Source organism: Heterodontus francisci, chromosome 9, assembly GCF_036365525.1.
Source record: "Heterodontus francisci isolate sHetFra1 chromosome 9, sHetFra1.hap1, whole genome shotgun sequence".
Taxonomy (NCBI): Eukaryota; Metazoa; Chordata; class Chondrichthyes; order Heterodontiformes; family Heterodontidae; genus Heterodontus; species Heterodontus francisci.
Genome location: NC_090379.1, coordinates 48,159,286 through 48,231,374, shown reverse-complemented (window position 1 = coordinate 48,231,374; position 72,089 = coordinate 48,159,286). Strand labels below are relative to the sequence as shown.

The 72,089-nt window shown below is 44.0% G+C and overlaps 1 protein-coding gene across 2 annotated transcripts; it reads right to left on the bottom strand.

The window, feature by feature from the left end:
• Nucleotides 1-13,626: 13,626 nt before the first annotated feature.
• Nucleotides 13,627-67,372, bottom strand: LOC137373729 (tumor necrosis factor alpha-induced protein 2-like). Of its 2 annotated transcripts, XM_068038972.1 has the most exons (13): nucleotides 67,148-67,370; nucleotides 56,923-57,039; nucleotides 55,890-56,132; nucleotides 48,194-48,839; nucleotides 47,018-47,129; nucleotides 46,691-46,813; nucleotides 42,613-42,713; nucleotides 36,481-36,579; nucleotides 35,388-35,508; nucleotides 34,660-34,782; nucleotides 32,913-33,068; nucleotides 28,068-28,189; nucleotides 13,627-17,771 (listed from the first exon to the last, which is right to left on the bottom strand). In XM_068038972.1, the coding sequence occupies exons 2-13, from the start codon at nucleotides 56,945-56,947 to the stop codon at nucleotides 17,615-17,617; spliced, it is 2,028 nt and encodes a 675-aa protein (XP_067895073.1). In that variant the 5' UTR covers nucleotides 56,948-57,039; nucleotides 67,148-67,370; the 3' UTR covers nucleotides 13,627-17,614. The 2 variants fall into 2 exon arrangements, with proteins under 2 accessions (XP_067895073.1, XP_067895074.1); XM_068038973.1 differs by lacking the exon at nucleotides 36,481-36,579 and having other exon boundaries at nucleotides 67,148-67,372.
• Between the last annotated feature and the right edge of the window lie 4,717 nt (nucleotides 67,373-72,089).

The following is a 72,089-nucleotide window of genomic DNA, read 5'->3' as shown; positions in this document are numbered from 1 at the left end:
CACATGGACATCCAAGGTGTGACACTGGTGGGGAGGGGGGAGCAGTGAAATTCTCAGGGCTTGTTGGGGGGAAGCAATGAAAACTGATTCAATTCGCTGAGGGGATGGTGGTAAAGGGTTGAACGGCAAAGTTACAAAGTTCGGGGGGCAAAGTTGATGATTAGGAAGAGGTTTTCCGGGGTGTAAATAACATGAAATAGCCATTGGGGGGGGTGGGTGGTGGGAGAGGGCCATCGATCTGTTAATAAAGGTTTCAATTTTACTTTGCCAAACAATGTGACTTTAAAAATTTAAAGTACCGGTAAGGGCTTGAAGCCCTTTAAAAATGGCGTCGGCACCTGCGTCGGACACCGTTGCGGGGACGGACCGGCCACCCACTTTACATCATCAGGGGCGGCCGCTCCGCCCCCTTCATTTAAATGAACCCAAAATATCGTGGGGGCTCAGCGACGACAGATCTGGGCGAGCGGACCGCCACCACGATTTGCAGCACACTCATAAAATTCAGCCTATTAGGTGTGGAACAATTGATGGGCAGAGTGCCACATTCAAGCCAAAATTGGTCTTTGGAACAGTTAAATCTCTCAACCAAGTGGAGTGTCATTTCTAACATTCTGTATAGCACCTGTGGAAGAGTCTGTCACTCTAGTATTGGCCTTTATAGCCACTCCAGGTGCTGCTCCACAAACCACTGACCACCTGCAGGCGCTTACCCATTGTCTCCCGAGACAAGGAGGCCAAAGAAGAGTATAGAATAGAATAGAGACAGTCCTGAACACACCAATTGACCTTTGTACATAGCTGCGCGTAACAAGTAAACAAATTACAGGGTACCCTGTGGCATATTCTGTACAAATGGTAAAATACTTGGACAATGCAAAAGCTAAACATCCAGCAAAGAATGTGTGATGATTAGCGACAGCTTAATGGTGCAGAATCAGCAGACCAGTTTATCTGTATCTAAGAGTGTCATCTTTTAAGTCACTGTGATAATCCTTTACTACTGGAATAAAATATAAAAACAAAACTATCAACAATATGCAAAATTGAGCCAGTTTATTCTAGAATCAATAACTGTCACTCTGAGGCGGGACAGGTTCTGATCTACTTTGTGCAAGATCTGAGTATGGGAGCCTGGTAGTTACTGTCGTGGACTACAAACCTAGAGAGCATAGACTGAATTCTGTTTGGAGGCTGCAGGACCCAGCGGTGGCACTTCTGCTTGAGCATCATAGGACTGGCGCAACGCAATCATGCGGTGATTGGCCAATTAACTAACTGATGGCGTCGGTCCTGTCCAATTAAGGATCAGGGATGGGCAATGAGGCATTGATGGTGGCGTCCCCTGACTCATAGGTAGGTGCTGGCTCCATATTTAAAGGGCTGCCAGCCCCACATGCACTGCTGCCGTCTTTTAAAGGATTGCCTCAGCAACATTGCAGAAGACCCCTCTACCAGAACAGTAGGCTTTGTAAGGGGCAGGTCATGCCTCACAAGCCTTACTGAATTCTTTGAAGATGTGACAAAACACATTGATGAAGGAAGAGCAGTGGATGTGGTGTATATGGATTTTAGCAAGGCGTTTGATAAGGTTCCCCATGGTAGGCTCATTCAGAAAGTGAGGAGGCGTGGGATTCAGGGAAAGTTGGCTGTCTGGATACAAAATTGGCTGGCCCATAGAAGTCAGAGGGTGGTAGCAGATGGAAAGTATTCAGCATGGAGCTCGGTGACCAGTGGTGTTCCACAAGGATCTGTTCTGGGACCTCTGCTCTTTGTGATTTTTATAAGTGACTTGGATGAGGAAGTGGAAGGCTGGGTTAGCAAGTTTGCCGATGACACGAAGGTTGCTGGAGTTGTGGATAGTGTGGAAGGCTGTTGTAGGATGCAACGGGACATTGACAGGATGCAGAGCTGGGCTGAGAAGTGGCAGATGGAGTTCAACCTGGAAAAGTGTGAAGTGATTCATTTTGGAAGGTCGAATTTGAATGCGGAATACAGGCTTAAAGACAGGATTCTTGGTAGTGTGGAGGAACAGAGGGATCTTGGGGTCCATGTCCATACATCGCTCAAAGTTGCCACCCAAGTTGATAGGGTTGTTAAGAAGGTGTATGGTGTGTTGGCTTTCATTAACAGGCGGACTGAGTTTAAGAACCGCGAGGTTATGCTGCAGCTCTATAAGGCCCTGGTTCGACCACACTTGGAATATTGTGTTCAGTTCTGGTCGCCTCATTATAGGAAGGATGTGGAAGCTTTAGAGAGGGTGCAGAGGAGATTTACCAGGATGCTGCCTGGACTGGAGGGAATGTCCTACGAAGAAAGATTGAGGGAGCTAGGGCTTTTCTCATTGGAGCGAAGAAGGATGAGAGGTGACTTGATAGAGGGGTACAAGATGATGAGAGGCATAGATAGAGTGGATAGTCAGAGACTATTTCCCAGGGTGGAAAGGGCTATCACCAAGGGGCATAATTTTAAGGTGATTGGAGGAAGGTTTCATGGAGATGTCAGAGGTAGGTTCTTTACACAGAGAGTGGTGGGTGCGTGGAATGCGCTGCCAGCGTTGGTAGTAGAAGCAGATACATTAGGGGCATTTAAGCAACTCTTGGATAGGTACATGGATGATAGTAGAGTGAAGGGTAGGTAGTTAGTTTGATCTTAGAGTAGGTTAAAGGTTCGGCACAACATCGTGGGCCGAAGGGCCTGTACTGTGCTGTACTGTTCCATGTTCTATGTTCTATGTTCTATGTTAGACCCCTGCACCCCTCCACCAGGACAGGAGACCCCTGCAACACTCCACCAGGACAGGAGACCTCTGCACCAGGATCCTACACACCTCCACCAGGACCGGAGACCCTTGCACTCCTCCTCCATCAGGACAGAAGACCCCTGCACCCTCCACCAGGACAGGAGACCCCTGCAGCCCTCCACCAGGACAGGAGACCCCTGCAGCCCACCACCAGAACAGAAGGCCCTTGCACTCTTCCTCCACCAGAACAGAACACCCAAGGAGGTGACCAGGAGTCTGCTGCAAACATGGCAGCAGGAAGACACCGGGTGGCCCCACAGTTTAGCGATGTCTCCCTGCAGGTTTTACTCCAGACGACAAGGGTAGAGGAGATTGGCCCGTCTGACCAAGCAGGCCTGGACGGAGATTGCAGAGGAGGTCAGCAGCCAAGGAGTCACCCCCCGAACATGGGTGTAGTCAATGAGCTCCTCCATTCCGCCAGAGTGAGTTCTCCATACCGCTTTCCTCTTTGGGGCTTACATATGGCAACGTGAGACCGTGCGCTAGATGGGGAGGGATTGACTATTTAGTCGGTGGCAAGGGGGTGAGGCAGCAGCACATCATTTCAGATGCATGGCTGCATCTTGACTAGAGGCGGTCACTTGTCACTGCTGACCCTCACCAGGTCCCTGTAAAGCAGATATATGGAGGAGGCATCCGTGGTCCACCATCATGGGCCAAAGGGCTGCCACCAGCATAAGTGTTGTGCTAGTCTTCATGGGGAGGCTAACAGTGTTCCTTCTTATGCTTGCAGGACAAATGGGCCGATAAAGAAAGGGCCAAGACTGGTGAAGGCCTCCCACTTGTTTGTATTCTGACCCTGGTAGAGGAGATGGCCCTGGAACTAGCTGAGTTGCTGGGCAGCTGAGCGGTTGCTGATGGCGAGACAGGAATGTCAGCCCAAGAGAGTGAGTGAATGAGTGCAGGGGCACAAGATGGCATCTGGGCGACACTTGTGGCACAGTGCTTATGTGGCCATCACTGGACATACGGAGCTCCACATCAGGCATAGTTGGGATGAGGAGATGTGAAGCCCCTTAACCCCTAAATGTTTTTGTTCTCTCATGCAGGTCCTGAAAGATGTGCAGCTGCAGAGATCGGGGGCTATCCGTCCACCGCTGAGGATGGTGAGGAGGGGTCCTCAGAGGGTGCACCATCACATCATTCCACTGCACCCTCCACCAGTGCAGATAGTCTCACATCGGTGGGTATGCCATCATGATTAGATTCAGGGTCACAAACTGGTGAGATTATCACAGATGCACCTGGGCAGCTGATGGAGGCTGTGACAACCGAGGCCACTGACAGTTGGAGGATTGCCGGACGCCAGGCCCGTGCTGAGTCCCAGGCTGATAACATTCCTCTGGCGTCGTCGGCAGTACGGTACCTGCTGCAGGTGCAGTGACAGGTAAGGGAACATCTGGTGGAGCTGCCAAAGGCTTTGCGCGGATGATGGAGGAGTCCATGAGTGCTGCCACATTTTTGGCATGTGTGCACATGGCTTTCTCCATGGAAAGACTGGTGACCCTTCATTCATAGCCAGCTCCAGCAGACCAGTCAGTGGATGCCAGAGATGTGCACAGATCTGTATGTCACCACCCTGTCCATGAGCTCTATGCAGCAGAGGCAAGGCAAGGGGGAGACGAGGCACCTGGAGTCTCCACCAGGTCCTCATCTTTCTCAGGCCAGCAGGGAGATGCAAGTGTGCCTTACAAGGGAGCAAGAGTGGCTGCCTTCTGCATCTGGGGGCTCCTCTCGGGACGCTCTGAGTGTGGACAACAGCTCCTCAGCCCCTCTGCCCATGACCCCAGTACCTCCAGTAACTGCAATGACAAAGGAAGGTCCTGCACCTGTGCAGGAGTTCCTCAGCATGCTCAGGCCCTCCAGGCCTCAGGCAGTCAGAGGACAGCAGCCTGATTAGCAGCCTGCCCCCACTGCAGCTGCAGGCGCAGGGGTGGTACCTCATAGAAACACACATAAGCACATTAAGAAGAGCACCTAGATGCACTTGGGGTTTACGGTGTTTAGATTTTGTACACATTAAGGCTTTATACTATTGTACCAATCAATAAATGTTAGACTTACTGCTGTTACTCATCCCTTCATTTCTTGCTGCCTTGTTAGATGTCATCTACGGCCTTGCTCACTGAATGGGCTGCCTTTGAGGTTGTGTTTGATCAGCTCCTCAGCTTTATCAGTGCGCACTGTGAACCTGGGTGCTAAGCAATGGAGTGCAAGGTAAAGGAGGCGACAGCAGGTCCACATAATGGTGAGTCTTTATTGCACAAACTGTGAAAAAGTATCAGGGACCCAAGAAACTGTGTAAGCAGCATGTGATAGACAGATCTAAGCTCTGCAGTCCTGCCACATCCAGTCATGAATGGTGGTGGACAATTAAACAACTAATAGGAGGAGGAGGCTCCACAAATATCCCCATCCTCAATAATGGGAGAGACCAGCACATTAGTGCAAAAGTTAAGACTGAAGCATTTGCAACAATCTTCAGCCAGATGATCCATCTTGGCCTCCTCCTGAAGTCCCCAGCACAGATGCCAGTCTTTAGCCAATTCAATTCACTCAGCGTGATATCAAGAAACGACTGAAGGCACTGGATACTGCAAAGGCTATGGGCCCGAACAACATTCCGGCAATAGTTCTGTGCTCCAGAACTTGCCACGCCTCAAGCCAAGCTGTTCCAGTTCAGCTACAACACTGGCATCTACCCAGCAATGTGGAAAATTGCCCAGGTATGACCTGTACACAAAAGGTAGGACAAGTACAACCTGGCCAATTATCGCCACGTCTGTCTACTCTCAATCATCAATAAAGTGATGGAAGCGACACTTGCTTGGCAATAACCTGCTCACTGATGCTCAGTTTAGGTTCCGCCAGGGCCACTCAGCTTCTGACCTCATTACAGCCTTGGTTCAAACATGGACAAAAAAGCTGAACTCAAGAGGTGAGGTGATAGTGACTGCCCTTGACATCAAGGCAGCATTTGACCGAGTACAGCATCAGGGAACCCTAGCAAAACTGGAGTCAATGGGAATCGGTTGGGGGAGGGGGTGGGGGTGGGGGGTTGTCGGCGGGGGAAGACTCTCTGCTGGTTGGAGTCATCCCTAGCACAAAGGAGGATGGTTGTGGTTGTTGGTTAATCATCTCAACTCCAGCACATCACTGCAGGAGTTCCTCAGGGTAGTGTCCTAGGCCTAACCATCTTCAGCTGCTTCATCAATGACCTTCCTTCAATCATAAGGTCAGATGTGGGGATGCTCACTGATGATTGCACAATGTTCAGCACCATTCACGACAACTCAGATACTGAAGCAGTCCGTATAGAAATGCAGCAAGACCTGGACAATATCCAGTCTTGGGCTGATAAGTGGCAAGTAACATTCGCCCCACACAAGTGCCAGGCAATGATCATCTCCAAATAAAGAGAATCTAACCATCTCCCTTTGACATTCAATGGCATTACAATTGCTGAAACCTCCACTATCAACATCCTGGGGGTTACCATTGACCAGAAACTTAACTGGACCAGCCATATAAATACTGTGGCTACAAGAGCAGGTCAGAGGCTAGGAATTCTGCAGCGAGTAACTAAACTCCTGACTCCCCAAAGCCTGTCCAGCATCAAGCCACACATCATTCTGACTTGGAACTATACCGCCATACCTTCACTGTCTCTGGGTCAAAATACTGGAACTCCCTTCCGAACAGCACTGTAGGTTTACCTACACCCCAAGGACTGCAGAAGTTCAAGAAGGCAGCTCTCCACTACCTTCTCAAGGGCAATTAGGGATAGGCAATAAATGCTGGCCTAGCCTGCGATGTCCACATCCCAGGAACGAATAAAAAAACTTAATTGCGCAAATAGATGTAAACGGGTATGATATAGTCGGGATTACGGAGACATGGCTGCAAGGTGACCAGGGATGGGAAATGAACATCCAGGGACATTCAGTATTTAGGAAGGACAGACAAAAAGCAAAAGGCGGTGGAGTTGCATTGCTGGTTAAAGAGGAAATTAACGCAATAGTGAGGAAAGATATTAGCTTTGACGATGTGGAATCTGTATGGGTAGAGCTAAGAAACACTAAGGGGCAAAAAACGTTAGTGGGGGTTGTATATAGACCCCCAAACTGTAGTGGTGATGTTGGGAATGGCATTAAACAGGAAATTAGAGATGCATGTGATAAAGGAACATCTGTAATTATGGGTGACTTTAAGCTGCATATAGATTGGGCAAATCAAATTAGTCACAATACCATACAGGAGGAATTCTTGGAGTGTATACGGGATGGTTTTCTGGATCAATACGTTGAGGAACCAACTAGAGAACAGGCCATTCTAGACTGAGTATTGTGTAATGAGAGAGGAATAACTGACAATCTAATGGTGCGAGACCCCTTGGGGACGAGCAACCATAATATGATAGAATTCTTCATCAAGATGGGAGCGACGTAGTTGATTCTGAGACAAGGGTCCTGAATCTTAGTAAAGGAAACTACGAAGGTATGAAGTGCGAGTTGGCCATGACAGACTGGGAAATGTTACTTAAAGGGATGACGGTGGATAGGCAATGGCAAACATTTAAAGAGTGCATGGATGAACTGCAACAATTGTTTATCCCTGTCTGGCGCAAAAATAAAATGGGAAAGGTAGCCAAACCATGGCTTACAAGGGAAATTAGAGATAGCATTAGATCCAAGGAAGAGGCATATAAATTTGCCAGGATAAACAACAGACCTGAGGATTGGGAGCATTTTAGAATTCAGCAAAGGAGGACCAATGGATTGATTAAGAAGGAGAAAATAGAGTACGAGAGCAAGCTTGCGGGGAACATAAACACTGACTATAAAAGTTTCTATAGGTAGGCGAAGAGAAAAAGATTGGTGAGACAAATGGAGGTCCCTTACAGTCAGAAACAGGGGAATTTTTTATGGCGAATAAAGAAATGGCTGACCAACTAAATGCATACTTTGGTTCTGTCTTCACAAAGGAGGACACAAATATCATACCAGAAATGTTGGGGAACACAGGGCTTAGTGAGAGAGAGGAACTGATAGAAATCAGTATTTGTAGAGAAATGGTGTTGGAGAAATTGATGGGATTGAAGGCCGATAAATCCCCAGGGCCTGATGGCATGCATCCCAGAATACTTAAAGAAGTGGCCCTAGAAATAGTGGATGCATTGGTGGTCATCTTCCAAGATTCTATAGATTCTGGAACAGTTCCTACAGATTGGAGAGTAGCTAACGTAACCCCACTATTTAAAAAGGGAGGTAGAGAGAAAGCAGGGAATTACAGACCAGTCAGCCTGACCTTCGTAGTGGGGAAAATTCTAGAGTCCATTATCAAAGATTTTATAGGAGAGCACTTGGAGAACAGTGGTGGAATCGAACAGAGTCAGCATGGATTTACGAAAGGGAAATGATGCTTGACAAATCTACTAGAATTCTTCGAGGATGTAACAAGTAGAGTTGATGACGGGGAGCCAGTGGATGTGGTTTATCTGGACTTTCAGAAGGCTTTCGACAAAGTCCCACATAAGAGATTAGCATGTAAAATTAAAGCGCATGGGATTGGAGGTAGCGTATTGCGCTGGATAGAAAATTGGTTGGCGACAGGAAACAAAAAGTAGGGATAAATGGGTCTTTTTCCGAATGGCAGGCAGTGACAAATGGGGCACCGCAGGGATCGATGCTAGGACCCCAGCTATTGACAATGTACATTAATGATTTAGATGAGGGAACTAAATGCAATATCTCCAAATTTGCAGATGACACAAATCTGGGTGGAGGGTGAGTTGTGAGGAGGATGCAGAGAGGCATCAGGGTGATTTGGACAAGTTGAGTGAGTGGGCTAATGCATGGCAGATGCAGTATAATGTGGATAAATGTGAAGTTATCCACTTTGGTAGCAAAAACAGGAAGACAGATTATTATCTGAACGGCTATAAACTGAGAGAGGGGAATATGCAACGAGACCTGGGTGTTCTCGTACACCAGTCGCTGAAGGTAAGCATGCATGTGCAACAGGAGGTAATAAAGGCAAATGGTATGTTGGCCTTCATAGCGAGAGGATTTGAGTACAGCAGCAGGGATGTCTTGCTGCAATTATACAGGGCCTTGGTGAGTCCACACCTGGGATATTGTGTGCAGTTTTGGTCTCCTTATCTGAGGAAGGATGTTCTTGCTATAGAGGGAGTGCAGCGAAGGTTTACCAGACTGATTCCTGGGATGGCGGGAATGACATATGAGGAGAGATTGACTCAGTTAGGATTATATTCGTTGGAGTTCAGAAGAGTGAGGGGGGATTTCATAGAAACCTATAAAATTCTAACAGGACTTGACAGGGTAGATGCAGGAAGGATGTTCCTGATGGTGGGGGAGTCCAGAACCAGGGGTCGTAGTCTAAGGATACGGGGTAAACCATTCAGGACTGAGATGAAGAGAAATTACTTCACCCAGAGAGTGGTGAACCTGTGGAATTCGCGACCACAGAAAGCAGTTGAGACCAAAACAGTGAATGTTTTCAAAAAGGAGTCAGATATAGCTCTTGGGTCTAAAGGGATCAAAGGGTATGGGGAGAAAGCTGGAACAGGTTACTGAGTTCGATGATCAGCCATGACCATAATGAATGGAGGAGCAGGCTCGAAGGGCCAAATGGCCTACTCCTGCTCCTATTTTCTATGTTTCTATGTTTAATTCTAAGGTTGAGATAGACAGATTTTTGATCTCTCTGAATCAAGGGAGATGAGGAGCCGGTGGGAAAGAGTTGAGGCAGTAGGTCAGCCAGGATTGTGTTGAATGGTGGAGCAGGCTTAAGGGGCCATATGCTCCTATTTCTCCTGTTCTTATCCCCGATTTTAGTCGCTATATCATTGCCGGCCGTTGGTCACCTGTCCTAATAACTCCTTATGTGGCTAAGTGTCAAGTTGTGTTTGAATATGCTCCTTTGAAGCATCTTGGGACCTGATACTGCTTTAAAGTCATTATATAAATAAAAGTTATTGATGTTGTTGCTGTAAATATCCTTGCAAAGTGACTAATTCTGAGTTAAGAACATGACTTGATTGAATCGTTAAATAAATCGAGGTCCCTCTCCAAGTACTAAGCAGCAAAGCTGCCTGCAGGGGTCATCTTTCTACACTATCCGATATCTTCCAGACACTCACAGATACCGTAAGATCCAGTAACTCTTCTCCAAAATTGTGACAATTCCTGGAATCCTCTGAGAATATGGGATGGACAGACTTATAAGAGATCAATTTAGTTCATTTGCAATGTCCCAGCAGTTTGCTGCATGCATAAGTGTAGTGAGTCATGTCAAACATATTTTTGTGTCTATAATAGAATTGGCTGAGTTCCAGACTGAGAAGCAAACAGGATTAAATTTTTAAATTTCTGCCAGTAATGGTTGATGTAAATATATTCTCAAGTGGATCTATCAGATTGGAATTTCCAGGCCTGCACATGACTTGTGGGGATTTCCAAATGCAGGGATTATCATCATTTCCCGGAGCATGAAAAAATGTCTGTTGATGATTCCCTGGTTAAAAAAAGTTTTTTTTGTCTCACTGCAGGCTATCAAGAAATTTGTTATTTCCTTACTACATGACATCTTCAGGAGTTTGCTTATGTTCGTGATGTGATTTACAAGCCTCTTAATTTGCTCATTCACGTAGTCTCCAAGAGGCCATACCAATAAATGTCAGTCATTTCCATGGACCGTTAATGCAGTGGTTCCAAGTCATTCCCTCTGTTAATATAATTTTGTTAAAGGCTAATATAAGTCCTTCTCCCTGGTTTTCTTCCGCTTTTCCCTCAATGTTCCTGAAGGTTGAGGTGAGGTTGCACTTTGCTGGCAGCCCTTCTGTTAGCTGCTTGACTTTCGGGGGATTGTAGCCAAGCTTGATCATGTTTTCACCTAATTTTCACACCAAGCTCTTTCTAGCAGGGATTACTAGATGAACAAATAGGAGCAGGATTCCTGCCAGCATGGTAGATGTTGGAAACTCTCTTCCGCAAATGGCAATTGATGCTAGATCAATTGCTGATCTTAAAACTGAGATTGATAGATTTTTATTAACCAGAAGGACTAAGGGATATGGGGCAAAGGTGGGGAGTTAGGTTGCAGATCAGCCATGATCTCATTGAATGGTGGAACAAGCTCAAGGGACTAAAAGGCCTACTCCTGTTCTTATGTTCCTAGTGCGGTTCCTTGCTGGGAATGTGAGACTGCAGACTCAGCACTCTAAGATATTACTGCTGCATATGTCTTATTACACCAATTGTGGAACACAGATTGGAATATTTAAGTATAAATGGGTGGAGTTTGTGCCTTTCACGCCCAGCTCAATTGTATTAGGCATCGACCAGCCTAACCAACAGCTCTTGCAGGCTGCTCAAAAGAAGGCCAAAGAAATTATCAATTTTTATTTTAAAATATGGGTCCAGGGGAAGCAGAAGTGTCACAATCTTCTATACTCAAGGGAATAATAGGCAATTTTATGAATTGTCCTCAGAATTTCTCATTCTGGTGAATCCTTGCTATATCATCTTCAAGACCATTATATTCTTCCTGAGGTGCAGTACTCAAAACTGAAAGCAGTACTCCAGATGGGATTTGACCAAGTGCCGTACAACTGAAGTATCACTGACTCTCGTTTGTATTTCATTCTCCTTCAGTTAAACTGCAGACTGGAGACAGAGTGAGAGAGAGAGAGGAGCACAGCGGGAGCGGAGGCTTAAAAAACGCACCTAAAGCCCAGAGTCAGAGTCCGGAGACGGAAAGAGAGAGAGGAGCACGGCGGGAGAGGAGGTTTAAAACGTGCATCAAAAGCCCAGAGTCGGAGAGCGGAGGCAGAGAGACAGAGAGAGAGAGGAGCACGGTGGGAGCTGAGGTTTAAATAGCGCACCAAAAGCCCAGAGTCGGAGAGCGGAGGCAGAGAGTCAGAATGAGACAGACAGAGAGAGAGAGGAGCACGGTGGGAGCAGAGCAGGGAAAAATCGAAAAGTGACTTCAGAGTGATGTCACAATCGACAATGAGAGCAGGGTAAGACAGAGCTGCCGGGGTGAGTATACAGGTAAGCTTTTAATTTAATTTAAATCAAACATAGCATCACACTTGATCGATTTATTCGTATATAAACTAAAACTAAAGCGAATTTTATAATTTGTAATACAGAGTGAGACCAGTAGTGCGTGTATTAGTTCAAATTAGGACCACTTAATACATCAGCTGTATTAAGTATTATTAGGGTTTATCAGTATTTGTAAGGTTTACTAATAGTAGTGAGGTTTATTAGTATTGGCAAAGCTTTGTTATCATTGGTAACGTCTATTAGACTCACAGAGTGCAGATTAAAGAGTGGATATTTGAGTTTGGTGAGTGGTGAGTTTGGTGAAAGGGGCAGAGGTGCTCCATTTTCCATTTTTTCTTTTTTTTTGTACTCTTAACCCTCCAGTATTTGGTTTTTGCATTGCTGCAGTGGGAGGAGCTGTTTGGTGAGTATCTGGTAAGCTGTGACATCACAGGCATGCAGGTAGGTGAGTGGTTTGGGAAGAAGCTACCTGTTTGTGAGTATCTGGTAAGTGAGTAAGGTCCATTCTAATCCTAAGGTTTAAAATAGTAAAGGAACTAGTGGTAAGCTTCATAAAATATATTAAAAAATGAAAATAAAATGAATAATTGAATAAAATAATTAAGTAATTAATTAAAACACATTAAGGATGGCAGGACAGGCGATGTGTCACGGCTGCAGCATGTGGGAGCTCCTGGATGCCAGTGTGATCCAGGGAAAACACATCTGCAGTAAGTCTTTGCGTCTCAAAGAGCTTCGGCTCAGAATCACTGAACTGGAGGCCGAGCTGCAGACACTGTGACACATGAGGGAGGGGGAAAGTTACCTGGAGACTTTGTACCAGGAGGTGGTCACCACACCTTCGGATAGGGTCTTCTAATTTGGTCAGTGGTCAGGGACAGGAGAGTGTGGCTGCAGCTGAGGCAGGTAAGGGGACCCAGAGGGCAGGAGTGCAGGAGTCTCAGCCTTTGCGATTGTCTAACAGGTTTGAGGTTCTTTCAGCTTGCTTGGATGAGAGTGGGGGCTGCAGGGTGGATGAGCAACCTGACCATGGCACCATGGTACAGGAAGCCATTCAATTGGAGGGAGAAAAAAGGAATGTAGTGGTAGGAGGGGACAGTATAGTTCAGGGGATTGACACTGTTCTCTGCAGCAAAGAGCCTGAGTCCAGAAGGCTGTGTTGCCTACCCGGTGCCAGGGTTCAGGACATCTGCTCAGGGCTGGAGCGGAGCTTACAGTGGGAGGGGGAGGATCCAGTTGTCGTGGTCCATGTAGGTACCAAAGATATAGGCAGGATGAGGAACTAGGCACAAATTAAGAAGCAGAAGCCTTTTTGACTTTGTAGGACTTTGATTTGTTTGCCTCTTCAGTCAACCACCTGGGCTGCCTATTTGGATGACTCCTGCAAAATGGAGATGGCGATAGCAATGGAGGCAATGGGGCGGTAAATTCTTCCATGCCATTTTCGAGGTCCTTGCGCCCCATTTCCACTGGGTGGGAAGCCTAAAAATTTAGCTCGTATCTGTAACCTGAGTTGTCCCTCTTAATGCATTATGTTGCCTGCCTTGCAGGAGGTATCTAAGAACAAATCTAATCTATCAACTCTCACTTTTACTGTAATCAAATATGGAACATCTCCAGACTTCAAAGCACAACTGCATCAAACACCACAGCAGAAAACATCCACAGAGTCACCAGGACTCAAACTAAGATACCTACTCCTCTAAAACCTAATTAACAATCAGCACAGAATTCTGACAGTGTAGAAAAGTTTTTATTTAAAAAGAGACCAATAAAATGTTGCAGAATTCCTAGACCCAAGGCTCAAATAAAGGGCATGGTAGATACAGAAAAGCCTTCCTTCAAGTTGAGGGTAGCGGAACATTGACGCTGTATCTGCATGGGAATGCCACAACTTGGTATGCTGTTACTGCTAAGTTTTTTGAAAAAATAGGCAAAAAAAGTCACAGGAAGCCCACATCAATAAAATGGAATTTTAAGCTTGTCAAATTGAGAAAAAAAAATCATTGGCAGCTAAGGCACTCCATGTGGTAGGAATCAACGTCCTTAGAAGAATGAATAACTGCCTTTGAAATATCCGCAGCTGTTCGAAAATAATTAGCGTTCTAAATATATTTTACAAGCTGAAAAATATGCCATGCATAGAAAAAGCATTAAGAAAATCATTGACAATGAAGAAGGGGTCATTGTATGGATATTTCAAATAAAGCTCCGTGATGACACCACCTCATCCACTGATGTTGCTACATAATCTGATAAGTTACATCTATGTCATTGACAATGATGAGTACATATTTTAAATGCAAGTCTTATTAATTCCCTATTGCATACATACCAACAGTAAGCCTTGCTAACCCTCAACTAATAACGTCCTCTGTTTCCTGTTAGCTGGCTAATCTTCGATCCATGCTAAAATGTTACCCCCGACACCATGAGCTTTTATTTTCCGCAATAACCTTTGATGTGGCACTTTATCAAATGCCTTCTGAAAATCTAAGTACAGTACATCCACAGGTTCCCCTTTATCCACAGCACATGCTACTTCTTCAAAGTACTCTAATAAATTGGTTAAACATAATTTCCCTTTCACTAAACCATGTTGACTCTGCCTGATTACCTTGAATTTTTCTAAGTGCCAAGTCCACATCAAAAGTACTTCCTTGGCTGAAAGGCTTCTTGGGACATCCTGAAAGGTGCTAAATGAATGCAGGTGCTTCTTTCTTTCTGATTTGCCATTATATTTGTTATGGCTTATTCTAATTACAAATCCAAGAAACTTTGGAATAACTTTGCAATGGCGTGCAAAATGGCAAATGTATAGTGTACATTGCCAGTCTCACTTGTTTTGATCTACAAGGGAGTCAAGGGTTATGAGGAGAGGTGTGGAGGGAGGCAGCCAGGAAAGTGGAGGAATTAAGGCCACAGTCAGATCAGCCATGATCTCATTAAATGGCAGAGCAGGCCTGAGGGGTCGAATGCCCTACTCCTGCTCCTATTTCTTATGTTCTTATGAATATTCTGCACCCTTTCAGTGATATCCTTTACCCTGGCACCAGGGATGCACCGCAGCATCTGGGACTTACGATGACGGTTACAGGAACGCTTGTCTGTCCCATCATGGCTGCATTTCTACTCTTTGCTTTTCCTTCCTGTGCAGTCCCTTGCCCATTGGGGCCATGGTTTCCTTGAGAGTGTCGCCACTCCCAACAGTCTCCAATGCTAGGTACTGGCTTGAGAATGGCACACACCTCCAAGACTCCTGTGCTTCCTGCCTCTTCCTACTCTTCCCGATGAGCACCCATGAACTCTGCCTATGTGGTATCTACCTCCTGGAACATATACTCTAGGAAATTCTCAGCCTCTCTGATGCTCCGCAGTGAGTCCAGGAGCTCATGAAGCTTGGAAATTTTCAGCATTTTTAAATTAGTAAAATTCTGTACAGAAGCATTTACGCAGCAGTATCTATATACTGTATTTGAACGATATTTGAAGATAATTAACATGAAATATAACACTGAAATTGTTTAATGCCCACGCCTGGTGACTCAGAATTAAAATGCAATTGTTCTGGTGTTAATAACTATAAGGCTAATAATTGCAAGGTTTAAATACAGTAACCTAGAAATAACTGTTCGCAATATCAGCAAATACTTAGCATGCTCATTTGACATTCTGCTACCTATTATTTTAGTATAGGCATTAATCCGTTCAGCCTCTGAACAATACTGCATAGCAGAATGTCCAATAAAAGTGTTAACAGTTCATTCTTTGTCACCATCAATAGTAATTTCTAGGCTATCGTTTCCAAAGAAGCTTAATGGCTCAAAATGTAATAAAGAGACAGTCCATTTGTTTTTGATAGCTATCCCTCTCTTACTCATATGTCTGTGTTTGCCCTAGTATGATGTGAGACTGGGAGATCTGTGAAAATTGCCATGGAAAATAATGTGAATACTCTTGTAACTTAATGATCCAAACTGTGCAAATAGTTTCTACTTAAAATACTTGCAGCTGTGTTACTAGTCTTTTTTTACATGTTTGTCCGTATCAAAAGGTTTCATCTATGATCCAATTACATCGAGCTAGAGAACGTCCAGCATTGACTGGCTGAGAAATATTGACTTTTCAATGATTATTCCACCTCGTAATATATCAAGTAAATCCTTAAAAAAGGCTGATTCTGGGCACAGAATTCTCTGAAGATGTTGGAATTGTGAAGTTAAAATAAACTCAGAATGTGCATCAATACCGTCTAGAGTCAAAGATAACATTTGTGAAATTTTTTTTTTAGTATAGAGTGCATGGTATAATGGTGGAAATACTGATCTTTCACCTCTCGGTTCAAATTCAGAACAAACTAATGGGATAGAAGTTTTCTCTGTAAAAGTTGTAATGCAGTTTAAAATCTATTTCCAATGGACAAGAATCCGCAGCACAACATGATTCCCAATTGGCACTTCTAAAGTTCAAATTGATTGTTGTGTTCCCCTACATAACAACAATGGCTCCACTTCAAAGAGCAATCCATCAGTTGTCGTTACATCTTTGGGTCTACAATAGATAGAGTCATAGAGTCATAGAGAGATACAGCACTGAAACAGGCCCTTCGGCCCACCGAGTCTGTGCCGACCAACAACCACCCACTTATACTGATCCTACATTAATCCCATATTCCCTACCACATCCCCACCATTCTCCTACCACCTACCTACACTAGGGGCATTAACAATAGCCCTTGCAAAATGAATCAGATAATTTAACTATCTTTTCAATCTCTCCAACAGCAGACTGAGTAAGAACTTGGTGAGATGAAGTCAGGTGTGAATTATTAAGCTGCTTTATTACATAGCAAGTGACCATGGAATACTAGCTGTAATCATGATTCACCCTTTCCACTCAGCTTTATTTCACTTCTATGCATAAAGAAAATAGAAACTTGCCATACTTTTAATGGACTTGTCTAAATGACGTTTTTGGAATGATCGTACTTTTTGTACAACTACTAGCTGTAAGAAATTGAACCGCTGCAATGTGGCCTTCAGGCCAGAGCAGAACCTCATGCTCCTGTCTGTTGTTCTATTTCATGTCAGCTTGCCTTCTCTCTCTGTTTCCTGTAAAACCGACTACTCCTCCACCCCCACCTAAGAACAGAATTCACCCACAAAAATTGGCAACAACCCCGCACCCCCCACCAAGTTTTAATGAATAAATTGTCATAGAAGCAACAGGATGTGAACAAACACTAGAATGTCAATGTACCTTTCACTATCTACAGCTCACCGTCTGAATCCTAATCTAAAGCTCTAAGCCTTGCTGTCCTATGAATTTATTCCCCGAGAGGTAAATTCAGCTTGACACTAGCATTTTTAACATGTATTACACCAATGTCATTCTGTGACAACATGGTCAGAAATCCCTAAAAGTTGTAAAGTACTTTTGGACATCCTGAGGACGTCACAGGTGCTACGTAAAGTGCTTCCTTTCTAATTAGGTAATCAGCCACAGGGTGACTGATATGTAAGAAAAGGAAAAGTGCCACAGTAGTGCAAATGTTGTGGCAAGTTACCATCCAACTGCGCTGTATCTGACATGGGCGTGCTTGATGCTAACAGTGGTTGCCTGAAATGGCAAGTATTCCATTTCCTTGCACTGAAATCCGTCACCTTAATTAAACTAAAAGAAACACTCTTTTGATTGTTTCCCAGTGATGAGTTGATTCCTAGATAGCCTTAAGAAAAGTAGAATTGGAAAAGAGTTTCCCGTTCATGGAAGAGTCTGTGTTGTTCAAAGGAGTGTTGAGAATGTTCAGAATCTTCTTTTCATCTGATTTTTTCATGTTGACTTTCATGTGCAAGATCGCTCTAATGTGCTCTTTTCTGTGGAGAGTGGGACATTTGTTAAGGATGAATGACTCAATAGAATTTTATTGTAACCAAAACAACATGTGCAGTCTACAGAAAAGTGAAGAATGATTATTTTCTCCAGACACGGTGACAACCTCTGGTAAGTAGCATATCTACATATACGTGTGAATTGCTAGCTTAGCTATTAAAATCTCTGGAAAGAAATCATGCAATTATAACAAAATCTTAATTTGTTATGTCTGTTTTGTGCATTAACATGAATCAGAATTTTCATCATTGAAACTTGATTTCTTTGGGTTTTTTGACAATGGTGTGTGGCAAGTCTAACGTTGTTTATTTCTGTATCAGCTGATGATAGAGTCAACAACATCAGCTGCTTTTTAGGAACAGCACTGGTTTCAAACTCTGGAGCATGCCTGGGGGTAGAAACTTCAGTTGACTGATATTACACATGATATTAACAGCTTTCACTCTGACGAATACTATTTGTTGTTGAAGCTATTGAAATATGCCTTTGATTGTATAATAACAGCCTATGCAATCACAGCAGCTAGTTTTGAAAATTAAATTATAATACTTTTAGCTTATATTCTGCCTTAGAATTGCCAGCCAAGCATTTAGCTAGCTGCAAGGCCACCAGTAACCTATATCCTGCCGCAGTTATTTTATGTCGCCTCAGGGCAGAGTTGCTGTCAGAAGCTGCAGAGCCTGCATCAAATATACAAAGTGCCCTGACCAGGAAATGGGCTAAGGTCGGAGGTGTACGACTGTGGCAAGTGATGCACCATAATTGTGCAAATGTGGAAAATCCAAGCCCATTTATGCAGGACTTACTGGAGAGTTTGTCCATAACCTCATATGCCAGCACAGTACTTACTCCATCATTACCATCAAGCCAGGAGACCAACCCTGGTTAAATGCAGAGTGTAGGATGGCACGTCAGGAGCAGTACCAGGCAAAGCTTTGAATGGGGAATGAACCTTGTGAAGTTACTATACAGACATCTGCATACCAAAAAGAGTAATTTGCTATTGTGTGGCAGGCATTTCACAGAGATTTCTTTTCATTGCCAATATACTACAGCCATTGTACTTCCTCCAGGTGGCATGATTACATCGTCAGTTCATAGAGTCAACTCTCTAGCAATGCCACAAACATTTAAGTACAATTAGAACTCAGTTTTGTAATGTTAATGTTTGCCTAGGCATGACTGAAAGGAGCTATAGTATTTGAAACTGATTGCGTGTTAAGTTCCTGTAAAGATGCTTTACTGCATCTGATAGCTAGAATTTTCTGCAGGATCACCTGTATTTCTCATAGACATCTGGCAATACTTTCAAGATGATTTTCCCTTACTGAACTAGTTTTCACACACTATTATTGCATCTTTAACTTTCAGTCAAAGTTTAACAGGAAATTGCTATAAAGTGCTATTTGAATGTGATTAAGAGTACATATGGCAGTGTAATAATGTATAACAGCTTTCAAACGCTGAGAACTGGGCCTTTAGAATATTATGTTTAGCTCCACTTACTATGTACCTTATGTGATATATTCTCTTAAGACTTCACTGAAAATATTATAACATTACATTTGATAAACTCAAAAACATTTCTATTCTTACGTACTTGTACAGCTTTCAAAATAGGAAAAGTCTAACCAATGTGGTTTGTGTAGATTTCAAAATTTAAACACTGCAAAGAATATTTGAAAACTTTTAAAGATCTTCACTGCATTGTCTGAATAGAAGAAGATGACAATTCAGTTGTTCTTAAGAGGTCACTGACTAGACGGCTCCTTGAGCCTGCTCCACAATTCAATATGATCCTGTGTGATCCTCTGCCTCATCGGATGGTCGTAAAAGATCCCACATAACTAAATAAAGTAGAATAGAGCATTCTCCTGATGTTTTGGCCAACATTCATTCCTCAACCAGCACTGCTAAAACAGCAAAGCACAGAAATGCAGTTGTTGTAGGAGATTCCACAGTTAGGGGGATTGACAGGCGTTTCTGTAACTATTATCATGAGTCCGGCATGGTGTGTTGCCTTCCTGGTGCCAGGGTAAATTATATCATGAAGTGGGTGCAGAATATTTTGCAGGGGAAAGGGAGTGAGCCAGCAGTTGTGGTGCATGCCGGCACCAACTACATAGAGAGGGTGGTATTGAGGTCCAATTTCAGGAGCTAGAGACAAAGTTAAAAAGTCAGCCCTCGAAGGTAGTAACCTCTGTATTATGCCTAGGGCCATGCAATGGAGAGAGTAGAAATAGGAAGATAGGGAGGATCAATGCATGGCTTGAGGCATGGTAGGAGGGAGAGCTTCGGATTCTTGAGGCATTGGGACCAAATTTGGGACAGCGGGCACCTATTCAAAAGGGATGGGTTGCACTTCAAAAGGACTGGGACCAATGACCTCAGGGTAAGGTTCATTAGTGTAGTTGGGTTGGGGGGTGGGGAGGGAATTTAAACTAAATTGGCAGCAGGGTGGTCACCAGCATATAGAAGTAGAAAAGAGGAATAAGGGGCATGAAGGAGTGAGAGTGTTGGATAGTACCAGAGAAGGAAATAGTACCAAATTAGACTATGAAGGACGACGAGGGAATACAAAGACAGGCTTAGAACGCATAAATATAAATGCACAAAGTGGCCTGGATTTTACATTGCCGCTGCCGTAAACTATGGTTGTCACGGAGCTGCCGCAATATTAAACATGGTGGTTCAGTTAAATGGCCGGGGCGAACCGCCCCCCACCCTGATGATGTGGAGGGGGCGGGTGGTCCGTCCTTGGCAATGACGTCAGGTGCCATTGCGCAGGTGGCAATGCCATTTTTAAAGGACTTTGAGCCCTTCCATTTCGTTTACATATTTAAAGATAAACAGATTTTAAATTTAATTTAAAAAAATTAAATAAATGTTTCTAGCCCCTCTCCTACCCCCCCAATAAGCATACACTGCATTCCTTGCCCTTTCCCCCAGCAAAATACTTACCTTGTATATCTGACCTGCTCCCACCCCCACCAAAGTTCATAAACGTTTATCTTTAACCCTTCCCACCATGCCCTCTACCAATCATATTAGTTTGAACCCGATCCCCCACCCGCCCGCACTGAAATACTTACCCACTCCCCCCCTCACCACCAGTGTCCCATATCAGATCTCCGAACGGAGATCTGAGGGCGCAGGCATGCCAGCCACCGGCTGCAATATTGGAGCGGAATGGACGGTGGGAGTGGGCAAGTACTTAATTCATTAATTAACATTTATTTGAATATTTGTGTCTCCCGTTGCCAAGCGGTGGGGGGTCGGGGTGGTGGGGGGGCGCCATGAGGCCTAGCCGCTGCCGACAATATGGGCCTGGGCTTTCCCAGCTTTGAGGTCTGTGGCGGGCCTCTCCCGGAGACATTTTCTGGCCCACCTGCCACAACCCCTGACATCAGGGGGGCCTGTAAAATCCACGAAGTGTACTGAATAAGATTGATGAGCTACAAGCACAAATAGCCATGTAGGAATATAATGTAGTGGCAACAACAGAAATGTGGCTTAAAAATGGTGAGGACTGGGTGCTTAATATTCAAGGATATAAAGTGTTCAGAAAAGATAGGGAAGGAAAAAAGGGAGGTGGGGTGACAGTACTGATTAGAGAAGACATTGTAGTGTTGGACAGAGAGGATGCCCTTGATGGGGCAAAGACAGAATCCATTTAGTTAGAGTTGAGAAGCGGGAGTTGAAAAAGTGGTCGTGCTTGTTATAATCTTCCAATCTTTCCTGGATACAGGCGAGCTGCCAGAGGATTGGAAAGTGGCAAATATGACACACTTGTTCAAGAAAGGGTGTAAGGATATTCCTAATAACAACAGGCCAGTCAGTTTAACATCAGTGGTGGGTAATTTTTTAGAAACAATAATCAGGGGAAAAATTAACTGGCACTAATTCCTCTCTGGCCACGGGGGAGGTGCCAGAGGACTGGAGAACAGCTAATGTGGTCCCACTATTTAAGAAAGGTTGTAGAGATAAGCCAGGGAACAACAGACCAGTGAGTCTCACGTCAGTGGTAGGGAAACTATTGGAGAAAATTCTGAAGGAGAGAATCTATCTCCACTTGGAGAGGCAAAATTTGATTAGGAATAGTCAGCATGGCTTTGTCAGAGGGAGGTCATGCCTAACAAATTTAATTGAATTTTTTGAGCATGTGACCAGGTGTGTCGATGAGGGTAGTGCAGTTAATGTAGTTGACATGGATTTCAGCAAAGCCTTTGACAAGGTCCCACATGGGAGACTTATCAAGAAAGCAAATGCACATGGGATACAAGGTAACTTGATAAGGTGGATTCAAAATTGGCTTAGCTGTTGGAGACAGAGAGTGATGACAGACGGCTGTTTTAGTGACTGGAAGCCACTAGATCTGTGCTGGGTCCCCTATTGTTTGTCATTTATATAAACGACATAGATGACTATGTGGGGGGTAGGATCAGTAAGTTTGCGGATGACACAAAGATTGGCCGAGTGGTTAACAGTGAGGTGGAGTGTCTTAGGTTACAGGAAGATATAGACGGGATGGTCAAATGGGTAGAAAAATGGCAGATGGAATTTAACGCTAAAAAGTGTCAGGTGATACACTTTGAAAGGAGTAATATGACACGGAAGTATTCAATGAATGGCCTGACACAGGGAAGTTCCGAGGAACAAAGGGACCTTGGTGTGTTTGTCCATAGATCTCTGAAGGCAGAAGGGCAGGTTAATAGGGTGGTGAAAAAGGCATATGGGACACTTGCCTTTATCAATCGAGGCATAGATTACAAAAGCAGGGAGGTCATGTTGGAGTTGTACAGAACTTTGGTAAGGCCACAGCTGGAGTACTGTGTGCAATTCTGGTCGCCACATTATAGGAAGGATGTGATTGCATTGGAGGGGGTGCAGAGGCGATTCACCAGGATGTTGCCTGGGATGGAACATTTAAGCTATGAAGAGAGGTTGGATAGGCTTGGGTTGTTTTCACTGGAGCAGAGAAGACTGAGGGGTGACCTGATCGAGGTGTACAAGATTATAAGGGGCATGGACAGGGTGGATAGGGAGCAGCTGTTCCCCTTAGTTGAAGGGTCAGTTACGAGGGGTCACAAGTTTAAGGTGAGGGTGGGAGGTTTAAGGGGGATTCGAGGAAGAACTTTTTTATCCAGAGGGTGGTGACGGTCTGGAATGCCCTGCCTGGGAGAGTGGTAGAGGCGGGTTGCCTCACATCCTTTAAAAAGTACCTGGATGAGCTCTTGGCACGTCATAACATTCAAGACTATGGGCCAAGTGCTGGCAAATGGGATTAGGTAAACAGGTCAGGTGTCTTTAATCAGGTGTCAGGTGTCTGCATCGGTGCAGACTCGATGGGCTGAAGGGCCTCTTCTGCACTGTATTATTCTGTGATTCTGTGTGAGTTAATTAAGGAGAGCGAGCCTGGATTTCTAAAGAGCAGATCATGTTTGACTAATCTAATTGAATTTTTTGGTGAAGTAACTGAGAAGGTTGATGAAGAAAATGCAGTGAATTAAAAACAGAAAATGCTGGAAATACTTAGCAGATCAGACAACATCTGTGGAGAGAGAGCAGAGTTAACGTTTCAGGTCTGTGTCCTTTTATCAGAACTGGCAAAGGTTAGAAAAGAATTAGGTTTTCAGCAAGTGAAGGGGATAGGGGTTGGTGGGGAAGAGAACAAAAGGTAAGGTGTGTGATCGGGCAGGGGGCAGAAGAGATTAAATAACAAAGCTGTCACGGGACAACGGCAAAGAGTGTGTTAATACTTGTGCTGAAAGACAAAGCATTAGTCCAGAGAGAGTGTTAATAGCAGAATAATGAGCAGATAATGCGTGAATGTTGTCGATATGGATTTTAAGAACGTGTTTGACAAAGTAACACATTAAAGGCTGGTTAACAAAATTGAGGCTGATGAAACAGGAGAGTCAGTGTCAACCTGTTTTTTAGACTAGAGGATGGTAGACAATGGTGTTCCCCAAGGTTCAATGCTATATGTGACTTAGTTATTGGAATACAGAGTAAATTTCAAAATTGGCCAATGATAACAAACTTGGAGGAGTGTCAAACAGTGAGGATAATACCAATTAACTGTAACAGGACATTTTTTAATTCTTTCACAGGATGTGGGCATTGCTGGCTCGGCCAACATTTATTGCCCATCCCAGTTGCCCTTGAGAAGGTGGTGGTGAGCTGCCTTTTTGAACCGTTGCAGTCCTTGGGTTGTAGATATACCCACAGTGCTGTTAGGAAGGGAGTTCCAGGATTTTGACCTAGCGACAGTGAAGGAACAGTAATATATTTCCAAGTCAGAATGGTGGAGCGAATTTTACAGACCCCCTGATGTCAGGGGTCATGGCAGGGGGTGGGGGGATCTGGAAAATGTCTCTGGGAGAGGCCCGCCAGGAGGCCTCAACGCCAGGAGGGCTTGGCCCAATATTGCCGGCGGCAGCGAGGCCTCGTGGCAGCAGCACCTCTACTTAGCGGCGGGATCAAAATTTAAATACGTACATTTATTAAAGGTAATGGATTAAATAAGTAGCCGCTCCCGCTGTCAGTCCCAGTGCAATATTTGTGCTGGTGGCCGGCACTCTCGTCCCTTCGGATCTCCATCCGGAGATCCAATGTGGGACACTGGTGGGGGGAGGGGGGGAGCAGGTAGGTATTTCAGTGCGGGAGGTGGGGGGGCGCGCAGTAAAGCTAACATCATTGGTCCAGGGGATGGTGGGAAGGGGTAAAGCTTAAAGTGTGTGAACTCGGTGGGGGGTGGGGGGGGGGAGGGAAGGTCAGGTGGGCAGGGGAAGCGTTTTGGTGGGGGGGAAAGAGGACAAGTAATTATTTACATGATGATTGCAGGGGTGGGAGACAGCCAAAATTAAATGTTCTCAAATAAAAACAAGAAATGCTGGGAATACTCAGCAGGTCCGGCAGCATCTGTGCAGAGAGAAGCAGAGTTAACGTTTCAGGTCAGTGACCCTTCATCAGAACGGCAAATATTATAAATGTAAAAGGTTATAAGCAAGTAAAGCGGGGGTGGGGCAAGAGATAACAAAGGAGAAGGTGTAGATAGGACAAGGTCACAGAATAGCTGACCAGAAGGTTGTGGAGCAAAGGAAAACAATATGTTAATGGTGTGTTGAAAGACAAAGCATTTGTACAGATAGGGTGTTAACGGACTGAAAATTGAACAGCCGCAAGTACAAACATGAAAAAAGTCCGCAAGCAGGACCCCGAGCTTCCGGTTGCTTGCCATTTCAATACTCCCCCCTGCTCTCATGCTCACATCTCTGTCCTGGGATTGCTGCAGTGTTCCAGTGAACATCAACTCAAGCTCGAGGAACAGCATCTCATATACTGATTAGGCACACTACAGCCTGTCGGACTGAACATTGAGTTCAATAATTTCAGAGCATGACTGGTCCCCCATTTTACCTTTATTTTTAGTTATTTTTCCTTTTTCCTTTTTTATATATTTTTTTGTGTTTGTTTTATTTTATTTCATCTTAGTTTGTTCAGTTTGCTTACCCACTGTTTTTTTTTCACGTTTGTACTTGCGGCTGTTCAATTTTCAGTCCACTAACACCCTATCTGTACTAATGCTTTGTCTCTCAACACACCATTAACATATTGTTTGCCTTTGCTCCACGACCTTCTGGCCAGCTATTCTGTGACCTTGTCCTATCTACTTCTTCTCCTTTGTTATCTCTTGCCCCACCCCGCTTTACTTGCTTATAACCTTTTACATTTCTAACATTTGCCAGTTCTGATGAAGGGTCACTGACCTGAAACGCTAACTCTGCTTCTCTCTCCACAGATGCTGCCAGATCTGCTGAGTATTTCCAGCATTTCTTGTTTTTATTTCAGATTTCCAGCATCCGCAGTATTTTGCTTTTATTTAAATGTTCTCAAAATCTTTTTTCAAACATCTCTTTAAAAATTTAAATGAAGTGGAAAGGCTTGAAGCCCTTTAAAAATGGTGCTGGCGCCTGTGTATGGCGCCTGACCGCCTGCCCCCTGCAAGTCATCGGGGGAGGTGTGGTCTGCCCTTGCCATTTATATGTGCCACCGCGTTTAATATCGCGCTGGCTCCACGAAGCTTGGCCCGCACATGCGGACTGCTATTGTTTCTAGTCCGGTGTGTGGCTTGGAGGGGAACTTGCAGGTGGTGGTGTTCCCATGTATTTGCTGCCCTTGTCCTTTGAGGTGGTAGAGGTTGCAGAGATAGGCTAACAGAATGGGAAGATAAGTGGCATTTAATACTGAAAAGTGTGAGGTGATGCACTTTGGCAGAAGGGATAGAGAGAGGCAGTATCTACTTATTGGCACATTTGTAAAGAGTGTGCAGGGACAGGGGGACCTGGGGGTTCATGTCCAACGATCTTTGAAGGTGGCAGGATATATTGAGAGAGTAGTTAGCAAAGCATAAGTAGAGGTATTGAATACAGAAGCACGGAAGTTATGCTGAACCTTTATAAAGTTCTAGTTATGTCACAACTACAGTACTGCGTCCAGTTCTGGTCATCACACTTTAAGAACGGTATGAGAGTTCTTGAGAGGTGGGCAGAAGAGATTTACCAGAATGGTTCCAGGGCTGGGGGATTTTTAGCAACAAGGTTTGTTTGGAGAAGCTTTGGTTATTCTCACTGGAGCAAAGGAGGTTGAAGGGAAGATCTGATACTGATGTACAAGACAAGTTTAGATAAGGTAGACAAAGAAAAGCTGTTCCCATTAGTGGATGGTACAAGGACTAGGCGGACACAGATTTAAGCTTTTGGGCAGCAGATACAGGAGGGAAGTGAGAAAGAACTTATTTATGCAGCAAATGGTAATAACCTGGATCTGTCTATGAGAGGATGGAAGCAGAGACGATCAATGATTTCAAAAGGAAATTGGATAGGTACTTGAGGGAAATAAACTTACAGGGTGTGGAGATAAAGCAGGAGAATGGGGCTGACTGGATTGCTCTAGAGCCAGCATGGACATGATGGGCTGAAAGGCCTCCTGTGTCGTAATGACTCTATGAATAACTGATCATTTATCTCATTTTCTAAAAATGGGATCTTGCTGCCACAAGTGATTATACTTCAAAAGTAATTCAATGGCTGTAAAGCACTTTTGGATGTCCTGAGGACATGAAAGGGGCTCTACAAATACAATTTTTTCTTTCTTTAGAATACAAGAAATAAAAAGAAAGACTTGCATTTATTTGGCACCTTTCATTTCCACTGGATATCGCAAAGTGCTTTACAGACAATTAAGTACTTTTTAAAGAAGTGTTGTCACTGTTATGTAGGAAACGCAGCAGCCGATCTGCACACAGCACATGCCCACAAGCAGCAATGTGTTAATGATCAGATAATTTGTTTTTGTGATCTTAATTGAGGGATAAATATTAGCCAGGAAACACAGAGCTAACTCCCTTGCTCTTCTTTGAAATAGTGCCATGGAATCTTTTACATCCACCTGAGAGGGTAGATGGGGCCTTGGTTTAAAGTCTAATCCAAAAGATGGCACCTCTGACAATGCAGCATTTCCTCAGTACTGCACCAGAGTGCCAGCCTTAATTTTTATGCTAAAGCCCTGGAGTGGGACTTGAACCCAGAATCTTATGACTCAGAAACAAGAGTACTAACACCTGAACCGCAGCTAACACTCTTGACCAATTGAGCCACAGCTGGTGTAGGCTCTACTGACCCTTGAACCTGCTCTGCCATTCCATAAGATCATGGCTGATCTTCTATTTCAACTCCACTTTTCTGCCCTATCACTATATCCCTTGATTCTCTCAGCGCCCAAAATGATAAAGATCTCAATCTTCAATATACTCATCAACTGAGCATTCACAGCCCTTTGAGGTAGAGAATTCCAAAAATTGGCAATCCTCGGAGTCAAAAAATTTCTCCTAATCACAATCCTAAAGTCTGAGACTATGTCCCCTAGTTCTGGACTCTACAGCCAGAGGAAATAACCTCTCAGCATCTACACAGTAAAGCCCTATAAGAATGCTATACATTTTAATGAGACATTCTCTCATTCTTTTGAAGTTCAAAGAATATAGGCCCATTCTACTCAATCTCTGCTCATAGGACAACCTTCCCATCCCAGGAATCAATCTAGTGTATCATGTACATTAGCTGAACTGTGAACGTTGAACTGAAATGCTTTTATTCAGAACATGATTATCGGAATGGTCAATTTAGTATTGAAGAAACACCTTCCTTTACTAAACATCATCTTCAGATATATTGATATTTTTGAGTTGGCGGTTATACATTTCTGACTGTTCTTACCCAACATCTGGGAAGTCTTGAAAGAGTGCCGCAACTTCCATTATAATTGCATTGACATCTTTCAGCCTGATGATTTCAGCTATTTTAGGGAGTGCAGACTCTAGCAATGTAGCTTCAGATCCCTAGTTAAATGAAAAACAAAACAAAATAACAATTGAATTGTTAGGTACATTAAAAAAATATGAGAGTGGTTGCAGAACAGAGTGGTTGCAGAACAGTGATCAATGTGTCTAGCTGATGTGATAAAATGCAACAGGTGCACTCAAGAGATTTATAGCCAGCATTTGAAACCTGATATAAAATTACAGTGATCAAATGATCTCTGTGTCAGTTATTAATAATGATAGTGCTTTGCTAAATCTGCTGCAGGCTCTACCACACCCTGAACCTCTGATCTATTTGTTGCAATACAGATAGAACATAACAATAATAGGAGTGGGGGGTGGGCGGAGGGGTGTCAATCGATTACTGGGGGAGATGGGGCAGTTATCAGCCAGGAGGAGGGGGAGTCAATCTGGTGGCCTGCCAATTCCAGGGGGTGGTCAAAGGTCTGGGGGTGGGGGGAGGTGTTCATGTTGGGAGTCAGGAGGTCTCAGAGGGGTGAATCAGAGGTCCGAGGGGTGGGGGGGGGGGGGTGGTGATGTGATTGGAGGTCTGACGGTTGGTTGGGGGGATGGGGGGGGGCAGGTCTGAGGCCTTGTGGTGGGGGTGGAACTAGGGGCCTCGTGGTGGGTGAGGTCAGGAGCCTTGTGATGAGGGAGATTAAAGGCCTCACAATGAAAGACGTTGTGATGGGGTGAGCATCGGGAGCCTTGTGACATAGGGAGGCTAGAGTCCCTGCGATAGGGGGAGGTTGGAGGCCTCACGATGGGGGAGGTCAGCGGCGTGGTGGGGAGAGTTTATAGGCTTCGCGATGACGGAGGTCGGAGGCTTCATGATTCAAAAGGTCCAAGGTATCATGGTGGGAGTGCAACAGGGGCCTCATGGTGGTGAGGGATCAGGCACTTCCTGGAGGGATTGGAGGCTGCAGGGGAAAGTCATGGGGGAATGCCCAGTTGTAGGGCTCCTCAGGCTGATACCATGTACCAGGAAACCCAGCCAACCAGAGTTAAGGTTGAAAACCTGAATGACAATGAAGCTCACAGCCTTATTATCATATTTAAAGTCCCAACCTGCCTCCTTGGAGCGTGTTGGTTATCTGCCCACCTTCTGGCCTCAGTTAAAGCCATAAATGCCCGGGTCGGAGGTCGGTTTGTGACAGGAAACAGACTGTTTAGACTTTAACCACCTATCCGAACCAAACCCGCCTTTTATTAGATTAAAATTCCCTCCAAAATATTTGTTTACCATTTCAGCCATTTCTTTATTCTCTATTATAATTTCACCTGTCTCTGCCTCTAAGAGACCCACGTTTACTTTTGCTAATCTCTTTCTTTTTACATACTTGTAAAAGCTGTTACAATCAGATTTTATATTTCTTGTTATTTTACTCTCATTCTATTTTCTCCCTATTATCAAATTCTTGGTTATCCTTGGATTTTTAAAACCCTCCCAATCCTCAGGCTAACAACCCTTTTTGGCAACACTGCAAGCCTTTTTTAATTTAACGCCATCATTAACATTTCTAGCTAGCGATGGCCCTACCACTTTTCCAGTGAAGCTTTTCTTCCTGAAATGGATCTATTGAGGATTATGAATTAATTCTTTAACTGTCTGCCATTGTTTATCTACTGACAAATCTTTTATATTAATTTCCCAATCTACCTCAGCCAACTAACTCCTCATCCCTCCGTAATTGGCTTTGTTTAGTCTTAAGATCCTCGGTTTGGAATTAATATCACCCTCCAACTTAATATGAAATACTATCATCTTATTGTTATTGGAGCACACTTGAACCAGGAACAGTTGAAAGTGAACGCAGAAACATGTTGGAAGATGGCTTGTGATCTTACTGATATTCACTGTAAATTTCAGCTTTTACTGAATTTTTGTGTGAAATATGGACACTATCACAATTTGGAATTGATGATATGAGCAATACAATAATATATCACCAGAATTCTTTTGTTCAACCAATAAATAATTTTACAGTATACTAATTTGTCTTCAACTGGCAAAGATTGATTTTCTCAATAGCTCATTAAGTAGATGCACTGCAAGCATTGCAACAGAGGAAATCAAGGGCAAGAAAGGGCCATTTAGCCCATGTAGCCTGCTCCTTTATGAGTTCTTTTGGGTTGATGTGTACATATGATCTGCCAGACTGTTCAGTTTTTATGTGGACTGGTGGCTCTACTTGTCTGGATGTAAGTTTTTTTTAAAATGTATTTTTTCAAGGTATGTGAGCACATTGGCAAGGTCAGCATTTATTCCCATCCCTAATTGCCCTTGAGAAGATGGTGGTGAGCAGCCTTCTTGAACTACTACAATCTATGTGGTGTAGGTACACCCACAGTGCTGTTAGGTAGAGAGTTCCAGGATTTTGATGCAGTGATAGTGAAGTAACGGTGATATATTTCCAAGTCAAGATGGTGTGTGACTTAGAGGTGAATTTGCAGGTGGTGATGTTCCTGTCCATCTGCTGCCCTTGTCCTTCCAGGTGGTAGAGGTCGCAGGTTTGGAAGGTGCTATTGAAGGAGCCTTGGTGAGTTTTTGCAGTGCATCTTGTCGTTGGTACACACTGTTGCCATTGTGTGCTGGTGGTGAAGGGAGTACTATTATATATTATTATTAAGAATTATTACTTTAGATTTTGCCTTGGCCTTTTCCATAGCTAGCCTAAACCTTACTATGATCACTGTCCCCCAAATGTTCCCTTCCTGACACTTGATCCACTTGACCCACCTCATTTACCAGAACCGGATCCAGCAATGCCTCCTTCCTCTTTGGGCCAGAAACAAAACGCTCAAGAAAATTCTCCTGAATGCACTTGAAAAACTCTTTCCCCTCTCTGCCCTTTACACTATTACTATCCCACTTTATATTTGGATAATTATATGTAATGGCATTCTATGTGACTGTGCCGAAGATAAACTTTCCCTTCTCGTCCTTCTCAATCTGTCTGCAGCCTTTGACACAGTTGACCTCCCCAGCCTCCTCCAAAGCCTCTCCACTGTCATCCAGCTGGGTGGGACTGCTTTCACCTAGTTCCATTCTTAACTAACTAATCGTAGCCAGAGAATGACTTGAAATGGCTTCTCTTCCTGCTCCCATATCATTACCTCTGATGACCCCAAAGATCTATCCTTGGCCCCCTTCTATTTCTCGTCTACGTGCTGCCCCACAGGACATCATATGAAATCAGGGCTTTAGTTTTCACATGTATGCTGAAGACGCTTAGCTCTACCTCACCACCACTTCTCTCAACTCCACTTTTGTTGAATTATCAAATTGTTATCCACCATTCAGTACTGGATGAGCAGAAATTTCCTCCAATTAAAATATTGGGAGAACTGAAGTCAATGTTTATGGCCCCCGCTCCAGACTCCATTTCCTAGCTACCGACTCTATCCCTCTCCCTAGCAACAGTCTGAGATTAAGCCAATCTGTTTGTAACCTTGGTGTCCCATTTGACTCAGAGATGAGCTTCTGACCTCATACTCGTGTCATCAATAAGACCACCTATTTCCACTTCCGTAACATCGCCCAACTTCACCCCTGTCTCAGCTCATCTGCTGCTGGAACCCTCATTTGTGCATTTGTTACCTTTAGAATTGACTATTCCAACTCACTCTTGGCTGGTTTCCCACATTCTACTCTCTGTAATCCAAAATTCTACTGCCCGTGTCTGAAATTGCACCAAGTCCCGTTCCCCTATTATCCCTGTGCTCACCGACCTACATGGGCTCCTGGTCAAGTAGTATTGTGATATTAAAATTCTCATCCTTGTTTTCAAATCCCTCCATGGCCTCGCCCCTCCCTAGCTCTGTAATCTCCTCCAGTCCCACAACCCTCCAAGATATCTGCACTCCTCTAATTCTGGCCTCTTGGGCATCCCTGTTTTTAATCACTGCACCATTGGTGGCCGCACCTTCAGTTGTGTAGGCTCCAAGCTTTGGAAATCCCCCCATCCCTCTCCACCTCGTTTTATTCCTTTAACTCACTCCTTAAAACCTACCTCTTTGACCAAGCCTTTGTTCATCTGACCTAGTATTTCCTTTTGTGCCTTGGTGTCATTCTTTGTTTTATAATGCTCCCGTAAACACCTTGGAACATTTTATTATATTAAGGGTGTTTTGTTGTTGTTGTAATTAAAGTTCCCCATTATCACTGCCCTATAATTTTTGCACCACTTTGTAATTTCCCTGCAAATTTGCTCCTCTATGTCTTTCCTACTAGTTGGTGGCCTATAGAATATAACCAGTGGTATAATGTTACCATTCTTGTTTCTTAACTCGAAACAAATAGATTCTGTTCTTGACCTCCCCAGCATATCCTCTCTCTCCAGCACTGTAATATTCTCCCCAATCAACTTTGCCACTCCTCTGCCTTTCTTTTCTTCCCTACCTTTCCTGAACACCTTGTATCCCAGAATATTTAGTACTCAGACCTGCCCTTCATTGAGCCAGGCCTACATTATTGCTACATCATATTCCTATGTGGTCATCTGCAGCTGCAACTCACCAACATTATTTAACATGCTTTGTGCATTTATCTATAGGCAGAGTAAACCTAATTTAGACCTTATTGCATTCCCTCTTACTCTGATCCCACCTTCCTGTTTCTTATTGTAGTGCTATCTGTCTGTCCCAATCCTTAGTGCAGTTTGTTTCTCCCTTTTAATGCTACATGCTGTTTTCCTTCATTTTCAGAATTCTAACAATGGACAACATTTGGCTTACTTACATAGAAATGAAATAGTTCCCTTAACTGGTCAGCTTCATTCTGTATCTGATCTGCCACTTGTTTCTGCTGATTTTCTGTTTTGCAACTCAGCCTTTTCTTCATAATTCTCAGGATATATTCTGTAATGAGCTGCTGATAGATTTCCCTCAATACATCCTGTTTAAAAGAACAAAAAAATCATTGGGTGTGGATACAGAGCATTCTTTTCCCATCTAAAAGCAAACATATTAAATTCAGGCATTAAATAATCCTTTGCTTATGAAAGTATTTCGTTTCCAAGTAAAATATTTATGAAAGAGTTTTTCTTGGAAGTTGAGGCTTTTTCCCTCCAGTTTTCTGCAGTTACTTCTCTTCTGAAGGCTGGTTTTCATATGGGGCACATTCCACACAGTGTAATGGGTTGAATTTTCCCGAGATAGAAAATAATCGGGAGGTGGGACCATTTCCGAGTCCCAACCCTACTCATTGCCACAGTGCACCCGCCGGGAGGGGGTCGGCAGATCTTCTGTGAAGGCTGTGTGTTCCTGAGGGGAATGGAGCAGGAAAAGGCTGCGCAAGATGTAGGTGCGTTACAGCTGATGGGCCCGACAGCAAATCCCTCATGCCCAGCACTGTCAGCTAGATTTGTCTGCAGGTGAAATGCCTATAATTTCAAGCCTTTGCAGGTGAATGGCCTGAGGCTTGTCAATTTGGTCCTTCAAAGTGAACACTGCATATGCATTAAAACAAGAAATGCTGGAACCACTCAGCAGATCTGGCAGCATCTGTGGAAAGAGAAGCAGAGTTAATGTTTCGGGTCAGTGACCCATCTTCGGAACTAGCAAATATTAGAAAAGTCAAAAGTTATAAGCAAGTGAGCCGGGGGTGGGGCAAGAGATAACAAAGGAGAAGGTGTAGATTGGACAAGGCCACATAGCTGACCAAGAGGTCATGGAGCAAAGGCAAACAATATGTTAATGGTGTGTTGAAAGACAAAGCATTAGCACAGAAGAGGTGTTAACGGACTGAGGATTGAACAGCAGCAAGTACATATACATTTCTTGGCGCTGTGATCTGGCCTCCTGTGAGCAGGTGAGCTGCAAAGTGAGAATCCCGTGTGCCACAGGCAAAAATCCATTCCGTTCCAAAAATGCCCGCTAATTGCCTCAATATTTACTTTAATGGACTTGCTGTCACTGCCAGGCAGGAAACTCTCATCTCCCTGAAGCCACCTCCGGAAAAATCAGGAGCAGGCGGCAACACATCGGGAAACCAGCACGCTGTCCTCGGGTGCAAATTTACCATCCCCTCCGTCTCCAAAGCCTTCTCAGAGTCCCTGGAAATCCCGCCCCCCCCCATGTCTCCCATGTGAGTAGGAATTTTGATATATGAACTTAGGCAGTGATTGGGAGCTTTCACTATCACTCTTGATTTTGAAACTCACATATATGTCTCCAACATGGGTTCCTTTGCCATGATCACAAGTAAGCGTTCAGTCTGACTATTCTTTCCTCAGTTCAAGGCCAATCAGCTGAGGCTGGTTAAGATAGTATGGAATGACTCGTGGACCTTGTATGGTTCAGTGCCTCACATAACAGACATTTACATATTGATCTATCAGCAGTATGTTAACATTCTCTTAAAAACAGCAGAACGTTGGCACAGATGTTGATTGCCATCTTTACACTGCTAATACTGTGCATTTGAAAGCGCTGGTTATCATGAAGCATTTTCTCTCATATCACTAATTCTGTTGTTTGAGACATACCTGATACTGTGGTGCTTTCAATTTCTTTAATTTTGAGAGCTGCTCCTCCGTTATATCATATATTTTATCTATAGGCTCCGGGCACGCAAGCCATTTTTCTGTCACCAGCATTTTACAGTGAGGCTGAGGGAGAATGTAAAGGCTTTAATTTGTGATAATGCAAATTATTTAAATGCAAAATAACTGTTCCCCTCTGTTGTTCTTTCCCCAGCTCAAGACTACTAAGGCCAATTACGTGCCCCATCTGCCATTCTGGCTGAGGCTGGTTAAGATAGCATGGAATGACTCTGGGACCTTGTATGGTTCAGTGCTGCACATAACAGACATTTACATATTGATCTATCAGCAGTATGCTAACATTCTGTTAAAAACAGTCAGCAGAAAGTTGGCACAGATGTTGATTGCCATCTTTACACGGATGTGTATCTGACCCTGAGCAAAAGTCAACAATTTGATAAGCCAGATATTTCCAAATTGTACAGAATCCTCTCGAATGCAAATTTTCACATTGTCAAAAGCAATGAGAATTAAATATTCTTTTCTAAGAAAGCTGAGTAAAAACTGCAGAAAACAACAGGGCTGAACCCAGTATACTTAAGTGTTTATGCATCATATACTAAAGAAAATGAAAAATCCTATTCAACATTTCTCAATTTGGTAAGAAGCTACTGCTTACAATCCTTCAAGAATCAGTTTTAAGATGTGTGTTTAATTTGTTCTCACCATACCTTTAATTTACAAAATAAGGTCTTGAACAAAATGTCTTTTCTCCTCTTTTCCATTTCATTCAGAATTGAAAGGAGATTCTCTTTCAACACAACATTTGTGATTTGCTCATTAAAATAATTCCTGAAAACAGATCGAAAAATTGATAAGTTTCACGTTTAAGCGCAACAGTGCCTTGAGAGGAGACTTGCAAGGGTAAGCTTGTTGAGGGTAATTTTGACTTTGGTCAATAGTGTAAAATCGGCAATTACTTGATAGCTGATTAGCTGCCTGTTATACATTTCTCCTGATTTTCATTTCCATTGCTGAATTATTTTATTCCCAATTCATATAAAAATGTTGTTAAAATCTGACAATTGGTTTTGTCAATTTTGCACCCAAAATAGGGGCATAATGCATGTGCACAATGCAAGTCAGAGGCCCAAAGTTCACCCAAATTTGGGCTTCATTTTAATAATGTAAATGAGCTGCCAGTGCCAGTCATGCTTTTAGAGAAAGCGTGACCAAAATCGAAAATGAAATTTAGGTCTGCTGCCTTGTTGGTAACAGCCTTCAGGCAAATCCTGGAAGGTGTGGGGTAGTGGGGGAAGAGAATGGGAGGAGGATCAGTCATGGCCCAGGAGTAGCCCTCAGCAGTGCTGTGGAACTCGGGCATTCCCGCTCCTCCCAGCTCTACAGGAAGGTAAGTGAAAATAAGAACATTTCTTTTTAGTATCAAATATATTTCTAGGGGTACTGGATACAGCGCTGTGAAATTGGTGATTTTTGTCTCTGTTTTCACCCCGATAATGGGTGCATTGAGGACTGAAATCTATTCCTTGTGTCAGCTGTACCTCTTGAGTGTGGTCTGTATTGTGGTTGCAGAGATTCTTATATGATTTGCATCTTATTGGTCTACAAATCAATCTGAAAAATCTAATCAAAGTCTCTTAACTAATTGTTGCCTAAACATAAATAGTTTACTTTATTATGCAGCAATTTGTAGCCTTTTCTGTCTACATGTGACTATACAGCATGGTTTATGCCAGACATTTTACTATGCTGCTCATGCTTTTAATGTGGGAGATGTTATGTCACTCAGCTTAACAAACGTACCTGATAGTTTCACAACTGTTGGTAATTGAGATTACAATGGAAATGAAATTAGGATGGTTCAAATGTTTTTTTTCAAAATTCTCTGCTGCTCTCTGGAAGCTGAAAAACATTTTACATGTTAATCTGCATTATTTGTACCACAAAAACTGTAAGCAAAATATAAACATATTTGTGTCACTATATAAAATTCAATAGTATTTCTTTAGCATAATTCCAATCAATCAATTAGATCATTGATCTTTCTTGGCTTTCTTTATTTTATCAATACCATTGAGTATAGAAGATTGAGGGGTGGTATCATAGAATCATAGGAAGTTTAAGGCACAGAAAGAGGCCACTTGGCCCATCATGTCTGTGCTGGCCGAAAAATGATCCACTTATTCTAATCCCATCTTCCAGCATTTGGTCTGTAGCCCTGCAGATTAGCATTATGATTGAGGTGTTGAAAATGTTAAAAGGAATTGATAGGGTAGATAGAAATAAACTATTTCCTTTGATGGAGAATCAAGAACAAGGGACATAATCTTAAAATTAATGCAAGACCATTTAGGGCCCACTTTTTTACATAAAGGGTAACGGAAATTTGGAATTCTCTCCCGAAAAGGCTGTGGATACTGAGTCAATTGGAATTTTCAAGACTGAGATTGATAGATTTGTGTTAGGTAAGGGTAGCAAAGGATACAGAGAAATGGAGGGTAAATGAAGCTGAGGTACATATTAGCCATGCTCTGACTAAATAGCAGAACAAGCTCAAGGGCTAAATTGGTTGTGCCTGTTCACATGTTACAATGTACTATAGTCAATATTTCTCTCAATGTGCCACTGTCTTCCTCCTAAGCTTCAAATACATCATCCTATATGATCATCCTCCTTTTGCACCTTTATCTATCTCTGTTCTGTTGATTGCAATCTTCAGACATTCCAGCAGCAGTTCTGATGCAACACAATGGAAAATTTTGAAGCTGGGTATGTACTATTACCTTACCACAGTTCTCAGAAAATTATAGCTTTGGAGTTGAAACTGAGCATTATCACTGCCATCACATTTTTCCTAAAACATGTGTTTTCTGTCATAGGAAGCTAAGGAAAAAGGTTTTTATCCCAACAGTTTCCATTCCATGATCTATAGCTGGATTAAATTAGACAGGAGAAAAATAAAATATTTATTTCTCTTTTAGTGAGACCAAATGGATAGCTCCTTCAAAGATCAGGCCTAATAGGCTCCTTTTGTGTTGAAATTGGGATTCCCCACAGTCTTCTGTTCTAACATATACTTTCACAGGGATTTCAAAGCATGGAACTCCTTGGAGTCTAAGTTCAACAATGTTGCATCTATGTTCCAGGCATGACACAGGTGCAATGTTAACCAATTTCTTAGGGCAGAGGCTCATAGCCAATGTGCACGGTTCAGTTGGTGCTGTCTCTTCACTAACGGAGGTGTCAGTCTTTACCATGTCTGCTCCCCAAACTTGTGAACTTGATTTCCATCTGCTGTGTCTTGGACCTGCAGACATTCATCTCCTAATTCTTCCCTTCAATTAGATTTAGTTACAAAATCTGAAAGAGTCAATACTAAGACTTGAAGAATTAAACGCCAACAAATGGGAAGGGGTTGTTGCAATCCTGTTTCAAATTAATTCTTAGGCAGATTATGATTCAGTGTGGTTTTCTTCCATGGAAAATAACCATTCCGTAATGGTTGATTGCAATTTTCAGACGTTCCAGCAGCAGTTCTGATGCAACACAATGAAAAGTTTTGAACTGTTCTGTTACTGTTACTTCACCACAATTCTCAGAAAATTATAGCTTTGGAATTGAAACTGAGCATTATCACTGCCATCACATTTTTTCTAAAACACATGTGTTTCCTATCATAGGAAGCTAAGGAAAAAGGTTTTTGTCCCAACAGTTTCCATTCCACGATCCATGGCTGGCTTAAACAAGGCAGGAGAAAAATAAGTTATTTATTTCTCTTCGAGAGAGACTAACTGGATAACTCCTTCAAAGATCAGGCCAAATAGACTGTTTGGGCTGAAATTTCCTCCCATTGGCCTTCCAGCTTCAAAAGCCTGCCTGCTGTCATTAATTGGAAGGCGAGCCCACTCTCTGGCCACTAATTTGCCAATTCAGGGAAAATCAGTGCTGGGTGACTGTTCCCACATAATGCGAGGTCAGGACCCCCAAAATCCTGCCCCTTCTGTGCTGTAAACTCATCTTATTTAATCACAAAATTAAAACAAATGATCGACAGAAAGCATTGAGCAGTTCCATCACATAGATTTTTAAGTTGTTTTACGGACGCACACGCCACTTGTAACTTTTGCAGCCTGGATCAGTCCATGTTCCACAAATTCACAGGGTGTGAAAGGTTGCGGATCATCTGCAATTATTGGAAGGTGCTGCTCTTTAATTTCTGGCTTCACTTCAGTCCTATGTTCCTGATCTTTGGCCACCCAATGCAGAGTTGGGTGGACAGGTCGGAAGACCGCCTCTTGGGTCTGCTCCTGGGCCTGGCCAAGGTGCCCATCAATACATCCAGGTTAGGTGTGGCCAATGAGGTTATTTGCTCTCTTCTGTGGCTATATCTGTGCCTGGGTGTCCCTGCAGAGGGAGCACATGGTGTCCACCATTACACTTGAGGCCTTTCACCACTGTTGGACATTGGAGGGACTGGAATTAATTGTGGACGCAGAATATAAATCTTCTTATTACATTTGATAAGTTTCTTTTGTTTTATTTATGATTTGAGTGTTAGTGTTCGTGCTCACTTAAAAAGGGGGCACTTTTATAATATTGATAATGCTGGGGCAACCCAGTGTCACCCTGATTGGCCAATAAGGAGAATAGAACATGTTTTTGACTCATTCATACCAGCAGTTGCTGTAAACTACTTTTTGTTTCAAGGACATGTCTGCCAGCAGCAGTGTGTGATGCTGCACTTAGGTAACTACATTAAAAGCGCCTCCTTGAGACCATTTAGGTCAGGAAAAAGCATGTACAGATCTAGAGAATGGGAAGGAAAATAGCTTCCAAAGCTAGGGTTTGGAATGCTGCTTACCTGCCAAAAGCACCAAGCTGAAAACTATACAATTAGGGCAGGATAATCCCTGTAGGCTTCGGAACCCCGCTGTCAGGCTCAAATCTGTGATCAGAAGCCCACACTGGGCTAGATTTTGTTTTCCCGCTACCTGGAGCGGCGGCGGGTGTAGAAGATGGCAGCCAGCACACACAGGCCAAACGCCACCACACCGCCGGAATCTTGAGCCTGGCAGCTCATAAGAAATATGCAGGGCAGCCGCTCCCTTCAATCACATGGTGGGGGTGGCCTCGGCAACGCTGTGAATGGCGTCAGCTGTCTCTGCGCAGGCGTTGCTGCCATTTTTAAAGGGCTGCCAGCCTTGCTCAGAGAATGCAGAGTTGCCTCCCAATCCACCCCTCCCCATTACACTGAAAATAAATGTCTGACCCGTCCCCTCCAACTACTGTAAAATTGCATTGTTGACCCCTTCTCCCCCCAACTGTACTAAATGCAGAGTTCATCCCGTCCTGCCCCTTACACTAAAAATGCAGAGTTCACTCTGTCCCCCCCCCACTACTCTGCAGTTGCTAGGTTGCCCCACTTCCCCATCTAGGTGGTGCCAGCTTTCCCTGGACGGAAGGTGAAGGTGCGTTAGTGTCTCCGTCGCGCTGAAGACCTGGAACTAATTCAATATAAATAAATGAAGAGAATTAATTAAAATATTTAAACCAGGGTCCCGTCGTAGAGCGGCGGAGGCCTCACCACAGAGCTTTCCTGATACTGGGAGGATCGGGCCCGGCAATCCCTGTGTCGTATTCCGTGGTGTGCCATTGCTGCTCCGATTTTCTAGCACCACCCCCCTCCCCCACCTGGACCCTGATATCGGGAGCAGAACAAAATTCAGTCTACTGCATGGGAAACAGTCACTCATTGTGATTTCCCCCAGAGCGGTCAATTAATGGGTAGAGGGTGGGCTTGCTGTCCAAATAAGAATGCCGGTGGGCTCTTGAAGCTGGAGGACCAATCAGAGGTCTTCCAGCTTGAAAGGACCAGCAGCCTGCACAGGATTTACTGGGGATGTCAGGAGAAGGCCAAGATGGATCATCCACCGGGCTCTTCTGGCTGATGGTAGTTGTAAATGCTTCAACCTTGTCTTTTACATGCTGGGCTCCCCTATCATTGAGGAGGCTCCTTCTCCAGTTAGTTTAATTATCCACCACCGTTTTTGACTGACTGGCAGGACTGCAGAGCTTTGATCTGAACCATTGGTCGTGGGATCACTTAGCTCTGCTACTTCCACTATTTAGTATGCATGTCCTTGTTGTAGCTTCACCAGGTTGGCACCTCATTTTTAGGTATGCCTGGTGCTGTTCCTGGAATGCTCTCCTACACTCCTTATTGAACCAGGGTTGGTGTCCTGGCTTGATGGTAATGGTAGACTAATGTGCTGGGCCATGAGGTTACAGATTGTTGTTGAATACAATTCTGCAGCTCCTAATAGTCCACATCGCATTACGGATGCCCAGTTTTGAGCTGCTAGATCTGTTTTGAATCTATCCCATTTAGCATGGTGGTACTGCCGCACAACACAATAGACGGTGTCTCATTATGAAGTTGAGACTTTATCTCCACAAGGACTGTGCAGTGATACCCTTTACCAACACTGTCATGGACTGATGCATCTACAACAGGTAGATAGATGAGGATGAGGTCAAGTAGTTTTTTTCCCTCTTGTTGGTTCTCTCACTAACTGCCGCTGACCCAGTTGGCAGATAGGTCTTTCAGGACTTGGCCAGCTTGATCACTAGTGCTGCTACTGAGCTATTGTTGGTGATGGACATTGAAGCCCCTCCACCCAGAGTACTTTCTGTGCCCTTGCTACCCTCAGTACTTTGTTCCTTTATCGTGAACACCACTTGAAAGGTGATTTTTAAAAAAATATTCATTCTTGGGATGTGTGTGTCTCTGGCAAGGCCAGCATGTATTGCCCATCCCTAATTGCCCAAGAGAAGGTGGTGGTGAGCCATCTTCTTGAACCATTGTAGTCCAAGTGGTGTAGGTACACCCACAGTACTGTCAGGGAGGGAATTCCAGGATTTTGACCTAGCAACAATGAAGGAATGTCAATATAGGATGGTGAGTGACTTGGAGGGGATCTTGTAGGGTGTGGTGGTCCCATGCCTCTGCTGTCCTTAACCTTCTAGGTGATGGAAATCGTGAGTTTAGAAGGTGCTGTTGAAGAAGACTTGGTGAGTTGCTGCAGTGCAACTTGTAGATGGTACACACTGCTGCCACTGTGCGCCGGTGGTGGAGGGAGTGAATGTTTAAGGTGGTGGATGGGTGCCGATTAAGTGGCCTGCTTTGTCTTTATCAGTTAAGGAAGGATGGTAGGTGGTAATCAGCAGGAGGTTTCCTTGCCCATATTTGATCTGATGCCCTGAGACTTCATGGGGTCCAGCATCAATGTTGAGGACTCCCAGGGCTATTTCCTCTTGACTGCATACCACTGTGCTGCCAACTTGCTGGTGATGGCGGAGTCTGGAACATTGTCTGTAAGGTACGTTGATGAATATGACAATGTCAAGCTGTTGTTTGACTAGTCTGTGAGACAGCTCTCCCAATTTTGGCATAAGTTCCCAGGTGTTAGCAGGGTTGATTGGGCCTTTGTCTTTTCCGGTGCATTGGTTGATGCCAGGTGGGCCGTCTGGTTTTATTCTTATTTAACTTTTCTGTAGCAGATTGATACAGCTGAGTGGCTTGCAAGGCCATTTCAGAAGGCAGTTAAGAGTCACCCACATTGGTGTGGGTTTGGAGTCACGTGTAGGCCAGACCGGGTAAGGATTGCAGTTTTCTTACCCTGAAGGGCACCAGCAACAATTTGGTAGTTTCATTATTAATGAGCCTAGCATTTTATTCCCGATTTATTAATTAATTGTATTTCAATTTCCCCCCCAGTTGTGGGATTTGAACTTGTTTCCGGAGCCTCGGATTACTCGTCCAGTAATATTACCCATTACCACTATGCCACCGTCCCCTTACATTACAGCCATGATTTAAATACCTTTCAGATATCAATCTTTGATATTATTTACATCTCACAAGTTTTACTGCACCTTTCCAGGAAGTAATTTGCTTCCTCCAGCATAATGTCTTGTGCTAGGTCACCCAGCTCAGAAGTGAGATTTCTGGCGTCTCGAAATGCTCCGTCAATTATCTAACAGATAAGAGAAAAACACTTAGCAAACTATTGGTGAACAAAATAGTAGCAAAAGCTTTAGTCCCTTAGAACCAGTAAATCAACATGGTAAAATTAACACAGGTTGATGAAATTAAAACAGACACCATTAGTTTTAAACAAGAGTGGCAGTAAAAGGTTGGGAATAGATAAATGTTAAAGGGATAAAGATAAAAGGTATACAAAGTACTGAATTGGAAGTGCTGATCACCTTGCATTTCTTCATTTTTTTGGTATTTTAGAACTATGTGTAAATAGAAATACTAATTTTCTTTTTAAAACCAATTTTTAGATGTATGCATCAAAATGCTTTACTTTGACATCTGGGAATAAGGTTGAATTCAGTCCAAAATGATTTTAAGTCATCACCGCTGACTGTTGTGTTTACTGAAATTACTGTGAATAGTCACCTCAACACAGTTCCTGATGAGCAAACGATTATAGTTTAAAATTCCCCATCCTATAGTACCAATTGGGATTAAATGAGCATTTTGGTAACAGGCCATAAAAATAGCTGCTACAGGCAATGAAAATGTTACACTGATGGAGTGGGGCACAGTTTGGACTTAAATTATATTAATGGGACCGTGGGAGTTTCACTCTGCTTCTGGTCATATTGTGCATGGCATGGGAGTGCTTGGTGCCAAAATGGAAAGGGTTTCATTCTCCAGCCCTGACATCCTTCACCATGATACAATTACTCCCCAACCCCCCAAAATGTTTAATATATAAAATTATTACAGATTTTATGACTCTACAATATCAGAAGAAGCACAAGGCATCTTCTAAAACAAACAATGGGTTGGCTTTTTGCATCGGGGGCAGGAAATGGATGTCAGGACTGTTTCTGGGTCCTGAACCCGCTCCTGGGGGAAACAAAATTGATCACAGTTTTCATGGTGGCGACCCCTTAAATGATGTGGAGAGGGGATTGGTGGCCTTCCATTAGAATTGGCAAAAGTTAGAAATGTAATAGGCTTTGAGCAAGTTAAAGGGGTGGGGGGGGGTGGGGGGGTGCGGGAGAAGAACAAAGGGAAGGTGTGTGATAGGGCAGAGGGCATGAGAGGTTAATGACAAAGATGTCACACAGAACAAAAGACAAAGGGAATGCTAATAGTTACTGTAAAATACAAAGTATTAGTCAGAGAGAGTGTTAATGGCAGAATAATGAACAGTTCGGTCCAAAAGCAAAAATATGAGAAACAGGTTTAAGACCTGCGGTTAAAAAATAAAATATTAAAAAAAAATTAAAATGGCAGTCATGCTGTGAAATTGTTGAGTTCAATGTTCAGTCCAGAAGACTATAGAGTGCCTAATCGGAACCTGTCTTAAACCTATGTAAATAAAGACACATTAAGCCACACGTATGAGACTCCTTTTATTGGACAAGAAAAGAGGTAATAGGTGAAGGAGATCACAGGTTCCTTAACAGTGACAGTGAAACCTCTGGAAGATGTGCTTCCTGCATTGGCGGTAAGAGTTTAGATGTTCCAAGCTGAGTCTTTAGTGGTTGTATTGGCACAGCTACCTCAGAGGTGAGTTCTTTTCCCTAAATGCTTCCCACTGATCTCATACTGATTTAAGTCCACTTTAGCTAAATTACATCTCAGCTTTGAAAATTACCTTTTCCCCAGTTGACTACTTTTATTCCTGGTCTATATTTGTCCTCTGCCACAACTACTCTAAATCTAACTGAATTATGATCACTTCCACCAAAGTACTCCCCAAATGATACATATCCCTTCTACCTGCCCAGCTTCAATCCCTAAAACTAAGTCCAGAGCTGCGCCGCTGTCTTGTACTTTCTCTGTACTGGCTAAAAAAGTTCTCCTGAATGCATTTTAAGAATTCTGCACATTCTGTGCCTTTCACACTAATCCTGTCCCAGTTATTATTAGGGTAGTTGAGATCCCCCACTATTACTGCTATTTTTGCACTTGAGAGATTTGACTACATATTTGCTCTTCCATCTCCCTCTGAGTGAGAAAAACTAATATGACCTGTTCTTATGCATGTTGTGGGGTTGGTGGGTTGGTGGGTGGGGAGTGTAATGGTGAAGTTATGTAAATGAATGGTACAGAGTTTTGGCAGACGTATTCCGGAAGCGGTGTGAATGATTCAGGAAATTGTGTTTTTTTTCAGAAAACCAGATTTGATTAATAGCTACAACTGGATCACATGGTTTCATACAATCACCTTTATAAATTATTTTAAATTTATTTAATGCGCTTTATACTTGCAAAATTTCTCCTACCCAGTGCATCAATCTCTATTTCAGCAAATTACATAACAAAGTAGTAAGAGATTCTAAGATCTCTACAGTTGTACTTTAGTTACGTACAAAACACAAGTGGTAGAAAGCTACGGGTCTGTTAAACCAGTGTAAAAGATCACAGATACACAAACGTAAAGTAACTCATGCTTAAAGTTACACACTTCATTGTGCTATTTTATTTGATTCAGCCCAGATTGAGTGTTATTGGGGCAGAAATCATTTGGAAACGCCAGGGTTCTATGTCTTGTAAATCTGCTATATGATTAGTGCTGGCCTCCAGCCCTCTTCTGGATATTTTGCTCTGGGCGCCAAATTTTTTTGTTGTTGCAAAAGGAGGGAGAGACACAAAGCTGGGGGGGGGTGGTTGGTGGGGGGGGACTGTGAGCTGTGAGGAGGATGCAAAGAGGCTCAAATGTGATTTGGACAAGTTGGGTGAGTGGGCAAATGCATGGCAGATGCAGTATAACATGGATAAATGTGAGGTTATCCACTTTGGTTGTAAAAACAGAAAGGCAGATTATTATCTGAATGGTGATAGATTGGGACAGGGATGTGCAACGAGACCTGGGTGTCCTTGTACACCAGTTGCTGAAAGCAAGCATTCAGGTACAGCAAGCAGTTAGGAAGGCGAATGGTATGTTGGCCTTCATTGCAAGAGGATTTGAGTACAGGAGCAAGGATGTCTTACTGCAGTTATACAGGACCTTGGTGAGATCACATCTGGAGTATTGTGTGCAATTGTGGTCTCCTTATCTGAGGAAGGATGTTCTTGCCATGGAGGGAGTGCGAAGAAGATTTGCTAGGCTGATTCCTGGGATGGCAGATTGACATATGAGGAGAGATTGGGTCGACTAGGTTCACTTGAGTTTAGAAGAATGAGAGGGGATCTGATAGAAACCTATAAAATTCTAACAGGACTAGACAGGCTAGATGCAGGGAGAATGTTCCTGATGGCTGGGGAGTCTAGAACCAGGGGTCACAGTCTCAGGATATGGGGTATGCCATTTAGAACCGAGATGAGGAGAAATTTCTTCACTCAGAGGGTGGTGAACCTGTGGAATTCTCTACCACAGAAGGTAGTGGAGGCCAAGTCATTAAATATATTCAAGAAGGAGATAGATATATTTCTTAATGCCAAAGGGATCAAGGGATATGGGGAGAATGCAGGAACAGGGTACTGAATTAGACGATCAGTCATGATCTTTTTTGAATGGCAGAGCAGGCCCGAAGGGCTGAATAGCCTATTCCTGATCCTATTTTCTATGTTTATATGTAAATAGAATAGCCCTGCATTGTACCAATTTACAGACAAATGCCAGGAATTTCTGCAGGGATCCTCCTGGTTTTGCCACTCAGTTTTGTTGTTATCAGAAACTCTGGGTAGTTTACCTATTCTTTCATTGACAGGCAGCTGTAAAATGCTCAGCCACTTAGTGTCTCATTGTCTTGCCCTAAACTCTGGAATGCTTCCAGATTTTCCGTTTTTCTCTTACCATTGTGTTTTTGATGGAATATTGATGGCACTCATGGAGAAATGGTATAAGTGGCCAAAAACTGCCATTTATGCCATTTTGCTGGGAATTCTACTGATCTTCCATTAAATTTACAAGAAGAAATCGTGAGAGTTCCATCAAAATTCAGCAGTAAGCCCTGTTTTGGAAAGGAATTCTATTGTAGTTACCTGAATTATGTCAATGGGTAACTCGCTGTGGTAACAATCATTTAGCACCAAGGGCTCGTTTTCACTGCTCCAATTCTCCTCTTCAATTTGGAGACTTTTAATCATGCGCATTCTAGCATCTGACTAAAATGTAAAAAAAACAATTAAATGAAGGAAAGCATTACCCATAAAATAATTAGTATGTACAAAAGTCACCCATAAAATATTGCAGCAAAGAACATTTGTGATAAACTGGCCACAATGTTCTAATAGCCATTGTAATGTTACTTTGTTTGCAATATTTTTGAACCTATTTCAAAATAAGAAAGAAAGTGATAAACATTTTACCTGTGTAACAGAAATGTACTCATTTTTCAAATGACTGATTGTCTTTTCTGGGAGCAGGGTGTTCAACAGTTGCTGATTTACATCTTCAGATTGAGTGACAGCGATCATTATCCTAAAGGTGTAAACAGAAATGATTAATTTCACTAATCTGATATGATTCACAAGACTGGCTTGTAATAAATATTAAAATTAAATCAATCTTCAATTCTTGCTTTTCATTTTTGATACACTGCATGCAAGAGAAAGAAATAGCACCAGCACACATACAGTGTCTGTATATTATATACACAGTGTATGCCACTTGTACAATCACTGCAGTAAATAGAGGAAATGTAGAATACTGTATCACCAAAACAGCATCTCCAAAGTAACTGGATTACACATGGTAGTGGGATATGATTTATCCAATTTGCAGCAAATGTATGTTGGAGTGCAGTAGTTGACACTGAGACTTACATTAACCGTAATGCATGTCAAACAGAGTATGGAATGATGTTAGATTTTTTGGCTGTGCCAGTCAACAGTGGAATTCTGGTTACTGAATGCAGATTGAAATGGTAAGCTTTAAGGAAGTTGTGTTTCAACACCCTATAACCGGATATTCTGTGAATATCAGTGATTTTAAAGGCTGTAAACTGATGAACTAGACAATTATAAAATATAATTATTTTAACAAAATAATGCATAAAGTCTGTAACATCTGTACTTTTAAAAGCAGAGAACCTAATATTTAATAACTCAAAAAGCATACTTAGGAATTTAACCAAATGAATAATCTGGTGGTATGCCAATAATGTAGTGGTGCTTTGTGTAGTGGAATTGTTGGGCTTTCATTCTCAATTCTCCACAGAGAATTCCAGGCAGTCTGGAATGTTAAACCGCATAAGATGCTTTTTTATAAGGAAGACAGAAAAACAAAAAGGACATGTACACCGGTGACTTAAGTACATAGAGAATGCTGGTTGCACAATAGTGTTTCCAGAAGTTATACAGACAGAGAATTGTGTGTATACAAGGGGCCCAAAATTGAAGGGAATAGCAATTTACTTAAAATGTGCAACAAGGTATCAAGATAGTAAAAAGTTCAAAATGATTAAATTTTCTGATCTTAAAATGACTACAAATTTATCAAGGTTCAGATAGTAATATAGTCAGCAGAAAACCAGGGTGACTTACTCTGGATAGCAATTGTAAATCCAATGCAGAAATGTGTAAATATCTTTTCCTTTTAGTCCACTTTCTGCAATTAATGTGATGTGAGAAGAAATTTTTTTACGATAGTATTCTGCATACTTTTCACATATATTGTATTCCTGGGGATAACATGGTTTGATGCAGTTTACAATGGTGTCTAAATCCGCTTTCAGTTGGCTATGAATCTGCACTAAACACTGCGTGAGCCACTCGGTTTTGTTGTCATCAGAAGCACTGGGTAGTTCACCTATTCTTTCATTCACAGACTGCTGTAAAATGCTCAACCACTTAGTGTCCCATTGTCTTGGCCTAAACTCTGGAATGCTTCCAGATTTTCCATTTTCCTCCAGGTATATTTGATCTGCTTTTTCTTCTTGGATTTTCACTTGGACTGCCGTTTTCAACAGATTTGGATTTTCTTTAGAAATGGTCATTGATTCTTTCACCACTGTGAAAATTGCAGCACTAAGCAGCTCATACAATGATTCAATTTCTTTCTTTTCCTTTTTGATGCTATCTTCATTGTTGTCTGTAGCATCATTGGTATAACGTTCATATTCTAACTTGATGAGATGCTGGTCAGCCTTAAAATATCTTTTTTGTTCTATAAGTTCTTTAATGTCTTTTTCTAGACAGAAGAAAGTCATTATGAGTATTCAGATAACATAGACCAAGATTTCTGCTTGAATGTCAATTGAAAGTGGTCCAATATTAAAAACAAAGTGACTTCTGACAATGCAGAGCATGCGCAGAGCGATCACGGATGTCATCAATGCGTGCGATCATTTGCCAACCTGAATGCACGCATGCGTGTGTACGACGTCACCCCACGCAATGATGTCCTCACCCCTCAATAGCTGTCTCTGTTCAGTACCCCCCTCCCTCCCACCATCGCTGCTTCATTCGCTGCTTCCTCCCGCTCGACTGCTTGCTCGCCACCATGCCGCTGCTTTCCCTCAGCTACTGGCTAACCTCCCCACTCTGGTTGCTTCACCCCGCCCCCGCAGCCACGCGTTTCCGCCTTCGCCACTTCCCACCACCACCCCTGCCCCACCGGCCGCTCTCCTCCCTCAGCTGCTCGCTCCAGGCCTCCCTGCTTCTCCCCTCTCAGCCACTCCCACCCTCGCTGCTTCATCCCCCACCGGCCGCTTCCCTCTTCAGCTGCCACTTCTACCTACTCCCCCCACCTCCTCAGCTGCTTGCTCCAGGCCTCACCGCTTCCACCTCTCCTCAGTTATTTGCTCCCCTTTGTGCCACCCGAAGAAGCAAGGCAGGCAGCGAGGGGTGATGGGGCAACGTGGGAGCGAGTGGCCGAGAGGAAGGAAGTGGTGCGGCTTGCAGCGAGCGGGGGTGATGGGGGGGGGGGGCAGCAGGGAGCGAGCAGCGAAAAGACGGGTGCAGGAAGGAGCGGCAAAGAGAAACACAATGGCAGGAGGGAATGGGGTACTGTTGGGGTTGGGATGGAGGCGGCGATCGCAACCAATGAGGGGATTGTCAGGTTGAATTTGTTTTTTGTGATAAATTGAGCAGTACCATCTTTTTTACTGGCAGCTGCCTGAGACGAGCAGGCAGTGAAGTTTCAGTGGTTGAGGCTGCATTTGCACATGTGATAGTATTGCGCCACCTAGTGGTTGTGTTGTCAGCAAACACAGCCTATTAAAAAAGATTGCTAACCAAAACTAGCTTCCAGTCAACTTTGTGTGCCAGTATTGCCCCACAAATATATTCTTCATATTTAAAAGTGGATCCTTATATTATCAAAATCATGTGGTTTAGTAGCAGAGAGAATAATATTCATGAGCTGACTAGAAACATACTTTGAGCCAGTTATTAAAGACTTAATGGCAATAGCATTCAGGGCTGGATTTTATGCGTCCCCCTAAGGAGGGGGTCAGAGGCGGGGGTGGGGGGGGGCCCATAGAATCGCGACAGGTGACAGCGGCGGAGGGCCTGTTGCCGCCCCATCGCCAAGCGAATTTGTCAGGAATGGGACAGGCCGATGATGGCTTTCATGCCCAGATGCCAACTGAGGCCCTTAAATGGCCTATTAATGGCCATTAAGGGCCTTTTCCCACTATTGCAGTGATCTACCTAGCAGCAGGGGGTGCTTCTGCCACGTGGGTCGGCGCCTTGTAAAGTGAGGCAACCATCTTGCGGGCTTTGGGTGGGTCCGTCCTCCATGGACAATCTGTGGCCCACAGAGGACACCTGCCGGCAAAACCTACAACTCCATACCCCACCTTCTCCTGGACTTCACGCCCACCCTCCCATCGCTGGGGCCTTCCAGACTGGCCCTGTTGACCCCGCCTCACTTACCTGATTCCAGGGTTCCAGCATTGAGTAGGTCCAAGACTTCTGCAGTACTGGCAGTGTCCACCGCTCCTGGTGGCACTGCCAATACTGCAGAGCTTCTGGCTTTGTGATTGCCCAGCAGCTCTTGGAGGCAGGATTCCCCTCTTTAAAGGGATGGGGATCGCAGCATGGGACACTTAGGGCTAGATTTTGTGGAGGAGGCGGAGCTCCCGTCGCCGGGCCAAATAAGCAGGTGAACCCCAGCTCGGCCTTTTCATGCACCCCCTCAACGATCCTCCGGTGTTTTGAAGCCAGCAAAAATTACTTGGCGACGTGCCGTCTGCCCCCCTACCCGTCACGATTCTACTGGCCCCACTGCTTCCGACCCCACCTTGGGGGGTGGGGGGGGGGCATAAAATCCAGCCCTTAGGCTTCAAAGCACCAGAGGATCACTCCAGGGGTTACGGAAAAGTCGAGGCAGGGATCCACCCCGCCTTTTTTCCCAGCCACCGGGAGCCTTGCCTCCCTCACAAAATCCAGCCCTGTTTGGAATATGTATCCCATATATGCTGCAATTTCAATTTTAACTTGATATAATATTGCTTAAACTGGAATAAGTGCATTGTTACAAGCTACAAACAATGTTAATATTACTACAGTAATAGCTATTAATCTTCCTGAAAAATGAAGAGTGTAAATGTATAAAAGGAGGTGGACTTTTTGAAAAGACTTTGAGTTGATTTTTTTAACTTGCCAGAATCAGTAATAGCATGGCAGTAATGGCCTCAGGTAGATTTATCATGTGGCCTGCTGCCACATCACAATGGCCTACTGCTGGATGGCTGGAATACCTGCCTATTCCAGGTGGTAGGTTAGGAACATAGGAGCAGGAGGAGGCCATTTAGCCCATCGAGCCTGCCGTGCCATTCAATATGATCATGGCTGATCATCCACGTCAATGCCCTTTTCCCACACTATCCTCATATCCCCTTATGCCATTTGTATTTAGAAATCTTCACTCTCTGCTTTAAACTCAATGACTGAGCTTCCACAGCCCTCTGGGCTAGAGAATTCCAAGATTCACTATCCTCTGAGTAAAGAAATTTCTCCTCAGCTCTGTCCTAAGTGGCTTCCCCCTTATTTTGAAATTTTGTCCCCTGGTTCTAGACTCCCCAACCAAGGGAAACATCTTACCTGCATCTACCCTGTCTATCCCTTTATGTATTTTGTAGGTTTCAATGAGATCACCTCTCATTCTTTGAAACTCTACAGAATACAGGTCCAGTTATGCCAATCTCTCTTCATAGGACAGTCCCGCCATCCCGGGAACAAGTCTGGTGAATCTTCGTTGCACTCCCGCTATGGCAGTAATATCCTTCTTCAGGTAAGGGGACCAAAACCGCACATAGTACTCCAAGTGCAGTCTAACCAAGGTTTTAGATCATTGAATAAAGACTTCACTACTCTTGTACTCAAATCCTCTTGCAATAATGTCTAACATACTATTAGCCTTCTTAATTGCTTGCTGCACCTGCATGTTAGCCTTCAGTGACTTATTGACAAGCACATCCAGGTCCCTTTGCACATCTACACATTCTAATCTCTTACCATTTAAGAAATACTCTGCACATCTGTTCCTCCTACCAAAGTGGATAACCTCACATTTTTCCATATTATATTCCATCTGCCACATTCTTGCCCACTCACTAAATCTGTCCAAAAACCTTGAAGCCGCTTTGCATCTTCCTCACAACAGACACTCCCACCTAGTTTTGCCATCTGCAAACTTGGAAATATTACATTTGGTCCTCACATCCAAATCATTGATATATATTGTGAACGTCTGGGGCCCAAGCACTGATCCCTGTGGTACCCAACTAGTCACAGCCTGCCAACATGAGAACGACCCATTAGAGTCATAGCGAGATACAGCACTGACACAGGCCCTTCAGCCCACCGAGTCTGTGCCAACCAACAACCACTCATTTATACTAATCCTACATTAATCCCATATTCCCTACCACATCCCCACCATTCTCCTACCACCTACCTACACTAGGGGCAATTTACAATGGCCAATTTACCTATCAACCTGCAAATCTTTGGCTGAGAGAGGAAACCAGAGCACCCAGCAGAAACCCACGCTGTCACAGGGAGAACTTGCAAACTCCACACAGACAGTACCCAGAACTGAACCCAGGTCACTGGAGCTGTGAGGCTACGGTGCTAACCACTGCGCCACTGTGCCACCCGTTCATTCCTACTCTCTGCTTTCTGCCTGTTAACCAATCCTTAATCCATGCCAATACATTACCTCCTATCCCATGTGCTTTAATTTTGTTAACCAATCTCTTGTGGGGGACTTTATCAAAAGCCTTCTGAAAATCCAAGTATACCACGTCCACCAACTCCCCTTTATGAAATCTGTTAATAACATCCTCAAAAAACTCCAACAGGTTCAAACATGATTTCCCATTCATAAATCTATGTTGACTATGTGTAATCAGATCATTTTCATCCAAGTGTCCATTTATCACATCCTTTAGAATAGATTCTAGCATTTTCTCAATGACTGATGTAAGGCTAACAGGTCTGTAATTCCCTGTTTTCTTTCTCCCTCCCTTCTTAAATAGTGGGGTGACATTTGCTACCTTCCAATCTGCAGGAACCGCTCCAGAATCTATAAAATTTTGGAAGATGATCGCCAATGCAGCCACCATCTTCATAGCTACCTCTTTCAACACTCTTGGATGTAGAAGATCAGGTCCTGGGGACTTATCAACTTTCAGCCCCATTAATTTCTCCAATGCAACCTTCTTACTAATACTAATTTCCTTCAAGCCCTCATTCTCCCTAATCCCTTGGATCACTAATTCTGGGAAATTTCTTGTATCTTCCTCAGTGAAGACAGACACAAAGTAATCATTTAACTACTCTGCCATTCCTCTATTCCCCATTATAATTTCTCCTGACTCTGCATGTAATGGACCCACATTTGTCTTAGCCAAACTTTTCCTTTTTACGTACCAGTAGAAGCTTTTACAGTCAGTTTTAATTTTTTTTGCTAGCTTACATTCATATTCTAGTCTCCCTTTCTTTATCAATTTCGTCATCCTCCTTTGCTGTATTCTAAAATCCTCCCAATCCTCAGGTTTACTACTATTTCTGACAACTTTATAAGCCATTTCTTTTAATCATATATAATCCTTAACTTCCTTTGTATTCCACAGTTGACTGCCTTTACTTTTGGGGTTTTGTGCCTTGAAGGAAGGTATAGTTGCTGTAAACTATGTAATATTTCTTTAAAGACTATCCATTGCCTATGTATTGTCATACCTTTTCCCAATGCACCTCAGGCAATTTGCCCCTCATACTGTTATAATTTCCTTTGTTCAAATTTAGCACCCTGGCTTCAGATTGAAATACCTCACTTTCAAACATAATGTAAAATTCTATCATATTATGGTCACTCATCCTTAAAGGTTCTTTTACAACAAGATTATTAATTAGCCCTTTCTCATTACATAATACTAGACCTGAAATAGCCTGTTCTTTAGTCAGCTCCTCAACATACTAAACTAGAAAACCATCCCTAACACACTCCAGAAACTCGTCCTCCACAGCATTAGTGCTCCTTCAGTTTACCTAGTCTATATGCACACTGAAGTCACCCATGATTCCTGTATTACCCAAGCTACATGCTTCTCTAATCTCCTAATTAATACCATGCCCCACACTACCACTACTTTTTGGCCTATAAACAACTCCTACCAATGTTTGCTGCCCCTTGCTGTTTCTTAGCTCCACCCAAACAGATTCCACATTTTGTTTTTCTGATCTGAGATCCTCCCTTACTAATGTACTGACCCCATCCCTTATTATCAGTGCAACACCACCTCCTTTTCCCTTTTGCCTGCCCTTCCTAAATGTTGAATATTCTTGAATATTCAGTTTACATTCTTGGTCACCCTGTAGCCACGTTTCTGTTATGTCAATAACATCGTACCCATTTAGCTCTATTTGGGCCTCTAAATCATCTACCTTGTTGTGAATGCTGCATGCATTCAGGTAGAGTGCCCTTAATCATGTCTTCTTGACATGCTGCATTCTAAGTCTAGTTGATGCTTGCCTTTGTTTCGCTTGCCTTCAAATATCACTTGCTACTTTTCTACCTCCTATTACCAGTTTTACATCCTTCTAATTTGAGCTACTCCTCAGGTTCCCATGCCCCTGACAAACTAGTTTAAACCCTCCCCAACAGCACTAGCAAATCTCCCTGCGAGGATATTGGTTCCGGTCCCGTTAAGGTGTAGCCCTTCCATCTTGTACAGGTTCCACCTGCCCCAGAACTGGTCCCAATGCCTCAGAAATCTGATGCCCTTCCTCCTACACCAATTCCCCAGCCACGTTTTCAATCGATCAATTTTACTATTCCTATGCTCACTCGCACATGGCACTGGGAGTAATCCTGAGATTACTGCTTTGGAGGTCCTGCTTTTTAATTTCCTTCCTAACTCCTGAAAATCTGCTTTCAGGACCTCATCCCTTTTCATACCTATGTCATTGGTATCTATGTACCAAGGTTGCTTTTAATATGCAAACTGGGCTCCTGTGACATACATGAACTTCAATTGTCATTTTCAGATGGAACTGGTTGGAATGTTCATTGTGTACTTTCTGACAAGTTTCACTGGAGATAGAGGCCTTAGAAAGGTCCAATGTACATTATTTTTGTGGAGCCAGGAGGAACAAGAGTTCTGCTCTGGGCATCACAAAAATAATTTAGTCCATTGCTGCACGGAGTGCTCCCCGGCCCCGCCTCCTCATTTGACTTGCCTTGTTACTGACTCAGCAGCCTTTGGGCTGCCTCATATTGGGCCAATCTGAAACCAGCATGATGTACCAAGACACCCATTAGGGGCCTGCGGCTTGCTAGTTCAAGTTAAATGAGGTCTGGACCTCAAAATGGATAAGGCATCTTCACCCCCAGTTGGCCAGCCATAAGTAAAGTTGTCACGTGTATTTTTTTCTGAATAACTACCTTCAAAAATGAGGTGTAGTAACCTGGGAAAGGAATGAACTCTGACATAGAGGGATAAAAGGTTAGGAAAGATAGATTAGGTGGGAAATTGATCTTTTCCCAGATTGGCAGTGGTTAAATAGAGATCCGCTAAAAGTTCTTGATGCCTTCCAATTAAAAACAGACACCCTGATGTTTGTTGAATCAAAGCCTAAAAGAAAGGCGATGATAAATTCCAGCCTTTAAGTTGTGGAAGATGGTGCCCTAACTTTGATACCCTGAACATTCGCAATTTTAAAGCTTTAGTGCTGACAAAGGAACCATCACCAGTAAGCTTCCTTTAGGTGTTAACCAAGAAAGACCTACCTGATAGCAGTTTTATAGAATGCCAGAGCTTGCCATTGATTCCTAAAATATCCACAATGTTAACGGTTGAATCCAGTGCCTCTTCTGTGTTTGATGCTTTATTGCGGGAAAATGGTGAAAGGCATGCCTTTAATGGATTATATTTCGTTTCAGCATTTGGTTTGAGATTTTTTCTTGAAGTGACATTTTTCTGTGTTGACGAGGTTTTTTTTGTGTTTTCCTTGTTGCCTCCCTCTGCAATGTCTGCAAATTTTATAAAATATAAATTAAAATTATTGATTGTCTTTGCAATACAAGAAGTGTCAAAATACAAAAAAAAGAAAATGGGGCGGGTGGGGGGGTGTGGGGGGGGGGGGGGGGGGTGAAGAGGAAAGGGATAACTAATAGTGGCTTTCAAACTTTGAGCCAGGACCATCATGACTATTCCAAATCTGAGCTACAGACAACTGCATATTTGTTCTCATTCATCCCTTATTTTTCTTATTATTAGTACTTGTTGATACATCATTGGAGTTACCCTAGCCAACAACAGTCAGAGAGAAAATTATAGTCCAACCTAGCAACAGACAGCTTGTTCAAAGATCCATCCTTGCAGACGAGACTTGAAGTCTTGTCAATCAAATATTCCAAACAATCAAATATTAACAATAACAAGACAAGGGAACTTACATTTTTTTGCAATAGATAATGTAAATCTGAGTTTGTGTGCTATGGATAAGCATGCACTGAAGTTTACTCAGAATTAAGCAACAAATTACCATATAAGGCAATGCCAATTGCTGTTTGACAAGAATAGTGTATATAAAACCCATTTTCCCTTTGACACATACACGAAGGAATGCATGCCAACATTCAAATGTGTCCAATCTGTTAACAGTACTCCGCTTGTAAATTGTTTTATTTATTGAAGAAAGCAATAGATGTATGGAACCACTCTGCATCAACTATTTTTGTTACTACTCAAGTGAATAACAGAAGGTTTGTAAAATGAACATTTTGGAGGAGAAAGTAGTCTTTTACTTCAAAAGCTTACCTAAGAACCTCTTAAATTTCTTCATGATTCAAACCAAAGATAGCCAAATGGTTCTGAATCTGGTTCAGCGTCAGTCTTGAAAACTACAATTCTAAAGATTTGTAATTTACTGTAAGCCTAAATGACAAAGACATAGAAAATGTTACTTTTCTGGAATAAATTCAAACATTAATTATAAAAAAGGTTACCACTTGGTAATAAAAACAAGAATTGCTGGAAATACTCAGCAGGTCTGGCAGCATCTGTGGAGAGAGAAGCATAGTTAACGTTTCAGGTCAGTGACCTTTCATCAGAACTGGCAAAAGTTAGAAATGTAATAGGTTTTAAGCAAATAAAGCGGGGGTGGGGCAAGAGATAAAAAAAAAAGGGAAGGTGTTCACTTGGTAGTTTTTCGAATTGGTCAATTCCATCAAACATTTTTAAAAAGTATAAAAATGAACGGCAACAAGAAGTCTAGCAACATGGAGATAACGGGCCAGATTTTCAAAGCCAGCTGAGTGCGGATAAGGAGGTGAACGCGATTTGAAGATCGCGTTCTTGGAGGGCGACACCGGGACCTGTCACCTCCAGAATGTGACACCATTTTTAAAGGGACACCGGCAGCGAAGGAACAGGTCAGCTGCACACCTCCAATTATTTATCTGTTGAGCTCATTGAGGAGCTCATAAACAGGCTTATTAGCAGCAGGTTTTAACTTCCAAAGGCTGGGAACATGAAGGACACTATGGCGGGAGCACAACAGGGTGTTCAGGATGTGAACATAGCGGGGAGGGAGGGAGCCATGAGGGCTATGAGAAAGGCTCATTAAAATACTGCAGTGGCCCAAAAAAAAAACTCAGCTGCTTTAAGAGTGCCACAGAATAGCCATTGCTGGAGTTGTAAGACTTGCTTTTCACAGTGGCGAGTGGCAGGAAACCAGAGAGAAATGTAAGTTGGGCACCTGGGGTTGGCAGGGGAAGGTCTGCACAAAGCCCACCTGAGCGAGTTCAGATGGAAACAGGCTACTCTGACATTGGACAGAGCAGCCAGGATAAGCTGCAGCAGATGCAACCTCCTGGACAGCAGGAGGCCAGAGGAGCTCAGTGGGGGCTGCAAGGGGATGAAAGCACTATCCAAGACATCGGCTGTACAGTCCAAGAGCTAGATACCTGCAAATGACAGAGCTCTAGTGCCATAGGAGGCTATGCCAATCCAAGCAGATGGTCTCAGTATTGTGTGCTCTGATTCACAATGACCTGAAGCCTCACGGCCCCCATGGCAGTTCCCTACCTGCAGCTGTCAAGGTCTCCGTCGCCCTAAGCTTCTATGCAACCGGGTAGTTCCAGTGATCAGCTGTGGACCGAGGTGGCATCTCAAAGTCGACAGCTCATCAAGCCATCAGGCAGGTCACAAATGCCATTTTCAGGAGGACAGGGACTACACCCACATGGACACAGATGGGCCTGCACAGGAACAGAGAGCATTGGGTTCAGCCTCCATTGCTGGAATCCCCTAGGTGCAGGGCATCATTGCTTCTGCCAATAAACCATCAAGGTACCCAGCAACCAGCCAGTGAGATCCATCAACATCCAACTGGTCTGCAACCACAACGAGCTTCCTCCATGTGTCCACTCGCTTTCCTGGCAACTGCCATGACGCCTTCATCCTCCGCCAGTCCAGGCTGCCTCAGTACTTCACTCCATCTCCTAAAGTGCATGAATGGATCCTCAGGGACAAAGGAAATTCCTTGAAGGGATAGCTATTGATCCATCTTCAGGAGCCCCATACAGAAGCACAAAAGCAAAAGAACCAATGCCACATGCTCAGCAGGCCAATCAATGATCAGGCCATCAGGTTTCTGAAGATGCAATTCTGGTACCTGTATTGGTCAGGTGGCACCCTCCAATACCTTCTGCAAGAGTCTCAGTCATTGTAGTGGGTCTACTGCACTCTTCATAACATAGCCCTCCAGAGAGGTGTGAACCTTGAGGACAGTGAGGCCCTAGAAGGAGACAGCTCATCAGGGGATGAGCAGGAGGAAGGGGAGGTGGATTTGGATAACACTTGTACAATGAGATGGCCTCCTCCTGCCACCCTCTGGGAAGAGGACCTCCCTCCTCTCCCTCACGGCTTCCAGCATTAGATCCAGTTCAGCATCGATGAAGTGAGGGTCTGCCCTGCCCGGGTGCTAGCCCTCCAGCTCCCCTGTGACATCTCACTTCCCTCGGGTGCTGTGGAAGGCAGCTCTCTCCCTCAGAACAAGAAGTAGATGGCTGCCATAGGAGTCTACATGAGCCCCACACTTGATCTGACCCACTGCCGTTTTCAATCCCACTGGCTCTGTGGACCCATCTCCATACCAATCAGGGGCTTACCCATTTGAAAATTGCAATCTAAATCAGCTTCCCACAGGAGTCTGGTTTCTGACCCAAAATCAGACCGGGTTCCTGTTTCCCGCCTCTGTAATGAAAATCCAGCCCAATGACTATGGCGTTGAAGTCAATTGTGCAAAGAATTATTTAAATATTTCATGACTGTTTTCCCCATTGTCTATTAAATTTGTATCCATCATACTCCAAATATCAGAAATATTTACAACAACAACTTATATTTATTTAGCAGCTTTAACATAGTAAAACATCCCAAGGCTCTTCACAGGAGTATAATCAGACAAAACAATTGATACCAAGTCCAAGAGGGAGACATTAGGACAGTAGTTAAGTTGCACTTAGAGTTCACAAGAACTGGATTTTGTTTTCTTCTTCTCCCACCTCAAACATGACTGCAGGAGGGTGTGAGGTTGGTGAGGAGGTGAGTGCTGAGATCGGAACCTGCTTCGGGTTGCTGTGTGTCCCCTGGATTATGACTCTTATTATCACCCACTCATTCTCCTGCGCTCACTCACTGACACACACTCTTTCACACTCGCTGACTCAGTTACGCTCACTCTCACTGACTTGGTCACTCTCACTCTCATTGACTCAATCACTCTCACTCTGTTATCCACTCCAACTCTCACTCAGGACTGAATTTTGCAGCAAGGCCCGAGGTTCTGCTGCCGGGACTGGAAGTGGGAGCTGCTGTCACTCAGGGCAGGGGGCATGCTGGGGATCGTAATTCTGTGCCACTGGCAGTTATCTGCAGGGAGGCAGAGGAGCCGTCCACTGAGGTGGCGGTGAGGTCACGCCACTGGAAGTGCTATGACCATACTTAAAGGGCTGCCAGCACTCTGAAACTTTTCCTCTAAAAAATGAAGCACCTGTTGAGGCCCTGAGGAAGCATTTGGATCAATGGCAGCAATGTTGCTGCCTGGTCATTGCCAGTGACTAGGTGGCTATGCCCTTTCTACCAATCTCACTCTCACGCATAGTTACATGTAAGGTTGTAAGAAAAGCAATGTGTGGTGCACTCACCTTGGCAGATCACATGAGGCCATTAACAGGCAGCCTCATAGCGAATGGCACGGAAGATCAGAGGTGACACCTGTACTGCTGCTTCTGAGTGGCTGCATGCAGGAGGCATTCCTGTGGCACCATCATTGACAGTCTCAGCATATATGTCGTGTGTGTCTTTGGTGGGTGACTAACCATGGTCATTAATGTGATTGCAGGAAAACACTGCGCACAATGGCAAAGAAAGTGCCAAGACCGGCAGCAGCATCTTCTTCCTTGCCATCCTGACGCTGATGGAGGAGGAGGCCCTGAAGCTTGGAAGCTAGCATGCAGGCCATTCTATTGCAGATGGAGAGACACGGGTGGAGACATGAGAGTGTGAGTGGCCGAATGGATGGGCGCAGAGAGCCTTTGGAGATTATGAGGCATAGTGCTCCTATGTCCACTACTGGTCACATGGAGCTCCACAGGAGGAGTAGGCTGAAGGGTGTGATAGAATGCACATTACCCTCCAATCGTTCGTTTTTCTCACGCAGGTTAACAATATGAGCAGAAAGCTCCAGTGACCGGAGCACAGGCATCAACCTCTGAGGAGAAGGAGTAACTCTCAGAAGGTGCACCGTCATATTCCCCTGCACCCTCCACCAGTGCAGATAATCTCACGCCAGTGGGTATGCGTTCGCAAGTAGATGTGGGTTCACAACCTGGTGAGCACATCAGAAATGCACACAAGCAGCTGACGGAGGCTGTGGCAGCCGAGGCCACTGACACTCGGAGAACTGTGAGAGGCCAGGGCAATACTGAGCCTCAGCCTGATGACATGCCTCTGGCGCTGTCAGCAAGGTGGCAGATGCTGGAGCTCCAGTGTGAGGTGTGGGAACATCTGGTGAAGCTTACAGAGGCTATGTGCACCCTGGCACGGACGACGGAGGAGTCCACCCAGGCCATGAGTGCTGTCATATCTCTGGTGTGTGTGTGTTTGGTTTCTGCCACATGGACAGCCATATACAGCAAACCACTCAGTGGATGCTGAGATGCATGCAGACCTGTACACCAGCCATGAGCTTTGTGCAGCAATGGCTGGACGAGAAGGGGACAAGTTGCCTGGACTCACTGCCAGGTCCTTGAACACCTCAGGTGAGCAGATAGATACAAGTGTGCCCTGAAAGGATGGAAGAGTGGCTGCCTTCTGCATCTGGGGACTCCTCAGGGTGCTCCTGGGGTGGACGGGGGCTTCTCAGCCCTCTGTTAGTGACACCAGTGCCTCACTTAGCTGTGATGACAGAGGAAGCCCCTGCACATGTACAGGAGGCCCTTGATATGTCGGGACCCTCCAGGCTTCAGGCAGCTGGAGAACGATGACCAGGATCATCCGAAGCCACAGGGAAGCAAGCCTGTCTCCACCTCAGCTGCTAGTGCAATCTTTTTGTTCATTAATAAATGTGGAATGTGGCAAGGCAAGAGTAGTCCTTACATTTGTTGCGGGCCGCAGGGCCTTCTGGAGTACCCTGTTTCCATCAAAGGGTGTGACGGGTGGGATATTACTGCGTGAGGTCGATGCCTTCCCCATGCTGCAGTCTAACATCTTACTAGGTGCAGGTACATGGTAAGGGCAATGAAGGAAGAGCAAACAGGGATGCAGAAAGCTTTAGCTTTATTGAATTGCATGGATCTGTTGGTAAGGATCATCTGAAATGTGCCTATATTAGTGAATCCTGAGCCTCCGTTGCACGTGTCTCATTCTACCTTGCCTGTGGTTCCTGGAGTTTTTCCATCATTGGGTGCCTAGACATCATCTTTCTCCATGTCCTCATCATTGGAAGAGACATCACGCTCCATGATATCCTTATTGTTCCAAGCCCCTCTCCTCTGTAGCGCACCACACCACCATGATACGCGAGACCCTAGTTGGAGCATACTGAAGGGTACAACCTGATCTATCCAGGCATATGAACTGCATCTTCAGAAGGCCTATGGTCTGCTCGATGGTTGTTTGAGTAGTCCCATGGCAGCTATTGTATCTCTCCTGTTGTGGACAGAATTGAGAGAGAACTGAAACCCCACTTCCCTTCCCTTTACTGTCCATAATCAATGCGTTTTTCACCAGGAAGATGTGCGTGTTTCTTAACCCCTAAGTGTATGGTCAGTTTGAATTACAAGCAGCATGGGTTTAAATAAAGAGAATGATTTTTCTTTATTCACACATTCACCCCGAAGACTAATGCTACCATCACTCACTCACCACTCTCACACACACAGACACACAAAAGAAAGAAAGCCATTCAAGATGACAGTGCACTTTTACCAATTAGAAACAAAGGACTAGTTCGTAAATCACATGATTTTTGGCCTGTCCTGGAGAAAAGGCATGCTTTGCAGGCCGGTGAAGAAGGCCTTTTCACTCCTGAAGTATAGATAGGTGGATTCGATAGCTGTAGTCGTATAAGTGAAGTTGTTGCAGGATTTTTTAGAGATTAATATTCAGCAGGTCACAAAGTTAGTTGCTTGTTGTCTCATTATTAGGAGGTTGGTTTTCTGTACTAGTGGACTTGAAAAGGAACAGGCTTGGAAATCTTAAGATGTCACGGTTGCCAGTTCTTTTAAGGCACAATGGTACTGCCTTGTTTGCTCCCAGGAAAAACCTACCAGGAATATTAGAGAACTAAGAGATGAGCGAGAATGAGGAACTGAAAGAAATTTGTATTTATAAAAAAGTAGTATGGAGAAATTATTGAGATTGCAAGTTGATAAATCCCCTGATCTAACATCCCAGAGTATTGAAAGAGATGGCTGTAGAGAAGTGAATGCGTCGATCATCTTCCAAAATTCTATAGATTCTGGAATAGTTCCTGAAGATTGGAAGTGGAAAATGTAACCCCACTATTTACAAAAGGAGGGAGAGAGAGAAAATAGGTAACTACAGACCTGTTAGACAGACATCAGTAGGAGGCAAAATGCTAGAATCTATTATAATGGATGTGATAACTGGACGCTTAGAAAATAACAGTAGGATTGGGCAGAGTCAACATGGATTTATGAAAGGGAAATCATGTTTGACAATCCTGTTAGAGGTTTATGAGGATGTAACTAGCAGAATAGATAGGGGGAAACCAGTGGATGTGGTGTATTGGATTTTCAGAAAGCTTTCAATAAGGTTCCACAAAGGAGGTCAGTAAACAAAAATAGAGCACATGGGATTGGGGGCAATATACTGGCATGGATTGAGAATTGGTTAACTGACAGAAAATAGTGAGTAGGAATAAACGAGACATTCTCAGGTTGTCAGGCTGTTTATTGCAAGGATCAGTGCTTGAGCCCCAGCTGTTCACAACCTCGATCAGTGATTTGGATGTGGAGACTAAATGTAATATTTCCAAGTTTGCTGATGACACAAAACTAGGTGGGAATGTGCGTTGTGAGGAGCATGAAAGAGGCTTCTAAGGGGATTTAGATAGGTTAAGTAACTGGGCAAGAACATGGCAGATGAAATGTTATGTAGAAAAAATGTGAAATTATCCAGTTTGGTTGGAAAAACAGAAATGCAGAGTATTTCTTAAATGGAGAGAGACTGGGATGTGTTGATGTCCAAAGGGACCTGGGTGTCCCTGTTCATAAGTCACTGAAAGCTAACATGTAGGTGCAACAAGCAATTAGGAAGTCAAATGATATGTTGGCCTTTATTGCAAGAGGATTTGAGTATGGGAGTAAAGATGTTTGCTGGAATTGTATAAAGCCTTGGTGAGATAGATTTCTAGATATTAAAGATATCAAGGGATATGGGGTTCGTGTGGGAAAATGGCATTGAGGTAGAAGATCATCCATGATCTAGTTGAACGGCAGAACAGGCTTGAGAGGCCAAATGGCCTTCTCCTGCTCTTATTTCCTATACACCTATATTTCTCTGCAGCTGTTTGCTGACTGACCAGTTTCTCACCAATGCTTGGAGTAATAAGATCTGTTATCGGTATTTAATTTCTGTCATGTGACCACCTGAGCAATACTTCTATTGTCCACTTAAAAGATTTGATGTTTGAAGCCATTGCTACACAACTGGGGATGGATGGTGACCATTCACCTCTACTTATGATTTAACTTGGTTTCTTACAGCTTTCCTTGTTAAGTTTCAAGCTTGGAGACTGTAAGTCTAGGAGTTTATAGATATTGAGTTTTGGATTAGACCACAAATAATAGGAGGTGTGAATTCCACAAATGGTTTCATATTGGTATGTCCATTCAAGGGAGGCACTCCACCCATGGTCATTCAATTGCAAAAGCCACCTGGCCTTCGGCAGTTCTGTTATGTAGCCCTTTTAATGTCCATTGTGGTTCATTTAAAAAAAAAGGAAAATTCAGTTCTAGAAGAGTCTATGCTGAATACAGTCCACATTTAAAGTTATGAATACTGGACATGACATGTCTCCGCCACACAGAAAAAAAATGAAATTTCAATTACATTTTTTTTAAACATTGCTTTCCTGGTAAAGCAAGACAAGTACGAACACACTTTCTGTACACTCTCTTCCCAACATCCACACATTAATCTTATACTGCAGTTGTCTGTAACAGCCCCCTGCTGGCTTACACTCTAGATAGTACTTTCAGCTGTTACCTGAAAGGTTAGTGGTCTTGAACCAACAGCCAGGGCTCAGTCTGTAAGAGTTTTGTTTAATTGGTGTGGTATCTCCCACATCCACATAGTGAACTATCAGTGAGGTGCATCCCGGTTGGTCCCTACACACTTCTTTAAACTCCCTGAACAGGCTGGTTCTGTCTTTCTTCTGGTTGTCCAGTGAAATAGGTCAGCATGGAGTTTAAATCTTCCAAATTCTCTGTTTGCTAGTCTTACAGTCAAGGGTTCAATCTGTGAGTTTTCTGGTCCCTCATCTATCTCATCCTTGCTGACACTGCTGTCCTCTTCTATCCCTACCTTCTGGCAAACACCTACTGGTTGACCAGGTTCTCGGCTAGAATATCTTTTTAACATGTTAAGGTGGTGTAACTGGTGTTTCTTTCTGCAGTCAGGGGAATTAATCAGATAATTTACCTCATTGATCCTTTTGGTCACACTGTGTGCGCCACTAAATTTTGCTCTAAAGGGATCACTTGGTAATGGCAACAGCAGCATAACCTGACCTCCTGGCTGGAGAGTTTGAGTCTCAACATGCCTGTCTGCCTGCTTTTTCATGATTTACTGCAAAGCTTTTTATTGCTCTATGACGTTAAAGAGCCGTTCACAAAACATGGATATGTACCCTCAGGGAATTGGGTGGACAAGTCCATTATAGTGAGTCCATTATACTGATAGCCCATTCTGGTTCTGGGTAAGGATCCTACACAGTCAATCAGGATTCTATTAAAGGGTACACCAAACACCGGAACGGGTTTGAGTGGAGCAAGTTTAACTGTGGACTGTGGCTTTCCAGCAACCTCGATCAGGCTTCCATCTCAATGCCTCTCTCCATGATATTCTGACTCCTCCTGCCTCCCAGCCCATCATCATAGGGGTGGGAAAATCCAGCCCTCAGTCACTCTCATATTCACTCATTAACACCATGTTACACTCGCCCATTATTTTCATATTCACTTACTCCCTTAGGGTCTGATTTTAACACATTTGAAATCCACCCACTTGTACAATCACTTCCCTCACTCCCTCAGTCTTTTACTGCAGCACTAAATCACACTTTCACATCCTCTTGCTCATTCTCTCACCTTCACTTACTCGCACTTTCAATCAATAACTGACACACTTTTACACTCACATTTACTTACTCACACTGTCATTCTCTCACTCACTTTCATAGTCACTCATTTACACTCAAACTCATTCATTCACTCATACTAGAACATAGAACATAGAACAGTACAGCACAGTGCAGGCCCTTCGGCCCACGATGTTGTGCCGAACCTTTAACCTACTCTAAGATCAAACTACCTACATACCCTTCATTCTACTATCATCCATGTACCTATCCAAGAGTCACTTAAATGTCCCTAATGTATCTGCTTCTACTACCAACGCTGGCAGTGCATTCCACGCACCCACCACTCTCTGTGTAAAGAACCTACCTCTGACATCTGCCCGAAACCTTCCTCCAATCACCTTAAAATTATGCCCCCTGGTGATAGCCCTTTCCGCCCTGGGAAAAAGTCTCTTTCATTTACTCACACCCTCACTCAGATGACGGGAGAGGGACAGTACTCTGATGCCAGACTGAGAGGTTTGTATCCCACCCTTGAGGTACTCCTTTTCACTTTCTCTCGCTGTCTCCCTGTCGTGACCTCTCCCACCAATTTTATTCTACTTTCCTCCCCATGCCCTTTCGTTCCATGGGACCCCAGAGACAGACCCCTACACTCACTAGAAGCAAGGTATCAATCTATCTCCGGAATCAGCGCCTCAGGTTCGGTTGGGACGTGTGGATAGAGGCTCCTACCCAGGACAGTCTCTCATTAACATCATAGAGTTATGGTTTGATACAGCACAGAAGGAGACCATAGAATAATTATTTATCATATATAATCCTTGTTCTTTTATTATTAACCCAATAACATAACAGCCGCCAAAAGTCTTTCTGGCATATATTTCAATTTCACTACACACACCGATCTATCATGGAAATATACAGTTGAACATTCGCTTCACTTTAGGTAAATCTACAGAAGTCAGAAGAGACCATCTAGAAACAATTATGGGTTCGGTTAGGGCTTTTTTTTAAATAGCTAGAACCTATTGATTGTCTTTTTGGACATCAGATTTCCAGCAAGCCCATCTTTTCTTCCTTGTAATCTCGGACCAACTTGCCGACGCCATTCCCCCGCCCGCTAGCCCCACACCCTTAAAATGAACTAACCTTGGAGTTACACCCAGGCTCCAATTCCGCAGATTTCTCATCAAACTAATTCTTCAGAAGAATCAATGCAGTCGTTCCACTGAATTTTGACGGTTTTCCAATCGGACAGAAGTTGTTAATTAAAGTGTTTCATTCCCATGAAGTGGCTTGTGGTTCCAGCTCTCCTTCTCCCCAGACCGTTCGTTACTTGGCTCTCTATTTATACCATCAGAGGGTGGCAGTGGAAGTGTTCTTCCGCAACTGGGAAATTACGTGGGGGAGAGGAGCTTTGGTGGTTCCGATTAGAAAAAAAGTATTTGTCACCCTAAAGCAGTAGAAGAATGTAAATCGTTTAATAGCAACGGATCCTTAGGTTTACCTAAGGTTTGACAAAACCAGCAGCTCAAGAAACTGCTAAGCATGCGTTTTAGTTGATTATTTAAAGGACGGTAGATTGTTGCCATAGAACGAATGAGAGCAGCCAGTTCATTTATTTATTTAGTCTGTGCTGACCATCAACCACCCATTTATACAAATCCTACACTAATCCCATATTCCTACCACATCCCCACCTGTCCCTATATTTCCCTACCACCTACCTATACTAGGGGCAATTTATAATAGCCAATTTACCTATCAACCTGCAAGTCTTTTGGAGGTGGGAGGAAACCGGAGCACCCGGAAAAACCCACACAGACACAGGGAGAACTTGCAAACTCCACACAGGCAGTACCCAGAATCGAACCCGGGTCAATGGAGCTGTGAGAGACTGCAGTGCTAACCACTGCGCCACTGTGCCACCCCATTAATGGCAGCCAGCCAGTAGTAATGTTATCACAACCCAATCCAGAAAGTGACCAAATCCTGACTAGACTTTGAAAAAAAAACTGACAGTCCCCAAAAACCTGGTTACTGAAGAATAATTATTTATCATATATAATCCTTGTTCTTTTACTATTAACCCAATAGTATAACACAGCCGCCAAAAGTCTTTCTGGCATATATTTCAATTTCACTACACACACCGATCTATCATGTAATTGCAGTCTTTTCCCACCACCCTGCAAATTATTCTCCTTGAAATATTTATTATTTTAAATTTAAGTGTTATTGAGCCGAATTTTGCGGGTGTGGGGAGGATGGGGTGCTGATGGCAAACTGTCAGCATTCGCTATCATTACCGCCCTGAAATCGACTGCAATTTCAGTATGTCTGGCATGCACATATGCACATGTGGAAATAACGGAGGATGTTCAGCATATCTTAGAAAGACTGATGAGGAAGTGCCTGGAGAAAAGAGGAAATTAGTGTATAACCTCAAAGAAAGATACAATACTTCGTTCACATCATTAGAGCAGAAGGTAGACAGAGAAGAAGCATAGAAGAAAATGGATGACAGATATAATGGACTGGATGACCTATGCAGAATGTGTAAGGACAGCATAGGACAGACAGAGGTGGAGATCCATGAAAGTCAACCTTCTGGGTTGAAGATGACACCAACGAACCAACAAGCAGATTAGCACAGACATCCTGAAGTTGTAGTCTGCCACACAGGATTCCAACACAGACTTCGCTATTGTTACGACTGAGGCGGGAGGAGTGCACTGTTTTTCTACTTCCACTTCTCCACAGGTCACTATGTATATTTATATTTCTTCCCAGTTACCGATACGGTCAATCATAGACTCTATTTTTATCCCAGAATAAAATACACCAACCAGGTTTCTTTACTAAACAACAAAATTATCAGTTTATTATGAAACAAGTCTTAACCAGTAACGAAGCAAAGCATAAACACACAGATTGAAATATAAAAGTTCCCTTTTTACCTTAGGGCCCTCACACTGGTTAATTGAAAAAATAGAGATTTACTCTTTAGAGCTCGATTACAAAGAAAAACAGACAAAAAGAATACTTTGGCCAGATACTTGCTAATTCTTGAAGAAAAAAAGAGAAGATATGGAAAGATGTCAGATGTCCTTCAGAACCGATGATAAAAGGTCACAGACGTGAAACATTAACTCTGCTTCTCTCTCCACACGTGCTGCCAGACCTGCTGAGTATTTCCAGCATTTTCTGCAAGGAGGTGTGAGTCCCACCCAAGGCCAATTATGGGCCTGGGAAGCGCAAAGTCCCAACGTGTCTCTCCAGGCTGGCAGAGGTGGGCTTGCCAACGGCTTTTCGGCTGGTGGGTGTGGCCACCCGCCCAATGTAAAATTCTGGCCAATTCGTTCCCACCATTGAACGCTTTTGCTGGAGGTTGGGTCACTGCGGCCCGCCCAGCAGCAGTGGGTAGCTAATTAGCCCAATTAAGGGCACCTTTGGGGGCATGGTGGGGACACCGCTGGGATCTTACCAGCATTGGACCTGCCGCCCACTGAGTTGGGAGGCCAGTGGAAGTTTGGAGGCGGCCTCCTGGCAGCAGGGCTGGGGAGCCATTGATGCCTACACATGTTTATTACAGCATGAACAAACTGGAACGCGACGGCCCCTCCACAATGATGGCCTGACAGCTGTGGCCATGTGGGATTTTATATTTATCCCAGTGCTGCAGAGAGTGCCTCCATTTTGAGGCACTTTAGCAGTTGTCTGCCTGCCTTAGTAGCGCCCATCTCTCTCGGTGGGGCTGCAGGCCGGACATCCCTGCAAGACCTGCTCTTGGGCCTCCTGCATCCTGGCCCGCCCGCTGTCCTTAATTGGACGGGGCTCCTGAAGGCCGCTTCATAATTGGCCGGCTCCAAGAAGATGGCGACCGATGTCCTGCAACAGCCACTTCCGGGTTCCTGAACCGGAATTGAGGCCAGCATTGGGATTGTGACCCAACGCTGAAAATCCTCCACACAGCTTACTTTCCCACCTACTTTTGCATTATTCAGCAAACCTGGATACATTATACTCAGTCCCTTCATCTGAATCATGAATATAGATTGTAAACAGCTGAGGCTCCACCACCAACTTGTAAAAGCCTGCCAAATTGAAAATGACTCACTTATTCCTACTCTCTGTTTTCTTTTAACCAATCCTCTATCCATCCTAATAAATTACCTCAATTACATGAGCTCTTTCATATCTCATCTTGTCACATGGTTTTTGAAAATCTAAATATACCTCACACAATAGTTCCCTTTTATTTACCCTGCTAGTTCTGCTCTCAAAAACCAAATGCGATTTCCCTTTCGTAAAGCCGTTTTGACTCTGCCGAATCAAATATGATTTTCCAAGTTCCCTGTTACCACTTCCTTATTCATAGATTTGTTATCTCCTCTTTAATAATGCATCATGCTTCAGAAATTTACTGTAACCTTAGGCTGGAATTTTACTGGGCACTAAATGCGAGGTTGGAGGTGGTGGCGGGGGTCGCCGTAAAATGGGAGAGGACCGCGTGTGGTTAAAGTCCAACATATTGACGTCCGTTCTGCATTTTACCAGCAGCCGGAACCGTGGACGATGGACTTCTGATCTAGAGGTGGCAGGACACCAACAGAGGTATTTAAAAGACCAGTTAACTGAAATTTTACAGGGCAATTTGGATTTTTATCAGTGGCACACGTGGGCCAAGGGGTTTCGGAGTCCCATTTGGTGAAACGAGGCAGTAGCAAAGCAGGGCAGTACAAGGAAGCAGGGGATACATGCTGCCTCTCCAACTAAGCCATCGGGAGAGCCAGTGTGTGCTGGCAGGAAGGTGGTCTGCCAAGGGCACTGGCAGGACACAGAAGGGGGGAGGAGATGCCTCGAGTGTGGATCACATAGGGGCAGTGGCACTTGTCCCAAGGATAGGACTCGGGCAGTTTTGGGGGCTGGCCTAGGATTCAGCGATAGGTCACTGGTCATAGGTCTCATTCACCCAGGCCTCCTTGCCCTCGTTGAGGTGGTGGGCCACCTCAGAGGGAGGGCAGTCTAGGCACCGTCAGGGGCACATCACCAACCTCACAACCATCAAGAGGGCCTGACTCAGGTTGGGCATGGCGCAGTAGGTTGCAGAGGGATACGGCAACAGGCACGGGTGCACAGAATAGCCTATCACCAAGACAGAGTCTACTGCCCACGGCTGAGATTTCTCCAAATGTCTGAATGGTGGTGTCAGAGAAGACTGTGACTCACCAGGGAGGCTGTCACTGATCTCTGTGCATGCTGCAGGGTGAGCTGAGACTCACGGGGTTTGATAGACACCCAATGTCAGTGGCTCTGAAGATCACCATGGCTCTCAATTTCTACACCCCTGGCACTTTCCAGGAATTCACAGGGGACATTTGTGGGATCTCCCAGACTGCAGCCTGTTGATGCATCAAGGAGGTGGCCAATGCCCTGTTCAAGATGGCCAGTGACTATGGGCAATATAGAACCATTCCAGAAAATCAGGCAGAGGGGGGGTCAGTTGGGTTTGGGACCAACACAGTGTTCTCCCAGGTGTGAGTTGTCATCAATTAGAGTCATAGAGTTATACAGGCCCTTCAGCCCATCGTGTCCATGCCGACCAGCAAGCACCTATCTATTCTAATCATATTTTCCAGCACGATAGGCCGAAGGGCCTGCTTCTGTGCTGTATAACTCTATGACTCTATGACACTTGGCCTGTAGCCTTGTATTGCATGCATGTTGTCATCAAGGCTCCCCTGGACCAGCCAACCATCTTCATCAGCAGGAAGGCCTTTCTCTCACTCAATGTCCAAATGGTCTGCGACCAGCAAAGGTGAATCCTTCAGGTGTGTGCACTGTTCCTGGGAAGCAGCCACCATGCATACATACTCTGGCTGTCCCGGGTCCCACAGCTTTTCTGGCCCCCTGCTCACCTTCAGGGATGAATACCTGGAGACAAGGGCTACCCACTAAAGATATGGTTGCTCATGCCTGTGAGGAACCCATGCACGGATGCAGAGGAGAGGTTCAACACTTGCCACAGCTCAGTAGAGCGATCATTGTGCAGGCCATTGGCCTTTTGAAGATGTGGTTAAGGTGCCTT

Coding starts and splice junctions, on each gene's coding strand:
- LOC137373729 (XM_068038972.1), bottom strand. CDS start 56,947: ATGAAGAAATTTAAGAGGTTCTTAG. Junction 34,783..35,387: donor CCTTATTTTGTAAATTAAAG/GTATGGTGAGAA, acceptor ATTCTCCCTCAG/CCTCACTGTAAAATGCTGGT. Junction 28,190..32,912: donor GGGAACTATTTCATTTCTAT/GTAAGTAAGCCA, acceptor TCATTTAACTAG/GGATCTGAAGCTACATTGCT.